This window comes from Vanellus vanellus (genome assembly GCF_965231255.1).
Source record: "Vanellus vanellus genome assembly, chromosome: 11".
In the NCBI taxonomy this organism is placed as follows: Eukaryota; Metazoa; Chordata; class Aves; order Charadriiformes; family Charadriidae; genus Vanellus; species Vanellus vanellus.
The window spans coordinates 3,999,996-4,072,084 of NC_138916.1; the positions used below are offsets into that span (position 1 = coordinate 3,999,996).

General features: G+C 39.1%; 1 protein-coding gene across 1 annotated transcript; it reads right to left on the reverse strand.

The window, feature by feature from the left end:
* Nucleotides 1-9,735: 9,735 nt before the first annotated feature.
* HMG20A (high mobility group 20A) lies at nucleotides 9,736-55,692 on the reverse strand. Its single transcript, XM_082488727.1, has 12 exons — nucleotides 55,495-55,692; nucleotides 53,147-53,265; nucleotides 50,440-50,500; nucleotides 29,136-29,228; nucleotides 26,891-27,038; nucleotides 25,284-25,499; nucleotides 22,295-22,427; nucleotides 21,881-21,912; nucleotides 16,814-16,889; nucleotides 15,720-15,935; nucleotides 14,926-15,069; nucleotides 9,736-12,544 (listed from the first exon to the last, which is right to left on the reverse strand). Exons 3-11 carry the CDS (start codon nucleotides 50,448-50,450, stop codon nucleotides 14,933-14,935), a joined length of 1,062 nt encoding a protein of 353 aa, XP_082344853.1. The 5' UTR covers nucleotides 50,451-50,500; nucleotides 53,147-53,265; nucleotides 55,495-55,692; the 3' UTR covers nucleotides 9,736-12,544; nucleotides 14,926-14,932.
* Nucleotides 55,693-72,089: the final 16,397 nt, after the last annotated feature.

A 72,089-nucleotide genomic window follows, 5' to 3' on the forward strand; every position in this document is an offset into this window, starting at 1 on the left:
GCCACCTCCTTGTATAGATATAATTTCCGCTTGCATTCTTAAAGGCCAGAGCTCGAGAAAGAACAATGAAAATAAGATTAAACTGCAATATTTGTACTATTTTAGACAGCACATCTCAAACAGAAAAAAGATATTGCAAGGCTACCTTAAATAATAATAAAACCAACAATAAATTAGTATTTCCAATCCCTAATCCTCTTTTGGATATGTTAAAACTATCATTGGGGGTAGATGATTTAACAGAATAACGCCTGTAGATTCCTATTCAGATCACAGTGATATTTCCTGGACACGGCTGACACATAGGCTAAGACACAGCCCCTTTTCAGGCAGCTCTCAGTCGAAGTGGATGGTGTTTACTCTCTTCATTTGCACAATGGAGAACTGAAGCAGAGAAAAACAGATGACCCACCCAAGAACTCTGTCTACATCAGTTCTTTTATCGTCCTCGTTACTGAAGTATCCAAGTATCTTTCACTAGTATGTTGACCAGCCCACAAGACAGAAATAGTATCTGTCACACACAGAAAGTCTATCTCAGAGCCTGGAAACAGAACTGAGATTATCTGGATTCAGGCTCAGTTCTCCCACCTCACCCTGAGGCGCCTTCCTCTCAACAGATCTCCTGTGATGTGAAAAAGCACTGACCCTGGATAGTGAAATACTGGATTTGGGGAATTTACTACTAGAGAACTTCAGTCTCGAATTGACATTTCCTATCATTAAGTAAAAGTAGCAGCAGTGACAGAAAGTAACAAAAGTGTTTCTTTTAGCGACAGGATTGACATTTTTGTGATTTAAAACTCTCTCATTGCTAGGATTTTAAAGTGCTGATATTTTCTCATCAAATTGGAACCCAGCTGATAAGTATGGTAAGTATCAATGATATGAGAAACTCAGCAGAGAAATAGTGACCCCATTATATGTGAACCTATTTTAGCTGAAGAAATGTATGCTTTTTCAGTCTTGTATTGCATTGCAGGAGTTCCTCTGATTTTTCTTTGGAGACCCCCCATGCAGATTCCTCTGTGAAGCTGTATTGTAGGATTGGAGATACCGGATGAGTCCAGAAAAAGCTGCAGAGCCAGTTTCAGCTTCCCTACAGATTGATGATCCATAACCACATGTATAATTGCTGAAGACTGCAGATGAAGTCTTGGCTCCACCAAATGCAGTGACTGAATTTTCATTAATTTCAAGGGGGCCAAAACTTTCCTCCGAAGCTTTGGTTCTACAAAACAGTTGATCTAGCTGTGAAGTATCTACTACTAGATTAAATATGTCAAAACAACAAGACAACAAACTGAACTGAGACAAACAAATCTGATACTTCATATTAGTTCAGGGCATAGGTGTGATGAAGTTAGTGCTATCTGTCGTCTATAACCCACATAAACACCACATAACATGTTCAGGCTAGTTCAACAGAAGTGACATTGTGCGTCTCATTCACATTAAACACATACTGCCTAGTAATTTAGCAACATCCAAATGGTTTTTAATGTTGATGAAACAGTCATCTGTGCTCTTATCATGAGAAAGTTGTAAGACCACCTATGTAAGGGAACTGCACAATTCAGTCTTGTGTCCTAAGGCATGGATGTTGACCTACACCATTCACCCTCACAGAACAGCTGCATCTGAGAAAAGTTTTTATAAAAGTCTGTCACACTGCACAGCCAGTCAACTTTAAGTTGATTTTTGTTCTTTGTCTTTGATTTCTCCTCTGTCCTTGTTCTGCTGGTGCTTCAGCATTAGAGGAACTCATTTCTTTAATATTATTATTGGTTTGGGCTGTAATTCACTGTAGGTTCTGCTACATCATTGAACTCCACTACCAAAGAGCCTCATTAGTAAAAACTAACTTCAGAATCCATTGTTGTTCTTATGCTTGTCTGTACTGCCAAGCACATTTGACACATCTTTTCTTGCTGTATGGGACTGAACCAGGACAAAACAGATAGGACAAAACAAAACCAGAGTGTGGTAAGTCTTGGTAGGCTACAGCATAGTTTAACTAAAAACTGAACACCTAGATGGCACTTCTCCATGAAATATCATGTGACACTCAGTATTGCTAGTTGGTACCAGAGCAAAATTGCATCTGTATAACAGTCACTTCCTAAGAGGATCTTGGAATTCCTTCTGCAGTCACTTACATGAGAAAAGGAGGTTTATACAATGTCAAAAGGATTCAGAGATGGAACAAGCACCAAATGAATGACTCCATGCAAGCCAGAGAGCAAACTCCAGCAATGAAGAGTCACAGAAGAGGCCAGGACTGAAGGCAAGAAGGGACAAAGATTAAGTCAGAGTTGGGACATATTGAGGAAGATGTAGAGACCAAATCCTGCCAGTGGTTATGCCCATGAAAACATGCAGAAATCAAAGGACTGCAGTAGTCCGAGATGGGATACTAGATTTGGAAACAGATCAGACGCAGTACATACAGATCTGTTTCCTGAAAGAAGAGAAATAACCCTCAAACTCAAAGCAGGACTACCAGAAAGGGATTCAAGAGATGTGACGAGAAAACAAACACCAGAATAAGGCAAGAATGTCCAGGCATCATTGCCAAGCTCAGCAGGTATGTTACAGAGTATACCTACACTTCATCTGGCTTCAAATTGTTCCTTTTGCAGGCAATAAAATTACCACACAAATCCCAGAGAATAAACTGAGTTAACACCCCATTAAATACAACAGACTTTCAATTCAAGGTAAGGACGTGCCCAGATTAAGCTACCCCTGTACAAGCTGGCCCATGGGTAATATACATCAGTTCTACTGACTTATGGTCTGGAAAAGAAAAAAAAAAAAAAAAAAAGAAAAGACCAAGATGCTTGGTAGTGAATTCCATTAGGAAGAATTTCTACAAAGTAAGAAAGGATACGTTCTTTGAAGCATGCTTAAACAGCACAACATATTCTGCCATAAACATTCTTTCTACTGTTGAATGCATACCCCCAAGGGAGAAAGCCAGGAATTTATTTCGTGTATTTTCCTTTATCAGTAAAATGATCTTGTCCCTTCCCTCTATCCCACCCAGATCAAGCAGTCTTGATTCTATACCTACAGTTTGTTTTGTCAGTATGTGGCTTGGAAACCGGTACCAGAGGGAAACGGCACTGTTGCTGGGTTGATTTGTTACCCTCATTTCACGGAAGACAAGATAATTTAAAACACTTATTTCCATAGTTTTGCCGTTTCGGAACATTTCAACTGCAGTAGTTGTGGGCCTCTTCCAAATTCACTACTCCTCCAGTGCCATTCATTGAGGAAAAAAAAAAAAAAAAAAGTGTTCTCTATAGGAAAAATCTTTGTTGGCAGATTCACTTAGTTGATTTTAGCTGTTTTTAAACTGAAACAGCTTAGCACAAAGGAAGAGGGCAAGAGAGGGAAAGAAAGGCAGGACAGGAGAAGATACAGATAAGGACAACAGCACGAAGTCAGAAGTTAGATTTAGATTGTCATTTAGTTACTGATAACTTCAGATGCTGAAAAGGGGATGGTTCTCTATAGTTTGTGCTCCCACATTATTTCAGTGTAGTTTTACAGAACAGTGAGCCAAAACGCAAGCAAGATACCTCCAGAAAAGAGTTCCTGCTTTTCCCTTCTCTCCTCTCTGATCCTCTGCTTACTTTGCACAAACCCTAGTGTTTGCCAGACCTCTATGTGAGCTCAGCCAATTCACAAAGTGCAGAAAACATTCAGCAAGAAAAAAGCTGGGTAGTTTTCTACTATTTCGATGAGTTAATGAAGCTCACAGTTGGGCAGAGATGCTCTTGGCTGGAGTAAGATCATAGTGAAGCAGCTACCACCAGTTGGGCAGAGATGCTCTTGGCTGGAGTAAGATCATAGTGAAGCAGCTACCACCATGCTATATACGCTCTAGCTCTAGAGAGCTGGCAGCGCTGTTTAAGTGTGAAGCTGTTGCAGGCTCCCAAAATGAAAACCAGCTCTGCAAAGACACAGTACTATGTAAATACCAACAGTTGCAAATCATCCATTACATGGATTTATGTATTCACCAGCTCCTGCTAGTTAGGAAGCTAGAGTAGTCAGCTGTGCTGATTTTACATATCAGCCAACACACAGAATCAGCTTTAGCCAACTAAAAACCTTTATCACAGCCATTCTTTGCTGTCAGAATTTCAAAGACATGCAAACCGTGTTCATATTTTATTCACCATACCCGCATTTCCTTGTAACACAAGAATGCTTGCTGTACCCACTTCCACCCTGACCAGCCCTCCAAGCACGGTAGGAAAAGGATAACATATCTGCATGAAACAAAGAAATAAAATAATTAAAACCAAATCAAAACACAAACCCCAAGAAACTACCATCTGCCTAGAACAAAATCAGGGATTTCACTTAAGTTTCCACATGCAGAAGCTCTCCGGCTCTGTCTCCCACTAACAGCCCTTTCCACTCTTGTTTTGAGATACCAAGATTTATCATTAGAGGGCACTGCTTCCCCCAGTAGAAACTGGGTTCTTTCCTTATGTGGATAGATGCTTCAGACATCTGGAAATGCACGTTTACCACATAACTGTGAAGTCTTGCAACTAGGGTGCAGCTGGAATTCTATTTTCACATTTGCTACTTTTTCCTGCTCAAAGCACTTCAAGAATGTATGGAATTTTCAGGTCTGAATCCAAACTTACTGAGGCTAAAAACTCAATCATTTATGCACTGGCAGTAGGTGAACATTAACCACAAGAACAAATGCAAAGTCTATTCCTGTATCCTCTTACTCCTGCTGTCTTTATCCTACAAAGTCCCTTAACAGATTTTTAATGGGGTGAGGGTAGAAGGTAATTCTCAACTCACCTTTTTCAGGAAAAAAAAAAAAAAAAAAAAAAAAAAAGGTTGTAAACAGAATTTGACTCCGTATTTACTTATGCCAGCACCACTCATTATTAATGCTCATAAGCAGAAGAAAAATTACAGCCTTTTCTCCTGCATTGATATGCAATTCATAGCATATGCTTGAAAGCCACAGGCTGATATACAGCTACATTTCTTCTAAAGGAGCAGATGCTCTACTTCTACAGAAGTGTTTTAAGAGAACTGAAATCTTTTGAGGACAATGTCAACGTCCTCCATAATCCATACTTACACACAAGGAAGACAGCATGTGTACTGCTGTTTCAGCACATACACAACATTGGTACTAAAAAAGCCACAGTCCTTTCCAGGAAAGGCGTCAGATTAATTTTCCAGAGCTTTTCACTCTCCCGGACTCAGCCATCCTGCTGGGTTGCACTTCTGATTAACTTCCTGCATCTCTTCCCTCAGTCCAAACAGTTTACTTCTCTTCCTCCCAATATTAAAGAAACAAAACCAACTTGGGCAGGAATTTGAAGTGTCATAGAGGAAAATAAACTTCCTCTTAGAAGAATTAGAATACTAATACAGTTGTTAACATTGATTTTGAAGGGTGAGGGGTAGAAACAGTATGTTTATAGACCTAAAATTTCAGCTCGGGATTTCTCTGCAAGAGTCCTAGGCTTAAGCAATATTATTTCAAATAAATTAGATGAGGGAATTCTCTTTTAACTAACACTGGAACAGATTTAATAAAACTAAAACTGCCCATATGAGATAGAAAAATCCCATGGTACTATTACTCCAGATTGAAAGTGACCTCCTCCTGATTCCCAGACAGCCAGGCATTTGGTTGACGTGAGGATCATTCTACTACTCAATTCAAGGAAGCCAGATGGATATCTAGTAGCCAAGGATTTGTATAGGCACAACTCTTTATATGCAAGTATTTAGAATTCAAATTTATGAACAAAAAGATCAGATGGACTTCAATGCACAGACATACTTCTAGGGAAAAGTGAGAATGCCTTTCACCCTCCAGAGCATGAGTGAGCAAAGCTATAAACCTGTAAACAATAGTATTTAACAACTTTAGGAGATGAAGTATTTCACCAAAAGGAAAAGAGAAAGCAGAAGATCTTAGAATCCTCTTATGTCCTAGAATAACTTGCATCAAATCAATAATGTACACACCATTATGACTTAATATCAACAAGACCAAGTTTCTTAACCACACTGTGCTAGCGCAGGGCCAGCTACAGGGCCAGAGTAAATCAGCACCAGAACCCTGTTGCCATGCCTGAGTGCAGATGTACACATAAGGAATGAATTCTCAAATTGCTTAAAATATTTACGCTTACAACATTCAAATTAAACATATGCATGTTAGTAAGTCTGGAAGACTATCCTGCTTACGTTCTTCATAATTCCCTTTACTTCCCCTAAAGCTTATATTCTATAAACAGTAGTGTTTGTGAGCAGCTGGAATCTTTTCCAGTTATCAGAAGAATCAAATTTTTCCTGTTTATTAAAACCAGACTGATTCTCAACTCTTTAATTAAAACTGTCCTTTCTACATGCCACAAGCAACCTGACTAACAAATTAGCAAAATGTACTGATACCTGCAGTTTCTTGGAGAACCTTGTGTTTCCACAATCTCTAATGTAAAACAACTTTCCTTTTAGTATTGCAAAAAATGATTTGTCCCATGTTACTAATATGAACTGCTGGAGCCCCCAGCAGGCCCCTTCAGAATCCTGCTGTACTATTTATCACGTCAAAAAGATAATACATTCTCTTCCCCTAAAACATGCAAGCTAGGGCAGAAGTTTTGTTACATAGAACAGTATCTGGTATCAGTGAATTATTTACTTATACTTGTAGGAGGATGGGAGCTTAATTTCTGATTACACAAACCTGGATAATAAAGATACAGCACGGAGGAGACAAAGGAAAAAGAACATTCTAAATAGAAAACCATACCTGGTTAATAACATGCAATGGTTTCAAATGCCATTAATGGATTAACTGGGTACACTGTTTTCAGTACTTTCTTAAATGTATTCTCATTAAGTAAGTATTTCTAGATATTTTTTGAAGAATACATGCTTCCTCAGGATTTCTGTTTTAAAATGTGCTTATTATTTTTTCTTTCTGTTACTGATCTATATAGTACTGATGTGGCAAGTAATATGGGGAGTCAATGTTTTGTGAGTGTAAGTCAACTCAGTGGAACCATTCGCAAGTAGCATGTTGACCTCATGCTTAAGCACTTCAGGATCACGATCTAAAGCCCTAGTTTAACTTTTAACATGACCCAATTCTCCACTCAATGTACAAACAATCCCTTCTCCCTACAGTGTTTCTCTACCTTTCCATCTTTATGCAGATCTTTTCAAATATTACTTCAGCATTTCATGAAGTAATTAACAGAACTGATGGCATTTCACCAGTAAGTTTCCCTTATTAGGATATGCAAGCAAATAAAATCTGGATAGTTTAAAATAAACATTGATTTTTCAAAGCTACAGAGCTGTCTGAACACTGTGTTGTGGCTACACATAGACACAAATACAGTAAACCTCTGTTGCATTTGCCCTTATACTGGGGTGAAATGTAAATCAAAGATGGAACACGAGAGAATAGTAGTTCATTCATCCAATCTCACTCCCAAAAACTGAAATAGAGAACATGCACTAGAATAACTGTAACAAAATAGAATAAAAAAAACCAAAAACAACAGAATAAGAAAATAACTTTGAAATAGAGATCACTCACATAAAGAAACTAGATCTTTGTCTTATAATGAACTCATTGCTGTTTTGCTCTTATTTTTTTCCTCCAGGTGCGCACCTGTTTTGCTATTACCTTCTCCAACTCTGGACTGGCCAGTGTCACTTGGCAACTATTCTCCTATAGGAGATTTCCCTATATTCCTTCTATTTTTTATATCTTTATCATTTCATAATTGATGTTTTACAGAATCTCCAAAGCATTGTAAAACTAAATATTCAGTGATATCTGCCATCAGCATCACATCTCTCTTCCCTAAGGTGTTTCTCTAAGTTAGAAAACTTTAGAGTAGGCAGCTGCACATTTTCATGTCTAGTATGATTTGTACAGCCACCTTTTCCTCTTGCTGCCCTCCAAAATTGTGCTTAGAAATATCGTTGCTGCATTTGCTTGTCATTACTTTGGTTCAAATATTCAAAAATTTGCATTGCGCAGGTCTCCATATGCCAGTAATAGCACACACTTAAGCTTCAAACCTTCACTAACTCCAATTTTTGTATCTCAGATACATAAACTATCAGTGTCTATACATTAAATGATGAAAACCAAATCCCACAGCATAAGAATTACAAGTTTATTAATATAAACCATAAATCAGTTTATATAAATGTTAGTCCTTGTATTACATAATGGATGTGGATACTTTACCACATACCAAAATGGTACGATACATACAAAATCCAGAGATTTTGCAATTAAGATGGCAAGTCATGAATATATTGAAAAAAGTTAAAGTTCAAAAAGTTTAAAACCCCTCATTACTGTAACCAATGAGGAAGAAAGAAGCAGCAAAACTATTCATGGTTCACAAGCAGAAAAACTCCACGGTAGAAGTAAAGCACAGGCCTGGGAGTACTTCTGACTCTGAAGGATACAACTGAAGTAAAAGGTTTAAAAAAGACCTAATTTCAGATTCCAAATACATTAGCAATAGGAACCTGCCCGAGGAAAAAGGAAGTGATTTTTTCCCCTCTTAAAGAACCCGAATCCCTCAAATTCCCCTAACTTCCCGCAAATGATTATTAATTGTCGGTCCAACTGACCAACAGCACAGTAAACAGGGTGTAACAAACAGAAAAACAACAGTGGAAGTATTACACTACATTGTCTTAAATTGGGCATGATTGATGACCATCTCTGTTCCTGACACCATGTACAGCACCACAGGTCATAAAGGAACTAGGTCTTTGTCTTACAATGAACTCATTGCTGTTTTGCTCTTATTTTTTTCCTCCAGGTGTGCACCTGTTTTGCTATTACCTTCTCCAACTCTGGACTGGCCAGTGTCACTTGGCAACTATTCTCCTATAAGAGATTTCCCTATATTCCTTCTATTTTTTATATCTTTATCATTTCATAATTGATGTTTTACAAAATCTCCAAAGCATTGTAAAACTAAATGTGCAGTCCGTCCCAGATAGCAGATACTAGCTGAACCAAGCCTGTTGGTATACAGAAAGACCAGGCATTAATTTGGCAATCAAAATAATGATACATGACCACAAAAGTAATATAAAGACATGGTTGCTTACAGCACTGTGGCCTCAGAAATGGCACCAGTGCAGGCAGAAGTCATCCAAACTCCTCCACAGAGGATCTACACCCAAAGTACAAATTTCACATGGCTACAGTTTGGCTCCATACTCAGCAAGCAGGAGGGAAAATACATTATAAAAATCTAGTAGGGGAAAAGAAAACCAAGTTGGGGGGAACAGGTATAATACAGAAGGTTCTTACAGGAAGAGAAAATAAACATGGTGGTGCGAAATTAGGGAGGACAAAGGAAGACAAAGATGGCGAAAAAGGGCTGAGGGAGAGAGTCTCACAACATTTTTAAAGGTACCCAAGTTGAAGAACAAAGATGACAGGAAGGGCCCTGATTACAATTAGCTATAGCAAAAGATCTCTGAAGTTTTCATCACTATAGATAATAACTACTTCCTTTAGCTTTTTCAGAGGGAGATACGCTTAAGATGCAGAGGGTGGAAGGAACACGTCATTTCCTTTCAAAGGTTAACATGGAGTTGCGGAAATCTCTCAGAGAAGAGAGCAATGCTAGTAATAGTTCTTTCTTCAAAATGCAGTTAAAATTGAATTAGAATGGATTCAACGTTGAACAATTTTAATGAAGCAAGTGTCAAACAAGCACATCAACTTCTTAAAAACAAAGGAACTTGAAAGTTTAATTACAAAAACATTGTACAGAAAACTTGGCATCTCAACAATTCCAAACACATTAAATCCAGCAAATGGATTCTGTTTTCATATATTTCTCTTAGCATTTCTCTAAGTGACAAAAGCATTTTATCCTGCTCTTCTCCTTGACACCCACTTCATTTTTTACTTATTTTTTTTTTAATCAGCCAACACTGAAAAATGTAAACTCAAGTGACACTCGGAAAACACTGGAAAGATGAAATCCATTTTTATAGGGTTAATCAATGTAAATAAGAAGTTTCTGAATGAGATAAAACATCATCTGTCACATCGTTGGTAAGCAAGAAATTATTCTTTCCCCAGGTGCTTTAAGATGGGTATCCCACCTCCCCTCCTTCCTTGTGGGAAAAAGCAAAAGATTTGTCAGCCCTCAGCTAATAATATCACCTTAAATTTCCAATCCCATAACCCTTGCATGCTACTCAACAGAATGATGTATTAGCAGTATGTCACAAGCTGATAGTTGCATTGAAATTATATAAGCAGGGGCAGCCGGCAGCCACCCACACCTTATTTACAGTATGTGTATGTCACAGCCTGGAATTGCATCCTACTACCATATTACATAGCAATTTCTGGAGTGTTTATGGGATACAACTCCAGGTATTAGGTGAGATATCACAGACTGAACTTTAGAATTTTGTGAATCAAATTTTTAGAATCAACTTTTGGCTATGCAGTGCATTTTGGCCACTTCAATAATATTCAAATATCAGCAATTCTAAAAAAAAAAAAAGATACACACAGGAGATGAAGGTATCGGTGCTTCTTCTGGAGACATTATTAACCTGTAGGATTTTCTGCCGGCACAAGATTTATTACAGAATCTGCTAAAGAAGTTCATGCCAACATTAGTTGGCCTCATCCATGCTAAAGAAAATGGAGGTCAATGCAGCAAATTGAGGTTCCTTTTTGTGAAGTCTTGAAAATGAGACCGAAGACAAGAGAAAGGAGTTTCCTCCCTGAAGGAAGACTTGAGTTTACATGGAAATCCTTGCTGCTCGGCTACAGCAATAAACCCATGAGTAAGCAGAGACCTGACATACAAGGTGTTGACCTGGAGATGGCTTCAGGCAAGCATGAAGTCCATGTGTACAGCGTGGGAAAAGAAGAAACTGCTTTTTAATCTTCAAATACTTGCATTACAGATACATTAAAGTGATGCTGAACTGCAATGCACTCCAGTAATGAAAGCGGTCTCCAATTCATAACAGGGAATTTTTAAGGATTTCTTAAGAAGGAGCAAGGAGATTGTCATGTGGAAGAAAGAGGATTTCAACCACCACCATAAAGTCCAGAGATGTCCAACAAGTGCTCAACCAAAGTTTGAATTAACAATTTGACAGGAACCAAAGGGCCGCAAATGATTTGCATAAGTTAGTGCGGACAGTAGGTGCCTTCATCTTTGACAGGAGGTGCAGAGTAGCTCAGCAAGATTACAGACTCTAGCATGCAGAGTTCTACTTGATGTAAGTGAAAGGCCATTTAGGTCACACTGGAACATAATATGCTGAACGCTACAGGCTCCACAGGCTGTACTTTAACTGTACAAAAGGTGAAAGCACTTACAGGCTGCAATGTAGAATTCTGTGGGCTGCTGCAGACCTAGCTGCTAATAACCTTCTCTGCTCTAATAATTAATGCAAGAATACATGTGCTGCTTCCAGGCATATTGCTTCCCAGCGCTGTGATTTCAGGAGAGTAGAAAAAAAAAATGCAATCCCCCTGCCCATTTCTCTTTTTTAGAGAATACTGCTCTCACAGTGAGATCATTCTCTCAAAATCATGAGGAAGGACAAGCTTTGTGTTTTTAGTCTAAAATGGAGATTCCTATTTTTCCTGCTAACCAAGAGCTAGCATTTCACTTTCTATCTTGATTACCACTGACCTTTGCAGCAGTAAAATGCTCCACCAAACGTTTTCAAGAGATAACAAGAGACCTTCACAGTAGAGCAGGATGCTATGTGCAGGAGAGGTGCTTGAAAAGAGCGGGGGAGAGAGGAAGTCTGTCTCATAGTAGAATCAAGTCATAAAGCACCAACCACAGCCAGTCTCCAGCAGGAAGCAAACTCCCACCGTAGAAGTTGCAGGGTAACAAAAAAAACAGGATTCTGCTTCAGAAAAGCTTATATAAACATAGCAGGCATGGTAGGACAAGACAGTACACCAAGGAAGAAGGCCTGTTATAGTAGAGAACATAAGCACAGCTATCCAGTACTGCAAGTATCAGATAACAAGATCAAAAGAAAAAAACTAAAGCGGAGGAAGGTAATCCCACAAGATAAACACAAAACCAAAAAAGACACTAGAAGACAGTAGGCAACATAACACATCAAAGTTATTACTACAGCACATAGGCTGACTTCATTTCACAAACTGCAAGATTTCATGTCCATAGTCAGCCTGTCCACAGAACATACACACCTCACACCCAGCAAAATTAATAAGAAACTGAAGATTGCACAGAAGTTGCATGCTCGTAAATGTTTACACAGAGGACAGTTCCAAATGTTTAGTGGGTGGTGTCCGTGGCTTCTTAAGACCTTTTAATGCATTGATCTGTTTGTCTTGCTGACAAACCACAAAGGCAGGGACCAGGACAAACCTGAAATTCTGCCTCCCACCCCTAGTCTTTCCCTCATGGCTTCTTATTCCACACTGGCCAAAAAAATTTTGTAAAGCATCCCTGGGTGACAAGACCTGCAGACAAAACAGAAAAATAAGCGTTAGAAGAATACAATTTGCAAGGATTAAATAGGCACCGTGACATTATTTTTTGGATGGCTTATCTGAAAATGCAATATTAAGTATAGCAAAGAAACTTATAGAGACAGAACTGTAACTGAACTCCTGTTTCCACTCGAAGAACAGAGTGCTGAATAATGAAAGACTTCCTCTTCTCCCCCATATATGGTCTGCACAAAAAAGTTCTCTTTACCATGCAGTACAGAAAAACAAAAACATTCAGTAGTATAGTCAAAAAGTCACTAAATACAGTGTAGCAAGCCACCAAAAAACACCTCAGTTCTGTAAAGTACACTGGTTTTCAAGAGTATAATAAATATATTTTTCTATGAAATTGATTTCTAACATGTCTCCAGCTCAAACAGACCATTTGGTTGATAGAGATTACATTTAGAGGAACATACTTCACATGCATGCTAACAAAGTGGCAATGAAAATGACAGTCTGCTGATACAGTTTATCGGATGCCAGTTAAATCTTTCTATCCAAAGCTTCCTTCCTTTCTAGGGAAACCCTACTTTTTTCTAAGTTTGCATCCAATAAAGCCCAACCTTATTCCTTTCTAAGATTTTGTCAAAAAAAAATCCCTGACAATCGAACGTCAGTGTAATTAATAGCCCTATGAATTACTTGATCATCATATCCAGTGAAATGCATGTATAATGCATATATAATAAAAGTAGGTGATTATTAATTACATTTTTAATTGCCTCACACTTTTGCTGCGGTAAGGAGGGAAGATATTGGTGGGAGAAGGAAGAAGGGAATGAGTCCTATTTTTCAACTATAAAGTGGAAGAAGACATTCTAAAGAAAGAATTATTTTTTTCCAAACCAATTACAGCTGAATCCAGTTTATCCAAGAAAGATATTTGCATTTTTAGTAACACAGTATCCATCATTTAGGAAATAAAGAATCTGCCTGACATGAGAACCAAAGTCTAGATTTTAGTAGCCTTGAGATACGATTCTTCCAGCAAGGTGTTTAAAGGACAAACATCTGTTTCAAGGCCTGGCATGACCTTCTAATAACTGATGAGAAACTGCTTTCCCTCTTATACATTCTGAAAAACCTCCCCATCCTGATTCTCTTTCTGAGCTTAAGAGTGCTAATTGAAAACAGTGTATGAAAATGAGGAGGTTGATGAGCTACTGAAAAACCCCAGCCCTGGATCGACAAGCTGTTCCCTTCATAAATAGCAGCAGTAAAGCCACTTCTTTATTGTACTGGGAGCTCAGTCATCTCTTGGAACTATAGTCCGTTCCATCTGGCTACCCTCTGGAAGGACAATGATCTTTTAGCTTAAGCCACACTATAATGGGGAACGTGTAATTAACTGTTCTACACAGTATCACAAAAGGTCAGAATCAGAAAGGATGAAAAGCCCTGTCTTCGTATTTGCAGATGGCATAATGCAGCTTTATTTGCATTTCTAAATACTATTCAAGACATGTACAGTATATCTCTACATAATAACTGCCAAAAGAATCCAGATATGTACATAGTTAAAACAGAAGTAGGCAAACTCCTAATGGCTGTCTAGTGCTGTGCATCACAGGGAGAGCGGGGGACTAAGTGGTGTGGGAAATGCAAAGAAGCACAGTAGTGCAGAAAGACTGATATTTTAGTCAATTTGTTTTTCTACTCAGTTCCTTATTACAGTTTTCTAAGCTGTTAAACAGAAGCAAAAATACAGTCATGAGCTCAGTAATAATCTATGCACAAGCCACGTGATCATTAAAGTCTCAGCAAATGCTACCTATAGCCCGAACCACACATCAGTGCTTCGTTTACATGTAGACCTTCATAACGAGATGAGCTTGACTATAGGTGCTACAGAGCAGGTAGTTGTAGGGTATTTTCAATTTATAACAGAGATGAGTTCACCTGTAGCCTCTTGAGACAAATGAAACTTCTCTCTGACCACCAGATTCTACAATTAATGCAGAATTTTTCAGATTTACTGCACTCGTGAAAGGAACCTTCTTCTCAATTAGCCACCCTGTCACTAAAATGTAAATAATTTTTCTCCCCCTCTCCCCCCCTTTTTTTTTTCCACACTATTCTGTCAACCCAACTACAATGAACAATAAGACAAACAGCTATTTATGTGTTTATACAAAAGATATTGGAGCTAAGGGGAGTTTCAGAACTCTTTAATGCTGTTGGATATTTTCAATCCCATTTGACTTTAAGTCAACCTGCTCCTGTGGCTTTGAGGAATAAACTTTTTGATTGTACAATATGGTGAGATCAGCACAAAAATAAGTGTGTGAACAAGTGTCAGAGGTACAGAGTAGATACAAAACAAAAGCAGCCTACGAGTGAGCACTTACCCAGTCACTAGCGTTCAAGTCTGTTTACCACATCTCGAACTGTGGCTATGAGGTTCTCGTTCTCCTGTGGGTTAGCCATAATAATACTGTGCAGCCTATTCATGTAGGAATCAATATTTTCCATCGTGGGTGTTTCCCCGCTACCTACAGTTAACATAGTAAAATAAACCACAAAATATTTAGATGACCATAGCAATTCCAAAAAAGTTAAGACTACACTAAGGGCAATTTGGGCCAACATACAAACTGCTATAGGAGGTGATTTTTGCCACGCACCCTCTCTTGTGACAGATTCTGTAAAATGATGTCCTCCTAACTCCGCAAAGTGAATAGCTCCAAGGATATCAGGACTAACGAAGCATGGGTTTCTTCGATTTGGGTCTCACAGTTAATTATAACAAACTTCTTCAGCTGGGCATTCATAGTATCTAAGTGGATTCCCTGGCATCTGACAATACAGATGCAGCATTTCTTTTAATCAAGGAACTTGCAGGTCCTGTCTTTTCTATTTAGTAACATTTTCACAAAACAAGTGAAGGAAAGCAAGGACTCTTTATTAGAAAAAGAAGAGTAAGAATAGTAAGAAAAAAAAAAGCCACACTGAATTGAAGCACTGGCACTGAACCTTCCCCTGCATGCATTTTAAGATTTCCTTATCTAAATTCAACAAAAGCTCAGAAACAGCCAAGATCATAGAACTACAACAGCAGCCCATGGTTGTAAATCCACATCATCATATAAACATGAGAAATTAAATTTAACACGTCAGACAGTCATAAGGAAAAAAGTCTTACCTGGTAGCGGAACTCCAGCAAAGCTAGTTGTGAGTGCTTGGCGTAAAGTCTCTAGATGCTGTTGCAGCACTGTGTTGCGGCTACGCTCCTGTATCACATCCACCTCCAACTTCTCCACTGCAGTACGCATACTCTCAACATGTTTCTGCAAAGCAGCATTCCTCTCCTCAAACTCCATGTTGGATTTACGCAGCTGCCGCAGCTCAGCTTCACGCGCTGTGAATATCAACCCATTCCCATGTAGTCAAAAAGCTATAAAAAATGTATCTATGATTGGTAGGCAATGAAGCAGAATGTTCTAGAGTGCTCAACCGATGATTACAAATGGTGCAGTTTTGGTTTATAGATGAAAAAGCATTATATCATGAAGCACCGATAGTGCCTACAGCAGTACTTTAATGGACTTAAATTCTAGAGAGATAGACAAATTAGAAGACATTCAAAGCATCAGAATGTAAGTGAATAGAGGAACTGATTAGGAAGGAAGACTGCAAGACTGATTTCAAATGTATTCAGTATGATATAACTTAGCAGCAGTGGTAAGAGGCCTACCGACAAGATACTAGTGACAAAAATACAGTTCTATTGATCATTAGGAAAAGTATCTGAATCTGAAGTCTGTTCAGTCACAAGAGTCTCCAAGAAATCTGGCAAAAAATCCTAAACTCTTGGGACACACAGCTATGAAAACCAAATAGAGTAACAGAAAACCTGTCAGTGGAATCTTCCACATATTCGGGGAAAAAAAGATAAAATACTGCTAACTAGCATGAATCATAATCACACTACATCTTAGGTATTTCTTTATCCTATAGAACAACGGATCCAGCCTGGAATGGCTGGAATAACAGCAAGTAGAGTTTAAACATCAGAAATGTTCTCCAAAAGGATAGTTTCGGAAGACAAAGCCAAGAAAAACTGCTATTGCAGCCACTGTATTTGTATAGAGGTAAGGTAATATCAGAAACACTGACCAACTATACCCAAGTCATTACTTGAGCTGAGACAGGAGAGTACAAGGACTCTTCAACTGGACAGCACCTGGCAAAAAGTCTGGAAAAGCAAAGACGTAGCCCAGCAAAAGTTTAACTTACCTTTACTATGATTCAGGAATTCTTCTGTGAAGATTGGAATATCAAAAACAGATCTCTCCTTTGTATCTGCTTCCTTCTACAAAAGAAAAGAGTAATAAATAGCTATATACTGTTTGTTTTCAGGAATTCATGAAATTGTTTTGATCAAGAAAATAGAAAGAGAAGGGAGAGCAAAAACTGAGGCAGAAGAGGAGCTGGATGGATGGAAGACACTTTCAGCTCCTATCAAGGAAAGCCAAAGGGTAAGTCTCAGCTTTTTAAGATACAGGTTTAATAAAGGTCAAATACCATATCAAGAAATAACATACAACATACTAAAATATACCCTCTCGCCCTAATGAAATTACACACCAGAATCATTCAGTTTTAAAACTATTTGAATTCATATATATTTTTCCACTGGAAAACATTCCACCATCATCCAAATGACACATTCTGAAATAGCCTATACAGGAATAACAACAAACAGGAGATAAAGAGAGCAAAATGCACACTAGGTTTGATGGTTCTTTGTCTTTCACTACCAAAGTGAAAAAGAAAACAGCCAGGAAAAAACAGCTAAATGAAAAACATCAGCAACTTTTCCAGTGTACCAATTCCACGTGTCTGTTCCAAACTGGAAGAGATGTCTTTTTTGAAACATTTAGATGGATGCTGCCACTAATGAAAGGAAGTGTATAAACATGAGTAAGAATCTATGGGGAAACCTACAGAACATGTAGGATCTTGGAAAAATAAAGGTGAATATGTATAGGCACATTCTGCTGTTAGAAAGTAGTCGTTCAACCTGGCTATGGCAGGTACGCATTAATATGCAGAGGCCTTCAAGAAAGTGGACTGTTGTCTCCTGCATACTGCAAAATCAAACACTGCAACATTTTTTTCACTTTAAAACACATGAGAAGTTTGTCATATGAAGACAAAGCCTGTAGTCAAGGGTTTCCTGTCAACTTGCAGACCTCATCACCTAATTTCTGATAAGGTTGGTGAAATTCCACTGTGTGAACTTGAGGCTATTAAAAATCTAAGAGAGCATTACAGGTGCAGAAGATATATGTCAATTTATGGTTTGTGATTTCTTTAAAATAACTTTTAAAGCAGGAAATGTTCTATAACTTAGTCAAAAACTAAAAAACTTGATTTGACTCAAGGAAAAAAAACCTACCATAATATACTTCAGTCACCATGTCTACATGTCAAACCCAATGGAAATTAATGCTTGCTTTAACACATTGATATTGAAAAGGCAATGCAAATTTGGTTTGATGAACTGCAGCAACTACAATCAACCTGTTACTTAATATAGAAACAAAGTTAAACATGAGAGAATCTCTGTGGAAAACAAAAGCTTTTCAAACCTTTCAAACACCTCAGTTGATAATGTACCATGAATGCCTCCTCCAAAATTATGTTGTGTCAAATATGATTTGGTGCCCAGCAGAAAACCTAAATGTTTAACAGCTGATAAGGGAATTCTGGCACCTGAGCTCAGAGTATCATACTGGTGTCTGCCACAAAGGGGCAAGACGAGGTGAGCTGAATGCCATTTGGCAGTCAACCAAGATAGACAAGACTAGCTGAAACTTCAGATACTCTGTCTTTACCTGAGGAGACTGTCAATTGATTGTTTTTAAAGTAAATGAGAAGCTGAGTTTTATCGTCTGGTAGAATTACAGCTGGGAAGCTCTGTATTTGCTGAGAACTCAAAGCTCACTTGGCCTGAATCAACTGAAGATGCACTAGAAACAGGCGGGACTAAATGGAGGGGGAAGAAACCTTCCCAGCTCTGTGAGACACAGTAGGGTGTCGCCAGCAATTCACGATCACACATGCTCTTCACTGAAGTTTTCATACTTGCTACTATAGGGAAGAAGTCCCAGGAGAACGTACTTAGAAATGAGAAGTCACATACAGAAGTCTGCATAATGCATTCATTTTGTCAGAACACTACCTAGATGGCTAGGAATTTAACCCCAAAACCTAGGATCTCAACATTAATATACATAGAGAAATGGTGGCAGTTACAAAGCTCGGTTAAACAACTTATAGGACATCCATCTTGAATGTTCTGATTCACGCTTACTACTGCTACCTGCGTGCAAAGAGGTACTGGCTTGGATCATTGCAGGCTCCTAGAGAATAGATGGCAGAGGAGAGGGTACTGAGAATAGGACAGGGTATTCTATTTGCACCCCAAGGATACAGGTTCTTCATGTAAAAACAGAAAAATATTAAAGTGATTAGATGAAACTGTTCAGCTTCTCAAAGGCAACCCAGAATCTCTACTAAACAGAAGAGTGCTAATGAAAACCATCAGCACTCTTCCATTACAGAATACATTACCCAGCACGTAAAAGATCCTCTTGAGAAATCTGAAGTAATTAAACCACTCTGAAGTTCACTCAGAATTAAAATCATTACCTCCTATTAAAAAGGCCCAGTCTGTTCAGGTTGCATATCATTTTGTCATCCCTCAAATCAAAAGAGAACCAAAATTATTGTTTCTATCATTTGCCTTAAATAAGACTGAGACACTTCCAGAGTGTCAACAAATAATACCATTCTCATCTGGCTATTAAAACAGACTGACCTTTGGAGGTTCCAGAACAAATCAGATGTGAAGTTCTCAGACACATGGTAAAGTAGGGTAAAGAGAAAGATGAGATTCTTGGGGCTGTTTAAGCTCATCCTTCCTTGTACGGTCAGGTGCAGACAATGTAAGGAACAGATATAATATACATACTACTTCATAAAAAAAAGCGTTCTCAGAGCAGATAGTTTTCTTCTTGCATGCTCCTACTACGACAGCCATCTCCCTATCTTCAAAGGCTGTAGATACTACCAGGCAATGCCTAATCTCCCCGACTTGTGTATATAAATTTTTGAAATCTTGCCAGTAAGATGTTGTGTAGATGACTGCATGAAGGTAGAACTACCCTGAATCAAGGAGCTTGAGGAAAGAAGCAATAACAGAGCAATGGAGAACAATTAATAACGGTTTGGTCACCGCTGATGACAACTAATAGTTCCAGTCTATATTGCTATATGTCGTATTTATGAAACTAGGATTTGGAGGAAGAAAAATGTTCTGTTTCATGCTCACAGATGAGCTCATGGAGACAGTGTCTCCAGAGTTTTCATGGCTATATCTTCCTATTAAAAGTTTCCTCTCACCTTCCCAAGCCTCATTCTTTTGTTATTTATAATTAAGTAGTATTTGAATTGTTCATTGCAACTTTTTGGAGGTCATCTCTATATACAATATTTAAAATTAATTCACCACCGATTCACAGAAACTAAATCATGAACACCTAAGTGGAACAAGGGGAGAAGGAAAGGTTTCATTTTCTTATATTCTCTCAAGAAATATTTTAATCAGATCATACCTACTAATCACAAACACAATAATAATAGTCAATGCGAGTAAGAGACAGCAGCAAGACAACAAAAAGCTTTAGTCTTACTTCCAGTAACAGCTCCAGTATATACTTCTAAGAGCAATCTAACTATTTTCTGCTTCTTCCTTGCCTGCGCAGGATTATAATACTCAATTCCTTTGCAGAAAAGACGTGAAAGCATATCAGGAGATAAGCATGTGGAATTTTATAATATAAAGGTGAAACATGCTAAGCAGCCAAAGGTGCAGGCTTTCAGAAGAGGAAGCCTGCCTAACACGTTGCTAGCTCAACTGTGTAATAACTACCTGATGAAGCTTAAAAGCCCCACAGGTATGGAGAACTCCTTTTTAACCACATTTATGACGTGAGATTTCAGCAATGATAGCTTGAGTGAGAAGGATGAGAGGCAAGACTCTGAATTTGTAGTTTGCCACTTGTATAATTCAAAGGTTATGTAAACGTTACAATCAACCTGAAGCCTTCAGTAATCTGTTTTTGTACACTTAAAGACAGATTTAGATACAGTGACTATAGAATCAGAAATTCTAGGGACCATGTACTTCTAAAGATTAATCTGGCTGCAAGTACTTCCTTTAAGAGTTAATAAAAAGACATATCAAAAACATGCTAACAAAGCACTTTCAGGAAAGTGAAACTTATTTCCCTTCAAGCAGACAAGACTAGTAGTTGCCCCTCAGCAATGCACAGCCTTGTCGCTATTGTAATGAACACATTAAAAAGCAACTTGATTGCTTTCCCAAGGCAAAAAACCTCACAAAGAAAAACAGATCTTTCAGAAAGGCCTACTGCTTACAAGTGAAGAAGCTGTGTATAAACAAGATTTTTCATTGCTTTTTCTTTGCAATTTATTGGTAACCATGACAGAAGCTCTGCGGCCCTAGGTAATACAACTGGAGAGAGAAAGTTTCAGCACTTCAAGGGGAGTGATACCATAGTCAGCCAGGATGCACAAGATTTGTGATATGTCTCATCAACTAAAGCACAGGCATCTTATCTCCAGACTTTATTACTCTTTTCCATTATTTACATATGCAAAGGGAGGGCTGGGATGTCAGGGCAGGAGGAGGTTTAAGCCAGAGATCTCTCAATGATTTGGCTACTTTACCCATTTTCTTCTCAAGGAAGCCACAAGCATTCATGTTGCTGCAGAAAACCAGTACCTCAAAACAGCAACCTAAAGGTGTTAACTTGGAAGGTTTATCTAGGTCTCAAGCTATTTGTAAGTTTTACCTCGATGCTTACTTACCAAACAATTTAAATTCTCTGCTTTGAAAAATTTCGAAGTACAAATTTTGCAAGTTGAAACTCCACCAGATACTTAAAGGCTCAATTACCCTGACTTGCACCCATTGATTTATTTAACATTACAAAACAGATCTATGTTTTAATTGTACCCTACACTCCCACTTTATCTTAGATCATAAGCCCAAGAGTTACTAAATTTAGTTGCCATCATGCTAATGTTAGGATAAGACTCAATTGTTTCTAACTTTTGACCAAAAACTGCATAGGAAGAGGAAGAATTCATACTCTAAACCTCTGATTAGGGTCTTCAACTGGCATAAACTGTTTTTTATTGACTTCACTAGAAACTTTCGTCATCTGAAAAATCTACCCACCGATGTAAGGGTAGAATGAAGAGGTTTACCTCATGATCATGGGCTTGCTGTCTTGCTCCATCTGAAAAAGAAAAAACAGACAAGAAATCCCCCAAAATGCACAAGATTTGAGAAAATAAGAACCAAAGAATTAAAGCAGTTGCACAACCATAATTACACAACAGTTATAGACAGAAAACTTGTGCAGCTTTCCTAATAAGTCACATAGAAGCTGTGTGTAACTTCATTGCTTTTAATGCACATCCTCCAATACAATCTAGATACAGTTAAATTTACATAAATCTAATCACTTTATACAAAGCTGATGCAAGTGCCATAGAAAGAACACATTCACTTTCTAACAAGCCTTTAAATCAAAGGTTTCAAGTAAGTGTCAGGCTTTATGACTAGCTGGGAATCTTCTGTTGTCCTAGCTAGGCACATATTTTTGTCCCATTCAATACCTTGTCTGTGTGATTTGCCTTTTTGTCTGTCCTGTGCTTTCCTGCTAAAGACTTTGTAGGCTTCGGTCTTCTGATACTGCTCCAGCTCCCGCATATAACGCTCCTTATCTCTATCTGCTTCATCAAGGTATCGCTGAAACAAAAAAGTCCAAGAGTTTCAGGGAGTTTCCTCCCCTTCAGGAGGAAGGGAAGAAAAACAACTTGTCAGATGAAGCGCTTACCCATTTCACTTATGCAAACAGGAAGGGAGTGAAGAAGCAATGAGAATGTATGTGAGATGCAAAGACCTAAGATTTCTGGATAAAATTACTTTATTCTGGTGTCCCTTTTTCTCTCTCTCTCTCTTTTTATTTTTTTAAATTCTAATCACTATTCTGTTAACTCTTTTTTGTTAGACCTAGAAGTAACCTGCTACTAAGCTACTCAATTCAACTGAATAATACCCATATTTTATGGACCAAATACTGAAGAATTGCCTTTCTGTGGCTGGGATTAAACACCACCAAACAAGAACACCTTAACAGATCACGCTTTAAGGTTCAGATCTGTAACAGTGGGGTTCCAATACACTCTTGTTTTCACGCATCCCAGACAAAAAGCACTACCATTCTACAACCACATACTTCACCCATCTGAGAGGTCAATAAGACATTAAGGCTATTGGAAAAGAGTAGCATAAAGATAAAAGAGCCTAGGTTATATCAATTTAAGCTATCTGCATTTAGGTTACAAGAAATCCTTTTTCTAGCCTGAAGATATTTCACACATCAGCATAACAGAATGAGCTTTACTGGAGAATTCTTAAGGGAACCAATGAACTGAAAACCATTCAAGGAGTGATCACAACACTAACTAATGGGATGCTTTCAAGAAAAAATTTGCCTTCCCAATTTTTTGCCCCAATGAGTTTAAAATTCAACGGAAGTATTAAATCAGAGTGAACCTTAGTCACTTGGTGTGCCTTTTATTTTCATTAAGTCATCACAAGAATATACATAATAGTTATAAATTCCACACATTTGCAACATTGGTTTGACCCTGCTGAGGACACTGTGAACGTTCTGCATTGGGGTGCAAATTTGGCAATGCTGGGTTTGCATTGCTTTTGGACATTGCATTCTTCCATAAGACATTTAATTCTTCTTTTCCATCTGCAGCAATGTGCTGCTGAAAGAGTGCAATACAGGGGAAGAACAAGAAGAATTATTATTAGGGTGTTTGCCCTATGAGTATAGGAATGGTCTTTTTCTGGGGAAGACTCACTATTTGGTCAGTCCAGTCAGCTCAAATGATCTGTCCTTATGCTCACCAAATACAAAGGGAAGCAACAAGCCTACAGGGCTGGGACGGGGGAAACGCGAGACTTTCCCTTCAACTTTTACACCAGCTAGTTTGCTAATATTGCTGGACATCAGCCATATCAGACATGCTTTTCCCCTGGATTATGGTACTAACTGCCACAGCGGTAGTATACTATGACTCCACTGCTTGCTTCAGGGGAATGACTTCATAGTTGTTAGCTAACCAAAACCAAGCTTACTCAGCTTCAACAAGAATTTTGGGCAGTCATATTAGAGATGTGGGTTCTGAAGCAGCAGTGGCCTTGACTGCCTTAATAAAAAAGGGGAAGGAGAAACTGAAGGGAAAGAAGTTCTCAGCTGTCCTTCCCTGACCCACTATAGGTTCGAGACTCACAGCTTTACTCAGAAAAGGACAGATTCCCTGGGGATAAAAATAGAGATTTGAAGTCAATCCTAGGTTAAAATTCTGTCTCAGGCACGGTAAGACTATGTTAAGACATCCTACCCCTCCACCCCCTGCCCTTATTCCCCCCCCCCTCACAGCAGACAGGAACATCATTCTCACTACAGATCTGTTACCACATCAACTGTTTTGCTTTGACACACATTTTCCATTATGTTTAAAATGCTATGCCTATGCACCATTTTACAGTATCTCTGTATAACTTGTATTCTACAAGCTTAGTAAAAAGCAAAACCAGGAACTCTTGTTTTTTCAATCATCCCATTCAGCCATCATAAAAACTTTCCTTATAGTATTTTCAAAAACTTAAATGTCCAGGTAAATTCATATAACAACATCAAGTTGCCCTGTGATTTAACTACTGCTTTGCTGTAATCTCCAATTGGCAATTAGGTGTGGATGGTAAGACACCCATTAGCAATAACAAGGTCCATTCCAGAAGCAGTTGAAGAACCAGACCAACATTGCATTGGTCTTCATTCACATAGACAGTGCACTAGCCACAGTAGTCCCAATTAGAAGACATCACATTCTGACTGAAAGGTGCAAAAAAACCAAAAACCTTTTCCTGAGGTAATGTGTGTAGAAACTAGAACACGTAACTCTCACTGTCCCATCCATCATACAGATCTCAACTTTCCTTCTAGAGCTAGCACTACTTCAAAACATTAAACGTTTATTCATGTTAACCATCTCCTTCAGTAACCTGTCCTTTCAGGTCTGCTTGTCTTCCTCTAAGACACTAGATGTTTACATACGTCGATGAGTTTGAAAAATAAACAGAACTGCAAAATCCTTCAAGCAGCTCTGAAATCCCACCAAATCCTCCTCAGCCACAATGAATAAATGCCTACCCCATCCTTCCAATGGCTTTGACCTTGGAAACTGGCAAGTCTCAGCTGCACCTGAGTTAGGTACAACAGTTACGTCCAGATAAATTGCTCAAACTATGGGATGTCTCACTGGAGCACTCCTCCCCGTTCTGAACATATTCTTGCACTAGCTAGAGGATACAGTTCTCCTCAAGTCACACCTGGACAAGATGCTACGGCCCTACCAGTGTTCATTATTTGAACTATGGAGGACCCGTGCCTCTTAATTTTGAAATATATTCCTAAATATAGCTTTAATCAAAACCCACCCTATGTTAGCTTCCTCACTAAACAACAATATTCCCATTTAACAGTAATCACAATCCAACAAGGAAAAGGGAGTTTAATGGTACCCGTTTCTCCTCAGGAGGCAGTTTACTCCATTCATTGCCCAGCATCCTGGTGATCTCTGGGAAAGGGACTTCAGGCCTCTTCGCTCGAAGCTGCTCCCTACGCTCATTCATGAATCGCACATACCCTGTGAGGGGGGATTTGGGGGCATTGGTGTCCCTAAGGGGTTTCTTCCTCTTTCTCCCTTTGGCCCAGCCTCCTCGTTTAGTTCTCTGCTGCTGCAAAATGAAAATGGAAGAACATTCAGATTGAGGGAAAAGAATTACCACCTCTGGAAGGAATAAATATTCACGTCTCAAACATTTTCATCAGGAGTATGTTGCTGCAACACATCCTCTCCACGGATGTAAGTTTCAAACCTTACTTAAGAGCAATCCTGACTTTCCTCTATGTAAAGCCAAAGTCTCACTGTGAAAAGTTATTTGCAGTATCTCCTGGTCCACAGGGACAATAAATGAACATTTGCATCAACTTCTGATTGGAAAACCGTGATGGTTGATAACCCGTGAAATTATCATTGTAGCTAACGCAACTGTAAATATTATTTACAACTGCAAATATTTTGTGTTAGTTGTTTGTCTGGTTGTGGTTCATTTGTTTGGGTTGTTTTAATTATTCTAACCCTCACATACCCCTCCGCCCCCAGTCATTTGCCTCAATATCCCTTTTGGAGAGATTTGGTGTATTAGTTAACAATCGTTAGCTAGTTATTTTGCCCCTTCCAAATCTTTCACCTTTGTGCATTTTGTGTCCAAAATGTGGGTGAAAGGACAGTACATAGGCTTTTCTATTCTAATTTATTCTATAGGCTTTCTTTCTCACTAACTACCTCCAATAGAGAGATCAACAAACTCCAAAGGAGGGAACACTCTAAGATTTGCCTGTGGTACACTGTGAGCTCACAGGAATGACATAATTACCACTCGTCCTCCTGGCTTCATGCTACTACTATAAGCTATCTCTGGACAACACTGTTTTCTTATGCTAGATACATACAACTATTTCAGTACTTCTAAACTCTCCCCAAATTGATACATTCCTGCCATCGTGTTAGCTTTAGTTTCCTTTCTGGAATTTTACTAATTCCTTAAACAGCGACCTCACAGCTGAAGATAAACTACAAGGAAGAATATAAAATGCAATTATCAAACCACTTGCATGTTAACCTTCACTTCCTTCATAATTTAGTCACCAAAAATCAGTGTGGGATGGTACACAAGGTATAGTCTAAAATAGTAAGCACATGCTTTCAAAGACATCAGTTACTCCCAGAGGAGTACAATGGTCTCACTTTCCTGACTCACAAGAGATAAAATAAGTTGTGGCAGCTGAGCATTTAGTCTTCAGAAAAAGACTGAATGCAGTGCGAGTCTGCTGGCTAAGCCAGAGACGTGTGTTGTTCTCTGTACATTATGATGGCCAGCTTTCCTTGGTTATCTGTGTGCAGTTGTGCAACACAAGAGAAAACTAGAAAGAATCAAAAGATGAAAATGGAAAATGGATGAAAATTTGTGATCCTAGCCAAAAAAATCTGAGTAGATAAGACAAACTATAGTGACAGAACTCCATGCTTTTGCTTCATTGAGAAGTCACTATTATTTCATCTCACCTCCTCCTCAGGCTTCTGCTCAGTGTTTTCAGCAGTATTAGAGGACTCATTTTGCAGCTGCTGAACCTGTGACAAATCCTCCACCAAATCTGGGTTATTCACAGACTGTGAAGTTCCACCACTGAATGAACTCTCAGAATGAGCTAATCTGAAAAAGCACATAATAGGAAAAGAAAAAAATTTAATCATCATATTGCTAAATCACTTCCTTTCTAATCTTCTAAAACATGCAAAAATGTTGCAAATACATTCCGTTCCTACGCTAGCAAGAAAAAAAGAAAAAACAAGATTTTTTAAAGAGTAATTTTTGAAGAACTAACTGTTCCTTCCAAGCAACTGTTAACTACCATAGTTACTACGGACTTTCAAAGACAGTTTGATTTTTAAAGTGTTACTTTACTTCATTTTTAGTGAAGCTTTTGATTATACAAACAACTGTTTGGATCAAAAATCAGAAAGCATGAATATACACTTCGTCGACAATACCGTAAGGAATTTGAAATGAATGGTCTCATCTTCAACCAATATACACCTTTCTAGGTGCATTTAATGTATTTCTCCACAAATACACTTAAAGGTTTGTGGTTGTATATGACTTTGGATTGAACTTCATTCAACATAATCTCCTGTTGAGACATGTGGGTATTTAAAACACAAACATGACTAGCTCCCAGCAGGCTCCTGAATGGCCATTATTTATTTTTGCTGCAAAAGCTATATCAATCAACCTTACTCCAAGAGAGGGCAAGCTGTCTGGAGGCAGGGGAAAAGAAGGAAGGATGCAGAAATATTTCTGAAGGTAGACAGAGATGAGCACATATTTTGGGGCAACAACCCCACAGTCATTCTCACCACTGCACTCAGTGAGCAAATACATACAAGATTTTGGGACTCATCTCAGATTCTAATCCCTTCTTGAGTCAGGCTAAAGATTACTTGGCCTTGCCCAGTCACATCCATGAAAATTACTATAACAGCAGTGTATGCTTCAAGTCTACTTTGTTCATTTACTCAGATCTATAGCTGCTTACATGCATGCCAAACATTTTAAATATTCAAAATAATAGTTCCTGTTAATGTAGAATACAGCTATAGAAAACTGAGGTATGTAAACAGAGTTGTTAGTTGAATGCCTACAGGAAAATTTGTCTTTAAATAGAGAGAACAGCGTATTTTCATTACTCACTATCATCAGCAATCAGGGCATAATTACTGGTAAAGACACAAGGGCTGGAGAGATCCATGCCTGACTTTCAGACACCAGACTGAGTTCTATTACTAACAATTACTGAGGCAGAAAGGGAACAAAGCGTACACACTCATATAAGTTAATTACATTTGGTATGTGTCAAAAAGAAAATAGAATAATACAGTTTCTTAGAATCACTGTTATGGTTTGAAGAACATTTCAGCTTTCCTATCCATTGCCCCTTATCAGGGAAGCTTTCTAAACCATACAGACATGAAAAACTTCAATGTGATATAGGCATTTGCTGTGAAAGCTGATGAAACTCAGTCAACGCATTAATACCTCTTAAACACACCTAATTTGAACATGGACTTCATTTGACACCAGCAAGTTTGAAGTCCCAGATATGTTAATCCAAATTCAGACCGGCTTGAAGTAACTGCATCAATATTCATTTTTACAGGGCTTTACCTGCCTGCAAACTCCGAATTTTATTGCTTGGTGCTTTACAAAACAGAAAAGAAACTTCAAGTATCAAAACACAACAAAAATCCTGTGTATTCCTAAAAGACAACTTCTTTTGTCATTGTGATTTTAAGAGGCCATTGTTTCAGTCTGTAAAAGCAGAGTCAGTCTGACAAAGACAAGAGACATCAGTTTCTCAGCGATTTTCAGAGATCAGTGATGAACAGCGTATGTTTAATAAAAATAATTTATTTAGCAGGGACCACTGTAGCCAATGGATACACGCTCCCTCTCTGCCCCCATCATGGTGTTTAAATCTGTCTTAAAGACTAAAAACTTAGGGAAGCAAAAGACAAGAGATGTTAAAGAAAGGGTTGTGATTATTTCCATCAGTTCAAAATAGTTCTGGTTTCTCCTAAATAGAGTCCTGTGATGTTCTATCAAGTCCATGGGAGCACTGTTGGATTTATTTTTGTTGTTTTTTTTTTGTTTTTTAAAATTACTTGGAATGCCCTCTTCTCACTGAAACAGTTTCCCTGGCAAGCCTAGAGATAGTATCTATCAGCTGATGGTTAAAAAGTAGTTGCTTACCCAGTTACAGTAATTTCACTACCTTCCTTAGTTACATCTTCATCTGCAAAAACAGAAGGAAGAGTAGAGCCAGCCACCAAGTTCTCCATACCTCTGGTAAAAAAAAAAAAGAAAAAAAAAGTTAATTATCTCATTGTTTCCCTTTAGCAGCACTTCAGTTTAAGCATCACAACATACCACAGATTTTTTTAACCCATAAACCAATTGGCCAGTCATAGCTGGTTGGCCTCAGGATAGATGCTACAGGCAGCCGCACTTAAAGTCAGAGAAGAAAGATCATAAAGGATGCTTCAGTTCAGAGCTTCGCTCTTAACTGAGCCCTACACCAATGCCAGTGCTGCTAGAAATCACACTGTAGAATTCTATTTTATCCCTTCAGACAAATTTTTATACTCAGCACATAGGTGTGCAGACCCCACTCTTCCAATCTACCTTCCTGTTCATCCCCAACCATGCACCCTTCACAGGTCTCTGCGCTGACTCCAAAAGGAAGTTGAAACTAAGTCCCTCCTGAAGTTTCAAAATAAGATTACAATAGATAATTCCTTGTCCACATTTTCACGATGTATCTATGCAAGTAGTTGAGTGTTATTGTTAAGTAAGAGAACACAGCAATGTTAGCTAGATTATTTTAAGCTTCAACTCCCATAGGGAAGTTACAGAAGCAAGCAGTTTAAGGGACAATACTCATTCAATACAGACTGTTCCCAAATTAGAATGTTTCTTTTGTATCCTTGTAGTCTGCCATGGGAGTTTGATGTAAGATAAGAAATCCAAAGAATAACTAAATTTATTCATCCCCTTTCTTAGTAAAATACAGAACTGTTGTATTGTAGGGAAAAAAAAAACAACCAAACAAAAAGCCTTGACAAACTCACTCTACAATTACAAGTTGCAGTTTCAGACCATTTTAAAGGGCTATACTAGTTAACTTTCTGTTCCTTCAGTTTAGAAGTCACCTTTGATGAGCTAGCAGATACTAGACTTGAGTATTGGTATCCCTTTCAGCTAGTATACTTACACTTTAAGCTTGGAGGGACCAATATGAGTTATAATCTTGTGCTGCTTTCTCCTGGATTGGTGTGCTTTCTATTCAGCATTGAAATCAAAGTGATCCAAGACAAAAAATCCTGCTCCATGTTTTCAACATTACATGTGTCTTCCCACACCCCACCCCACTTCCACAAGTAAAGGTTTTCTACGAACAAAAGTAATGACACTGTTTCTTGCATCTTACATTACTTGCAGATCCCTATCACAAGTACTACTTCTGATATGGCACAAAACTTGTGCCAACAAACCAGTGAATACAGCAGGCCACCCAAACAGATGAGCACTGTGCTCCTACTCAAAGGACTTTGGATGTGAGAGACACTTATTCCACTGCTATATTTGGTTAAAATTGGTCAAAGGACTCAAAAGGCTATTCTCAGGAACCAAGAGTATAATTGTATATGTGACATTCAGTTTTCAGATCGTAAGCACTGCTCTATTCATTTAATTCCTCACTTTGAAAACATAGGAATATCTACTCCTTTTAGCAACAGCTCCACACGTTCATAAGCTACTACAGATGTTGCTAAATGTATCTCCGGTAAGTCTCCAATTTGTTCGGTTAAGCAATGTTCAGTTAATGCTCACAGTAGATCAATCAAAGGTCTTTGTGAAACAGGCATTATGTCAATCTAATTTCCACCATGAAGTTCATTTAAGTTTCCAAGCAAGACTATTCTTCCTATATAGAAGGAAAGTGCAAGAAATAAGAACAGTAAACTTTTTCCCATTTTTTCAGATTATATTCACCCTTTTCTGTTCTGCTTTTTCAACTGTTTAGATCCTTAGAACATCCTCAAAAATCCTATTATTTGTATACCTTATCTAGAAAGTAATTAAAGCTACACAGATTGCTTCTCAGTGGTACAGACTTTGACATCTAGCAGAGAAACATCCTTTACTCACATATAGGAAAGACTCAACCAGGAATGAAGAAATCTAATTCCTGTTCTACCATTAAAAACCAGTAACTGAGTATAATTGAGACCTCAGCCTCAAGTGAGATGTGGCAAAGTTGGAGACTGTCCAGTAAAGGTCTGCCAAGATGGTCAGGGGCCTAGAACGTCTGACCTGATAAGGGATGTTGAGGTAACTGGGCTTGCTCAGTCTGACAGATGAAGGTAAGGGCAAATCTAATCAGTGCCTAAAGCACCTGAAGGAAGTAGCAGAGATGACACAACCAAACTCCCAGTAGTTATATTGGCTTTGCAAGTTCAGATTGGACAGTAGGAAAAAAAAATTTCACCAGGAGGGCAACAAACTCCCACAGGTTACCAGAGAAGTGGCGGTGGAGTCTATCCTTGCAGATTTTAAATGCTCAGTTACACAAAGTTGTAACTGACCTAAACTAGTGTTGGCAATAGTCTTGCTTTGAGTGGGAGGCTGGACTAAGATGACCTCCAGATGTCCCTTCCAAGCAACATCTGCAGCTCTCTGAACCAGAACTCTAAATTATGTTTTCCTTCAAATACTAGTATCCGTGACATAAAAAGGAAGAAAACTCAAGTAATACAATGCTTTTAGGAAAAGTGGCAAGATAGCCTGGTGGAACATACAGGATTTTAATTCTTAAGGAAGGATGCACAAACAATACCTCCTTGCATATAGAAAAGAATCTATATCAAGGCTGGGGCTTTATGTATTACAAGAAAATCTGAAAATTCCACTGATTTGAAGAATGAGCTCTTCTCTGATGCCCAGAAGGCTGTCTAAGCACAGCTACTGAATACACAACGTAAGTTGCTTCACACAGTTGTCAAGTAAGAGTGTAATGAAGATTTGCTTTGTGTTACACAATCTTCTAGTTTTGTCAGTCAAGGGAAAAGTTAATACCATCAAAAAAGGAAGCTTAAGCAATTAGACTAAAACCTTGCAAATCTATACATATATGTGTATATATATGAAAGCTTTATGCGGGTCTGAAAAAATAAAATAGCTTGCTTTGTTGTCCAGGCATCTCCAGCAGCCTTCTTGGGGTCAAGGACCTCTTTTCAGCCTCACCACATCAATCTACCAGCACTTAGCACTCCCACACATGCCTTAAAAGAATAGATATCCTCTGCATCTGAACATACCATTACCAAGTGCTTCTGTGCCTCATGCCCACTCTGACCTTCCCACCAGGTCCCCAATACATCTGTTCACATCTGGACCTAGTCAGCAGCTAAGCTTGCATTCAAACTGTGGGGAGGCAGTTGGACAGCAACCTTAACAACATACAAACAGAACACAAACACAGGAAGCTGGGAGAACACACACTTCGTTCTTTAATTTTTTTTTTTTTTTTATTTAACCCATCTTATAGATACTAACTTTTTCATTTGATACTGAGCCATATTCTAAAGAAGGTTTAACATCAGTGAATTTACAATGGCTTATAATCTATTCCAGCAAGCAAGAAAACAAGACAGTTCCCCAAAAGCTCACTGAGAACAGATGAGAACCTACACTAGTCTTTCAGTCACATTTCTCATGAATAATTGTCCCATGCCTTTGCTCCACAGCCACTGTCCACTAGTTTCAACCCCACTGCAGAGCTACACGTTCATTTCAAGGATGTAACAAAAATAAAAACTTGAGGAAAAAACAGTAATGGGGAAGGAAGGGAATTGCTGCTCTCAAACTTGAGCCTTTACAGAATTCACAGGACTTGAAAAGGACAGTTGGCAAGTCCCGTCTAGATTTGCTCTGAATATTGACGCAGCTTTTTCATTTTAACTCTGGCTAAAGCACCTAATAAGACAAATTTGACTAAATTCAAGGCACAAGAAACAATGTACACTTTCTTAATAGCTAACACATATATCTTATTTTCGTTTTTTTAACTGTGTACCCAAATGCAAAAATAAAACTGAAATTGATGTTAAACTCTAAACCTTTACAAGCACTACAATTCAATGCAAGTTACCTCCACCTTCAAATAAAACTAATTCAAACTAGAGCAGCTCTGAGTTCACTGTACTGCTACACTACTAGTTGTATTGGCTCAAGGAAGCAATCAGCTAAGCAGGAATACAGAAAGACTGATTTATTTACTAACAACAGCATTTGATAAAGTGCTTGAAGAACCGTGATTTATTTTGGGATAGGTCAGTTCTTTAAGATCCAGCAACTATATTTTCTTTACAACTTTTGTAGGGTGGAGCAAAAGACTACAGCCAAACCAAAACTGTAATGCTCAATCTGACCACTACTTTGAGTTTCCATAGAGATTCTGCTTCCATTTTAAGCACGATACTGCTCAACCAGAAAGACTGTTCTCAGAATGCTCTCAGCAGACACACACACCCCTCCCACTCTATTATGGATAAACCAATACAGTTAGCAATACTTTTTCCTGATTTTACCTTAGTTCCAAACACCCCAGGCTCTCCCGTGCACTGATTTTACTCCCAAGTGCAGACTCCACAGGAACTTGAGATTTAGGTTTTTTTTTTTTTCTCCTTTTATTTCCTACATCCAGCATAACAGCAGTCAGTGGTGGAACAGCAGTAACAACCTGACCTACATGGCTGGAAAAGATTTTGGACATCTGGTTTGGGGTGCACTACCAACTGACATTTAAAAAGGATAAAAAAACAAATGCAAAAACACAAGTACAAGAATCAAGGAGGAAGAGTGCAAAACTGAGCTCCAGAGAACAAAGCAGCATTACACATGCAAAAAATCCAAGATGAGACCAAGAAAAATACCAGTGAAGAACAAGCTTCCTAGCGTTCCGTGCTCTTAATGTTTAAACATTGATAAGATTTCCAAAGATCCATTAGTCACCTATATTAACATTAGCTACATTTCTTTATGAGTCTAGAGAAGATTCTACATTATCCTAACCCATCAAAAATCTGGCTTAATTTAACTTTTTCTTTCCCTTCCTTCCTTCATCTCTCAACGACAACAAAGGCTTCATGGTCCAGAAAAATCTACAAGTTTTCTGTAACTTTCAGTTTAAATTTTCTAGCTGGACACTTCACTTGCATGCAATGAGATACCATACTTAGCTACAGTGTACCAATACAGTTTGGCAGTATTTATTGGGAAATGAAAGAAGAACTTATGCATATGATCCTATAGCATAAAGATGTAAGTGCGACTACATATATCAATACACAGGGAAGAATTAAACAGTGGATAATCAAATACCTTTCAAAAACAGTATAGTTTAAACAAACTTTCTTAATTTCTTCTCATGCTAACTTTTGTAGGCCGTGCCATATAATTGTAATGTTATTCTAGCAGGAAAGATGAAGTAGCTGAGCTGTATTTTGGGTAGACACATCTGTAGTAGTCACATCTGTAGCGTAGAAATGAAAAGTTAAAGGAAGGTAGTTGTAAAATCACGGGTGAGAACAAGTCCATGATAAGGGCTAGAAAGAATGAATGACTTTTTCCAGAACATCATTACTACGGTTGTATTGTTAACGATGCTATTATAGGGCAGCAGACCTAAACACACAGGTGACACATAGTATAAAGCTTAAGTTTTTTTACGAGCCTTTTATGCATGCAATAAATGAAGAGTAAAATTTGTCAAAGTCAACCTTTTCTTCAAAGAATCCGATCATTTTACTCAAACAGCAAAGATGCCATTTAAAATGTGCAATGAAACAATTTTATCTAGCAGACCACCTCAGTGTAGCACATCTGCATTCTTATTTTTCGAAGAGCGAGAGACTAGAGACAGAGTACAGCACGTTCATGGCCAGACTGTTACAACACCACAAGCTACAAGCAGCCGTTCTTCTCTAACACTGTGCACTCTTCGTGGTTCACCCCAGATGAAGAAACAGTTTCTTTCAGATGCAAAGCAATTACTGTACACTCTCCAAAATGTTCATTGCTGCCACAAAATGTAACTTGCTTTGCTTGTGTAAAATGATTCACAACATCGGTGAAATAAGGCTGGACTCTACAGTGTCTGCACAGGTCTGGTCACACAGTAAATCACTGTCAAATGCAGACTGACTTCTTACTCATCCCAAGGCCACATGGAGTCTTAAGATGGCCCTGAACACCAGAAAAGAAAGGTGAAAAGAGTCCTTAGCAATGTTGCCTTTTCAATGATGACATTGTATCAGGTGATCGTAAGGAAAGAAATTAAAAAAAAAAATATCAAGAATTACTGAACTATTTAGTCATCCAATTAAAAGGTAAGGTTATAAATACATATTTATTAGTTAAGCATATTTAAATATTAAGTCAGCATCAGAAATCCAATTTACAGCCTGATTATCAAACACTGCAAGAGTTTTGATTGCCTCATTGCCAGCTCTAGTTTTAGAAACGCTACTGCTGAGCAGAGAATTTTTCTCCCACACTTGCTATTCCTGAAGTCTCTCATCCTTCCTTGCCAGAACAAATAGCTCCAAACCTTACCATTCAGAGAATATCAGATTAAAATTATATATAAAAAAATTTCTACATCACAGAAGAATCACAGTATTCCTCATCTAAGCACCAGAATGCAAGCACTTCATAATGTACATAATTTAAAGTCAGATGATTTATTAAGAGAAAACCCTGTAGGATCATCACTTCCTGCCTGTCCACATGTAGCCAGAATATCAGAAAGAAAACTGAACCAAGTACATCTCTAATTAAAATCACAATGCTTTTGGAGCTGTCAGAGAAAGTTAGGATACTCTTCACAGCAGCATCTTCTTCCACCAAACTGGAGCAGAGGCATATTATCCAACATCCTCGACTGCAAAAATCAGATTTTACTTTCTCCCCTACAGGCAACTCATTCAACAAAGGTCTTTGTGACTTCAGGAAAATTGCGAGCCAAACCTAATGGGATAAAGGTTTTTCTGTCAGACCAGAAAGTATATACCAGAGAACAGCCAACTGCTTTTATTTTTACTTCTTGCCAGTAAAAACAAAGAAACACTAGAGACCAAAATAAAGACTTGCAGGAAAAAATTCCAGAGTTCCACTGCATTTCCAAGTGGCTTAAGGAAGAAAAAAAGAAAGATGTAAATCTTAGTATTATGCTTAGTTTATTTGGATCTTTGTGGCAAACGCTAACAAAGCTATTAATACTCAAACCTTGGTAACAGCTGCCAAACATCTGCAAAACCCTATTTTTTAAAAACACAAGTGTTCAATTCTATATTCTACTCCAATTTATATAAATGCATTGGATGGGGCATATACAAGACATCTCATATATATAAAATCCTCCTGTTTTCTGGAATTTAAGCCCCTATTCACACAGGAAAGGTATATACTCAACTCCGCAGACAAAAGCAAGAACAGCTCCACACTGGTTTCCCTCTCCCTTCAGACACATGAAAGAAATCTTGCATCAGCAATAAACAAGCTTTTTAGATCACTCAAGGGAAAACACCCCACAATGAGATGACTGTACAATTAGTTGTGCTATCCAACCCCAGATAACTAAAATCAGTAACTGTCATACAGGTACCCAGAGTGAAGGCTTTGCCATCCAGCCCTTCATTGCGGGTATTAAGCACCTACAGATTAGGCTAGTTCATTTTATTCTGAATTAGCTTTCTTAATGATAGTATCAGTTGTCATTTAAAATAATACCACTAGCATGCACAACTCCGCAAAATTAATTCAATCCTCATGTTATAGATCTCACATGAGAAAATATAAACCAGCCTAATCACAAAAAAATAAGTATTAAAATAAACCTTGATAAATTTATTTTAATTAATCACTCTACTTAAGCTAAGTCCAGTATTTGACTACCAGGGACAGCCCTGGCTTTTGTAGTTTGTCCGTAAAATTCTCTTCTGAATTTCCAGTTGCTGTGGGCAATTTAGTCTACCTCTTCACCTGCTCTGTCATTTGACAATTTCTCCAGGATCTGAGGACCTCATATTTCACAGGACAAAGTTTTCCAATAGCTACTTTTACATTAACAAGGCAAAAGGGATACCCCATAAAAAAAACCACAACCACCAACTATGTAACAGACACACAAACCATGCCTTGAGCACATACACTTCTCCAAAACCACAGTGATTATAAATCACCCAAGACTTTACCAGATCCTGCTAGTTTCCCCATCAGTAAGTAAATAGTTACTTTCCTTCAAAAGTTCAGTTCCTCTGATCATTTATGTCAGTAAGACTCAATTATTTCCACTGTTTGTGGAATGCAAACATAGAAGTGCCATGAGCAAAGCAGTTTATTAAAAAATGTAAATGAACAGACTGAAGTTTTTCATGGTGTTTGCCCAGCTCTAACATTTACCAGCATCACAAAAGTGAAACAAGAAACAGTATTAATTAATGCTTGAGGACTACTTTGATTTAAAATACCAAACAAGTATTCTGAACTAGAGATAACTCTGAATTGTCAAAGAATCCTGATTGCGACTGGCCAGTGAAATGAAAAGTTACATATTTGAAAATAAAATAATTGAAGATTGGATACACTTCCTGAGACTGAAAAGCTGTTTTAAAGCTATTTTAGCACTTTCGCTCTCTCTCAAAGCCTTGCTCATCACAAAAGTTGTCAGGGAAGCACAGCATATACTCCTAGCTCACTTAAAATTCTGGGAGAGGAAAATCTGGCTGCTGCCACAGAGGAATACAGACTGGAATTTCTCCTGCACATACCCACCAACACAAGTCTTTACTGACCATTTTACAGAATATGGGGTTGAATACTTTGGATGTGAGAACATACTGAAAAAGGGATTGAGTATATACTTAAAAGAATGACTCACCACAGGCTTCATGACCCAGGACAAAAGTATCTACTCTGACCTCAAGAGCCACAAAGACAGCATGGAACTGGATATTTTAAATGCACTGATATGGGTACAGGGACAAAGGTTAGAGGAAATGAAGTGTGGGAAGAGCCAGTGATTCTCACACAAAACAGGCAACTAATTCTGCCTGTTTTCAGGAAAGACCCATCTTCAGAAGAAAAAAAAAAAATAAAATGCCAGCTTGCATATGTTTTTGCTCTCTTATTGCTGTTGCCTTGTACTATTCCAACAGAAAAAAAAAAAAAAAAGTTTGAGCAAACCAAACCCTGTTATTTAGAAGAAATCACAATCTTTAGATAGCCTTAGTAGTGCAAAATAACAGGTATATAAACATTCACTTTGATCTGCTGTTTCTTTCCTTTTAAAGGATCAACAGAAGTGATGCTAGCAATTTTTTTCTAATAGCAAGAATAGTGAAGATCTGGATTGGACTGTTTGTTTCTAATCTGTTCTTAAAGCTCTCTGGTAATAGACTAATACACATCAGAAACGAAAGTTCAGATGTATATTGCATGAAGTGCACCAAAATCCCTTTTCAGCCAAGGCTCTTCTAACTGTATTTAATTTGGGATTGTTTCTCACGCATCGTATCATTGGCATCATAGGCTAAAAATTGTATAGACCTCAGAAACAGACTGATGGAAAAACCAATGAGGAAAACAAGCACAAAAGAACAGACATAAGGCTCAAGCAAGTGTCACAATACCAGTGAACAGTGCTTACAAAACCTTGTCTGGATTCATGAAATAAAAGAAAAATAGAAATGACAGCACGATCCTGCCAAAGCATCCTTTCTCCTGGAGAAGCAGAGAGCTCCTTTGAACAGTGCTAACAAGATTATAAAGTTGTCTGAGGACGCAGATGAAATGCATAAAGACAAGTATTATAGAGAAAGACTACACCCAAAACATGAGTAAAAAATTTTAGAGAAACTGGAAAAAGACAAACTATATGCTCTTACTAGGCACATACCAGGATTCCCCTCTCGCCACCAAAAGGGAAAGCACACAGAAATTTTAAAATCATACAAGAACCCACATACTTCCATGGGTCCGTAAAAGAATTCACTTAAATCAACAGCAGAATGTAGGCAAGTCAGAACAAAGCTTTACCTATCTTTATCCTCCAAAGACAACAGGAAATTATGCTGTTTAGCGTCATGAATGGAAAAGGGGAAAAAAACAATGGCACAAGCCTACCAGAGTAGTCTGAATGCTCTCCAGTTTTAAGCCACGGATCAGACATCCAGAGATGTGTGTGAAGTATGCGGAAAGGCAGGCAGAGAACACATTTGTGGAACACCTGTGGCATACATAATGAAAATACTTAATTTTGCAGCTGAAGTTGGATTGAAAAGAAAGAAGCCATGCCCACAGCATGGCTAAATATGCATGGCTGAGTGCTCAAAACAACACGTAAGCATTTGTAATATTTCATCTGATCCCCAAGCCACTTCCAGTAGCCCGAACAAATTGCTGTGAGGACAAGTGGATAACTTGTCCCTACTGTCTTACTGATGCTGCAATCTCTTGTGTCTATGCTGCTATATCATAGGCAAGAAGTCAAAAGAAGCCAGGGGAAAAGACTAAGACTAAGAGCAGAGCATCCCTGCCTAGAGCTTGGAGCCAAACAGCGACAAGAACCTGGGAAAAGTGCAGCTAAGACATATAATAAACTGCTCTTCCAACTTCTCTCTTCCACAGCTGCTGCTCAGATGCTGGAAACAAGGCACTGCAGATGGGAAACATGCACAAGCTCTGCAAAATAGAGTTGATCTACGTACACAATAAATTTAGTCCTAAAAGAGAATGTAAATCTTTTCAAATAGGCTGAAGCCTGAATAGACATGAGGATGGAGGTCTCGCATCTAACACACAAAGCCTCAAGCACTTATATTTGAAAGGATTCCTAATTCATGTTTAGTTTTAGATGTTCTGAAAGATATTTGGCATTCAGGTTTGAGTATTCACCGTATTTAGGAAACAGCAAAGACTTATACTGCTTTTACATTTCCTTTTGATGATTTCATTTCTATATATATTTGTTAAGTAAATATGGTTCCTCTGAGCTAAAGCATAAATATTATCCCAGCACCCCTATATATGGGTAGAGGCATAGCTGGTTTAAAGAAGGTCCTCTAGGAAATCTCTAAGAGCTAAGAATACAACTAAACTTCAGAAACAGTCTTTAAAATGCTACCAATCTTAACCCTTTTATTTTGGACATCTCAACTAGCCGTTAGTCATTGCTTGGTTTCAGACATCTAAAAGTTGTTGCGAGAATCTGACTTGAATACATATTACACAATCCTTACTGCAAAGAGAAATAAGAACTAAAGTCTGTGTGATCCTTGACAAAAGGTCAGTAACACTCCAGTTTACACAGCATTAAATAATGAGAAAATGGAAAAATATTTGTTTTTTCAGAAGGGCTACAACGCAGATTTCACCTCAGTATAACCTCATAATCCGAAGTTCATTGCCTTGATCAGAAACAGACAAAGCAAACTGGTGGAAAACAAGAGTTTAGGCAATACTCTGTCATTTTTGATTTGTGGAGCCAGCCTAAAGATTTTACAACAGAAGTGTAGGCACAGCACTGCACATCCAGGAAACTTACTTTCTTGGTTACCTTTGCAGCCTGTTATAAGCAGATACACAGATTACCTGAGGATCCAATACCACATTTAACCTTAGAAGTTAGCTCAGGGGCTTTTCAGCTAGACAACTGTCTTTTCAGTCACCAGCAGTCCCTTTTTATTTAAAAAAGGTTCCTCTGAAAAAGCACTCATCTGTATTTTGCTCATCCCCACATCTCCCAGAACAAAGTCAAAAAACCATGGCATTGCTTTTTAAACATTACATTTTTAAAAGCAGAAAGTATTCAGCTTTTATGAAAACTGTAACAATTATATTTGCAGTTACAGACTTCCTGAGACAAAACATTTATTACAGTAATGGAAGCTTGGCTTTCCTGGTCTTTAACAGTCTCCCAAAACAGCTAATTCCCACCCTGGAACTGTTTCCTGACCCCTAGGACAGGGTCATCTATGTTTAACTGTAGACAAAATATGCCCATGGCATTCCAAAGCTCCCTGGTAAGCTCACTGAAAAGAATCCAGCAGGTTCAGTTCACATCTCAACTAAGCTTTGTTTTTCATGATAAAATATCCACTCCAGAAGAAACTCTTAAGTAACCCTTAAGTAAGTAAACCTTTAAGTAACCCCTTACCTGGCTGCCAGAAGTAGCACACACTGATTCTTCAGCAACGAGTACACAGTTCTCAAAACAGGCTAGTCACCTCTGCTATTGCTCCCTGATAATAAGTAACAGCAATGAGTAAACCTCCAAGAGCCAGTTGCAACGTGTAAATAAAGAGTCCTGAGAGACCACAGAGGACTACTGCACCAGACACCACTTGGTATCTCCCATCCACAGCATAATATGCCTAGGTATTTGGAGTTTAGCATATAAAAGACAAATAAAAGGAGAAGCCTATTATTTGAAACTATACCAAGTAATCAAGCTGATTAGGAAAGAGTGTTTGACATTTCAGCTTGTAAAAACTGTATTTTTCAGACAATTGAAGTATGTTATCATTTACAGCTAACAGTTCAATTAACAAGAAGCAGAAAGATCCACCCACTTCACAGCAAAATTTTCCTCTACTCAAGCATCCATGTCTTAATCACCATGAACTTGTTTGTATTCCTGTTTAAAATGCCTTTCTCAGTAATGTTTCCTAACATTACCTAATAATCATACATTTTATACATAAATATCTTCTATCCATACAAAACATCTGCAGATTCCAACTAGTTTTGCTGACTAAGATCACCCAGCAAAGCATTAATGAGCAAGGCATGTGTCTAGTCACTGCGTTTTCTGTGTTGGCTGCTCCTGCCCAGTTGTGGAGGAAGAAGAAGGAAACAAAGTGAGACAAGTCCCCATTTTCTGCTACGCTGAATTAATCCCACTTCCATCACTCAAATACATGTCTTGTATCATTCACATTTAATGACTCACAGACTATTTTAGACTAGAAGGGACTGGTGGAGGTCAAAATGAAAATGAAGGTCATCCTTATGCAGACACTCCTATAGTAGACTATCTGGCTCAAAGCTTCTGGTCAACACAGAAGTAAACCAGCAAACACCCTCACTGCTTTTTTTCGTTGTTGTTAAAAAGGCCACCAACAGCTGAAGAATTGAGCCGTGTTTATTGTCAGGACAGAGACAGTGATGAATAGAAGACAAGACGTAAAAGCAGTTAAAAAAATTCCTTACAATGGCCACAAGAATAGAGAAGAGGAGTATCAGACAACACCTCTCCCAGTCCTGACAAATCCTGAGGGACAGAAGAATGGAAAGACAATTCTTCTTTCTACCACCAGATCTGAGATGTAAAGTTTTCACTTTACTCATCTGTTAACAAGAAAAATCCATCAAGAGCAACCTTAGTGAGAAATCCAGGATCTTCTCTCCAATTACTGAAGCTAGAGCTGGACTTCCAATATTTATAGGGCCCCTACACAAAGATTCCCTCATCTTTGGTATCAAGCTCACATTTACTCTCAACTCTGAGTACAATAAGCACTATTTACCCCAATCCAAACCATTTAAACAATAGCAAGTTATCGTTTGAGAGAGGAGTTAGGCTCACTACACAGAACCCGATTTTCAGTGATTTCAAGCAGGTTTAATTCAGTAGCAGTTTTAAGTAGGTTTTTTCTTCAAATGAAAAGCTTAGCTCCGGGCTGCTGTGCTTGCCACTCCACTAATTAGTCCACTTGTTCAATATATTCTGTCCTTCAAATGGAGGACACAGCATAATGAACTGCATACACTTTCACAAGATTATAGGGACAGACAACTGAGGGACCAAGAAGATACTGTAACATCAAGCTCTTCATTGTGTATAAGCAAAAGATGAGTTCTCATTTCTAGCCTCACAGAGGATATACTATTATTTGCATGAGAACAGGGGTTTAAATGTGAAAAGAAATGGAGTCCCCACTGTATCAAAAATTGAAGAGACATTCTGTGCCAAAGCTAGATTAAGGTTCACAAACTAACACTCATGCCACTAGTAGCATGCAACCACCTTCACAGCAATATGCAAGCCCTACCTGAATAATTATTTCCTCCTTCATACAAGTACGACAGTTCAGAATTAAAAGCAACTGCTGCCACGAGTGATGCTGGGAGCTATTATGTTTGAAGGTAGGTCTATATGCATGAGAGAAAGGTCACAAAAATCAGAGCCAGAGACAAGTCAAAAAATTGCCAGAGAACTCACTGGAAGAAAGAACCCAGGAAATATTCAGGTCTCTCGATTCCTTCAAGAATCAGCTGCTTGACTATACTGTAACCCCAAAGAAGTAATTTAATTTTAAAATGAAGGCTAAAGGCACATTAGCTTCAGCTTGTGATTGTAGAGACAACATCACTTACAGAGACAAATTAATTTTTACAGTGACAACTGGCACTTGATGCCTTAATTTCTCACTGTGGCTTTAAAAAATTAGATCTTATCAACGTCTCTGCATCCTATCATTGACACAATTTCTTTCAACTATCACCCTCTTCCCACATGGCACCATCTCCTTATGGGTTTCAACAAGACTCCCAGACTCTTTGAAATTCTCACAGTTACACATCATGGTTTGTCACTGCAGTATTTAAGACAATACACTTGCAATCCATCCTATACGTTCAATACCTAAAAAGTAACTGATTTGTCATTTCTGCTCTGTTCCTTCAAATATCAATTACCATTCTAATTACTCGTCAGCTTTTGCTGATGTACTATCCAGCTTCTTTGGGGTGATTACTTTGCACTTCATTTATCTTTTAAACACTAAGTTATTTAGCAGTATAAAGTCACAGCAAATGCCAGAAAACTTCTTTCTCTGATCTGCAAAAATCTCCAATTGCTCAAATTTCTGTATCTTTAATTACAACATTACACAAAAGCATCCACAGTAGCGAGACACTATCAAGCAAGTTCAGAAGCAGAGACATTTACAAGTCTCAAAAATGGAGGGATGACAGATACATTTGCTACTGTAAACTGACAACTCATTTAAGTAAAATTTATCTGTATATGACAGCCTAGTGTACCTTTTTCATGATAACTTTCAGTTAATATATTACTGCAAGGCTGCATTATCACAGTCCTGCCTCATCGCTGCCCAGAGTCTTCTATTGGTCAGTCACTGAACCACTTTCAGAGAAGCTGGAAGGAAAAAACCCAGCTATGCAAAAGAGCTGTAGACCAGTAAGTTCCTACATTTATATAGTATTATTTAAATGCCTCATAAAAAGTCAATTATAGACACTTACCTGACAAAAATTACTGACCTCAGATATTAGAAGAATTGTGCATCAATAAAGAAAAAACACTTTTCTAAACATAATTCCCAGAAGTTTATAATATAAAGACACTGAGATAAACGGTGAAGTCAGATTTATTATTTTTTTTAGTTTCTAGCCTTCACTATGCATTTGAAATCTTTTATCTTCCCACTCTTCCTCACTATAAAAATTTAAACCCTTTGTGTGTGCTTACGTGCATATCAATACTTATAATACTCTTCCACATAATAGCCATGCAAGAACATAAACTTTAGGAACATGCAGGAAAGTTTCTTGTAATCTGTTATCTTCTGTATGCTTTGCAAACCCTTCTTCTGATAAACGCCTTTTCTGTAATTACCTTGAGAAATACTTTGTTGAAATGGCATTGGGACAGAATGTATGTTTTTACAATTGACAATAAAATTATGCAAGTAACCTACCTAAATAAACTCCAACCCAAACATTTAAAGCATTTTCCTATAGAGAAAATGCAAGTAAACCATCTATAACAGAATTTACATTTTTTTCACACTTTAATGAATTTTAGGTTTTTATAAGGTTATGACAATACTAACAGAAAAGGTTTCTCAAGTAAGGAAAATACCTTTGATATTAGGATGATTTTCATATCACTACTCATTCAAAGCAATTCACAAAGTCTCACTATCTAAATTTATCATGCAGTTATTAATTCTATAGCTTTTTATATCCAAATGTAAACAGATGAACAATCAAATCAAATCTTATGTCAAGACAAAGACCACTTTGGTTAGTCTGTAACAAATACTTGCAAGATTTTTGTACTTTCAAGAAAAGTTTCCTGGGCTAGAACTAAAAAGGCTTTTTTCCTGACTGTAAAGCTGCAAGTATACCCACATACACAGGCTAGAGGGCATGACTGTGATCACCCAGACTGACCCATTTAGCATCTATCCTCTGTAAAAAAAGAAACACAAAGAAGAATTCAAATCTACACAATGGTTACCCAGTCTTGTTTTAAAGACTGACAGTAAGAGAAGCATCACTGCATCAGCTGTCCCACTCGGTAGTTAGGCACATGGTAAATTTGTACAACTTTCTGTTGTAGCAGTCACTTAGATTGTGTTATTTTTGCAGACTAGACTTTATAAGCTATGAACCTATACCAGTAAGTTGTGATTTGATAAATGTATCCTTTCAAGAAGTTAAACAAATGTAGCGCCTGCATTCATTTTTAGGACTGAAAATATGCCTTTAACTCATTTTCAGACTGACCTTTTCCCAGTGTGTTAGCAACCCTTTCTGAATTCCAAAAGTAGCTGCAGCAGTGCCAGCTGCAGAAGACAACATGTATTACTGCCTTGCTTGTTAGACTTGTCTGTTCTTACACCTAAGGCTTAGTTGCTCAGACCTTCACTAAATGCTAATGTTCAGCTGGATTATCCAGTCACCTCAAACACCCCTTCATGTCACTGCTTCCAAGAAGACCTTCTCCAGCCTATAAATGTCTTGAGGTATACTAGTTTAAATGTTGACCAAATAAAGTCTGGTTTGCCTGTTTATAAAAACAAAAGGCTAAACCACATTAGCAAACCACAGCTATTGAAAAAGTTGTTGTCACATTACCTCTCCAAGTAACCAACAAGTTTTAAATTGATGCCATTTTGTTCAAAGACATCAGATTTCAGAAAGCAGGATGAATCAGGGTCTATTTGTGACTTCAAACCGACATTTAAAACGCCAGGGATCACAAACTAGTATGATACAGAAGATTTTTTTCTGCCTTTCCTTTTCCTATACTCAAGAGCTTAAAAAATATGACTTCTGCTTCAATGTTTCAATGAAGTGCTTAGTGTTAGTGAACATTTTGCAGAATCCCACTAACGTCACACAATGATTTATACGCTACTATCAACTGATGAAGCAGAATGGGAAACCAGCAAAATACTGGTGCCATTAAGTTGAGCATTAGATGAACACAATTTTCAGGCCTCCTTCTCAAGCTTTGCATATTTTGATACAGCCTAAATTTAAGGATAGGTTACAGAGTAGTAGCTTGCTGCCGCAGAAAGGGGAACATCTTGCTGCCTTCTCCTTTCTCACCTGGTTATAGCGATCTCCACAGCTTACTGAATTTTCCACAGAGCTGCTCTAACTCCCTCTACCTTTTGGGAGAATGACAGGTAAGAGGGGAAGCTGGGTATCTTCCACCAGCTCAGATATATAGTTGAAAGGACTCAGAGGGCTCAAATAAATACCACAGCTTATTAGAAACAGAATGTGTATGGAACCTCCCACTTCCATGCATGGTAAATGGTCATATTAAGCTACATGAGCCATCACCAGATAACTTTTTGGACTAGTATAACTTTTACTGCTAGTAGTGGTTGTAGTTTTCACATGACCAAGAGAAGCATTCAGAAAGGTCATCTGCCTGCATGAAGATAAGCCAAGTGCTAGAAGGTGCAGACCATAGCTCTCCACTGCCTAAGGCTATAGTTCTATGGCAGCCTAAGCCAATTTAACTACTAATACTCCTTGCATCATCTTCAGCCTGGCACCTCCCTTCACTGGACAAGTCATGTGTTTCAGCATGCTAAAAAAACAGAATAGCTTTTAGTTCATTTATCAAATCATTTTACACCCGATTAAAGGGTGAAATGGCTCAGCAAAAGATCCAACAAGCATTGCATCTGGCAAAAGAAAAAGGGATGCAAGTAGTACAGCCAAGAGTTAGCGACTTACATTCCTACAACCCTATAGCCTGAGATTCAATGCCCTCACTAAAATTCTAGTCATGTCAGAAATGAAGAACGTTTGAAACTATTCCAGTAACTAAGAGCCCCAAAATAGTCATAAACGGGAGGAAATGTGATTACCAGAAAAAATTAGGATTATCTCATAAGCTGACTTGACATTCTCAGTTTTTTTTCTTTCCAATCTAAAGCTAAACATTTATTCTTCTGATGAAAGCTGAGATTCTTTCCCATGAGTCTGAAAACAGAACTTGAATTCCACAAATTCCGATTCATTTGTTGTAACCAGGGATACTTATTACACTGGCTCTTCATACTGCATATGAATTGCAGCAAACATACTTTCTTATCTTAATTAAACTCAGCAGAAGAGTAGTTGAAATCTATTCTGTCATGCTTCCCACATATTGAAACAGTGACAATTTAGACAAATGGCACATGACTTGGACGGGCATGTTCTTTACTGGCTGGAGGGCTGGGCCAAAGAGTGGTGGTGAATGGAGTTAAATCCAGTTGGTGGCCGGTCTCAAGTGGTGTCTCCAGGGCTCAGTACTGGGGCCGGTTCTCTTTAATATCTTTATCAACAACGTGGATGAGGGGATCAAGTGCACCCTCAGTAAGTTTGCAGGTGACACCAAGTTGGGTGGGAGTGTTGATCTGCTTGAGGGTAGGAAAGTTCTACAGAGGGATCTGCACAGGCCAAATTGATAGGCTGAGGCCAATGGTGTGAGGTTCAACAAGGTCAAGTGCCAGGTCCTGCACTTGGGTCACAACCACCCCATGCGGTGCTACAGGCTTGGGGAAGAGCAGCTGGAAAGCTGCCCAGCAGAAAAGGACCTGGGGGTGTTGGTCAACAACAGCTGAATATGACCCAGCAGTGGGCCCAGGTGGCCAAGAAGGCCAACAGTATCCTGGCTTGTATCAGAAATAGTGTGGTGAGCAGGACTAGGGCAGTGATCATACCCCCGTACTCAGCACTGGTGAGGCCCCACCTCAAATACTGTGTTCAGTTTTGGGCCTCTCACTACAAGACAGACATTGAGGTGCTGGAGCATGTCCAGAGAAGGTCAACAAAGCTGGTGAGGGGTCTGGAGCACAAGTCTTATGAGGAGCAGCGGAAGGAACTGGAGTTGTTTAGTCTAGAGAAAAGGAGGCTGAGGGAAGACCTTATTGCTCTCTACAACTACCTGGAAGGAAGCTGTAGAGAGGTGGGATCAGTCTCTTCTCCCAAGCAAGAAGTGATAGGACAAGAGGAAATGGCCTCAAGTTGTACCAGGGAAGGTTTAGGATGGATGTTCGAAAAAAATTGTTCACTGGAAGGGTTATCGAGCATTGGAACAGGCTGCCTAGGGAAGTGGTGGAGTCACCATCCCTGGAGGTATTTAAAAGACGGGTAGATGTGGTGCTGAGGGACATGGTTTAGTGGTGGTTTTGGCACTGTTAGGTTGATGGTTGGGCTTTATGATCTTAAAGGTCCCTTCCAACCTAGACAATTCTATGATTCTATACCCGTTATTGTGATTTCATTTTATCAGTAGCACGAGTCACGTGCTATACCAGCTAAAGCATACTGCAGTAAATGCACCCTAAGCCAGAAATCTGCTCCAAAAGACGACTCTATAGTTACCTATGATAGTAACTGACTAGTCAGGACTGAAAAAAATTGCTATGCAATGTCTTTTATATAACTACACTGCTAACCAGGCATACATGAAGAACATGTTTTTCCTGTGGTTATTATTTGATTTTACATTGGCAAAGTTTAAACTCCAACAGAAACAATAAGCACATTATATCTTCTAATGCTACACTGCCTCCACTAAGTTTTCCAAATTTCTCCCTGTTTATCACTCCTCTGGTACTCTTTTGAATCAAAAACCTCCAGCTCCTGTTTTAGAGCCTTCCTTTGTTGAGACAATCACAAACATTCAGATCCCAGGAGCAAGAACTAATGTAAAACCTGCTCATTAAGAAATACATCCTAAAGGAGAAATAAGAGCATTCTAATATGCCTATATAGTTCAGGACTTTTGGAGGCTCCAAAGATTCGCTCATCTGTTCTAGAAGTCCTATGCAATTTGTGATTTATGAGATATTCCAACAACTTGCTTGTGCATCTGAAGATATGGTATCTTTAAAAGGAGTATCTTTCTACAATACGTCTTAAATTTTTTATCCTTTAGGTATCAGAAGATGTCTTTTGTCAATGTGCTGGATAAATGAAAATGCAAACAAGAATGATTATGCCTATTCTTAAAGTAAGCTGTGAAGAAGTGGGACACAAGAGCAGTACTATATCAAGGGAAAAGGCTCAGAACACCAGTAAAAAAGAAACCCTTAAAACTAAAATGTACACCAAGCTTTCTCGTCTTACCTTTGTGTGCCATTTATCCTGTACTAGCAACATTCCCACCCACCCCCCCCAGTCTTCTTGGCAGAAATGTGATGTTAGCAAACTCTAGATTTAAAAGTGTGAAAGAAGATTCACAGTTTACTGTTTTCAGTACTTTGCCTGGTGTTGATCTGTTTTCTCTCTTGTGTAGTCTCATACTATTACCAGAACTTGTTTTGCTACAGCTCTCTCCACTGCTTTCCCAACTATGGAGACTGACACTTTCTCTTTCCATATATTGTCAGGCACAGCATATTTTGAACACTAGTATGTGACATTAAAGTCCATTGCATCAGAAAATCAACCTTTGATCAACAAATAACTGTTGCCCCAAAGTCATAAACCTGAGATTATTACTTAGTCTGGTCTTACACAAATGACAAAGACAGTCCATTCGTCCAAACAAAAGTTCATCTGCATTACTGATGTCCTGTCAATTACTTGTTTTCAGCAAACAGTACTCCGAAGTTAGAAAACAACACACCACCTTACATCCAAGGCTTTGAAACAGCAGCCATGGGAATTCCAAGAGAAACAAATTGTTTCTTAAGTAACAACAAACAGGAAAAATCACAAAAAAACCCACTAATTCATGTCATACCACTTACCTGAAATAAAAGGAACTACAGAACAGACACAGCTAAGTCATACCTAGGGCTGAGTCAGTGGCACCTAGGGGGATTGTCCTACTCCTCCCACAAACCACATGTGTCTTTCTTTTCAACAGAAGTGGTACACACAAATGCAGCAGGCTAGTTTAGGGGGCTAAAGTGGAAGCAAAGCCCCCTCCTGACAGTAACAACCCTAAACTGCTGCAAAATCAGATGAGCATCAGGATAAAGAAAAGGAAGAAAACCCTCCTTTCAGCAACTGTTTATTGTATCAGCATGGATCCAGAGCAGCTAAGGTTAAGTACCCACTGGATTTCAACCCTCAGAGTTTTATGTTACAGTTGAACCATGGATCTTACCACTTCTCCATCTTATCATTCCAAGTCTTCTTCACAACCAGCCACACTCACCTCCCCAACATGCAAGCTGTTTTGTTTTCAACTTGTCCAAGTCCTTGAACTAATTTACCAGCTAGAAAAAAAAAAAAAATTCATCTCATAAGCTCTTTGAAACAGTTTGCCAAAAACATGCATGAATGCTAGCGTTAGAGGGTGACAGCAGCGAAGATTCACTGGCTCAAGCTCCTTCAGAATGACATTCCCAAGCAGAAAGCACAAATCATAAATACCACCACTTAAAGTCCTAGCAAGTTCTATAGATGACAAACCTTTTGAAGGGCAATTAAGAACACTTTGTTGAGAGCTTCTTTTGGCTGCAAACAATCCCTGAGACACAAATGTATAATTAAAGCTATGTATTTATCTTTTCATATTTGAACACAACAATAAAACAAAAGTAGTCTTTCCCCTGGTAATTCACTAAATTGCCAAAAAATCCTCTGTGTTCTGCACTAGTTAGCACAAGAAAAAAAAGGTAAAAGCATTCAGAAAAAAAAAATTTGTCAGTCTCTTGAATTCAATTATTAACTGACACTTTCACTATCCTCGTTCTCTTACGTACTTCACACATTTTTACCACCAGTAAAAAAACCTTTATGCCACTCACCCTTTTGACTAAAACAACTCTTTCCATTTTCATGCTATCACAATTTTTTTTGAATTACAGGCTAAGGGTGTCAGCTGCTGACTTCATTACTTATCCCAGCCATAATACTCAAAAGACACACTCCAAAGTCCTAGATTCCCCTTTACCTGAAGAAACAGTACAAGCAACCCAAGTCATAAGAATCTCCAACAGTGAAGTATAAGATTTATTTTGCTATTCATTGTATGCCACGTAAGATAGTCCAAAAGACTGAAATCAGTCAGCCAAAGTCAGCCATTGCCCTAGTCTCCTACAAAGGAGAGCAGGATCATTTGCCTCTAGGATCAAAACCATTAATAAGCCTCTTTGAAGACAACTTAGCACAGCTTCCATATTTACTATTAAAAAAATCTAGTCAATAATGTTCTCAATTTCATTTCTGTAAGACAAGTTTTCTTTAAAGTGCATCAGCATTTGCGACAGTAAGGTCAAGGAACAAGGAAAATTTCCTAATAAATTTAGAACTTAGAAGCATTCAGTTATTCCACCGTAATTGGTTTTGTTCACCTGTAACACAGAATGAAGATTTCTCCCAGATAAACGTGATCATTCAAAACTAGCTCTAGCTGCTATTCACCAAAAGCTGTCCTTATCAAACTGTTAAGTAGCCCTTCAGAAATGCAACATCGATGTCAGGTTTGTCCCTACTAGATAGGTACGAACACTGCAAGTCATTCCTTTAATAAGAATTAACCCTCTGTGGAATTAACTTGCATACAGAAAGCTTTAACAGATACATCCCAACAATCCCATTAGGTAGAAGAGATTATTACAAGACTAGTCCATTTTAAATTGCTTACCACCTGACCTGTCCCACTGGAAGTAATACTGGTGGTGCACGTACAAACTCAGATCCAGTTGTTTTGCCCTCAAAACTCAAAGACCAGTATCAGAGTACACATAGTAAAAACTAATGGCTGCCATCTGAGCTAACAGCTGTGCTACTGACATCACTGGAGCAACCGCATCAGTGGTAAAGGAACAAGTCAGTTCTATAGTCACACAATAATACAACATTGCAGATCTTGCCAATGGAGTCTGACCTACATTACTAATAAAAGTTTTAGGCACCACTTGCACTGTACGTTTCAAATAGACACCAACGAGCCTTAGCTACTTTCATGAACAAATCCACCAGGGAAAACAGTGGTTTCTGAAAAACAAACTGTTCTTAGTAAATTCATACCTAGTGAACACTTAGTCTCAAAGTGGTTTTATCCACCCCTCTTCATGTCTTAAAGAACTGAAGAGTAACAGCTCCCAGGAATGCAAGAAATATTCCCCCTCTCTTTCTAGGGGAAATCATGGAAGTAAAAAACATAAAAAAGCATAAAGGAACACAGAAAGCAACCTAGCTTGGGGAGCTCTCCAATGCCAATCAAATTATAGATAGAAAGGGCATTTTATTAGTGTACATGAACAGCTAGCAAAAAGGAAAAAGAATCTTCATTCACCTACTGTCCTCGAAATAGTACATGCATGTTCCCTGGAGTTACCCTTTTCTCTCTCACAGATCATTATCAGAAGAGTATCCCTATTATTATAAGTGCAGCCTCTTCACCTGTGCTCTAAGTTTCCCACAGCACATGCCACAATACTAAAAAAAAATCAGCACAGCTCTGTGTGCACTTCAGTAACAGAGAGTGGGAGGACTTAAGTTTTTCAACCACAGCCTGGGGAGGGCAGGAGGTACAGCAGGAATTCAGAAACCTCTATCAGCTTGTTTTAGTGAAACATGCTTTAAATTTGTCTGCAACCTTGGGCCCAATCAGGAGTAAGCTTGAAAAAAATCTCATCCAAGAACTGGGCCTAAAACAAATCTTATTTAATCAAACAGAAGCACTTACTATGGAAGGCTGAGCTTGTTTTGGCAGGTGAGGAGGTACCACCTTGATAATTGGGCACACCTTGATACTAAGTCACCCTTTATTTAAATACATTGTGAACAGCTGTACTTACAAAGGAAGCTTGCAAAGTTAACTTGAACACATTAGCATACAGTTTTCTCAATTCCTGTGCTTTTATACTAAGAGTAACTTTGTGATGTAGGTACAAAGCAAAAACACAGCTCACAGTCACTGCTTTCATTCAGAAGTCTAGGAGCACCAGGGAAATCAGCACGTCTTCTCAGTTTCCTCCACAGTCCCTGGCCATCTGACACAGAAAACCCTGGCTTGTTGAGGGAAGATGTCCTGAAAAAACAGAAGACGCAAGACAATAAGAATTCCTCTCCTCTTGGTTGCTTTATTGCAAAGTGCTAGAATTTGTTATAGTCATCTCGTAACAGTCAGGTACACATGGAAGAGCTGAGCTTCACGTGCTAAAGAAACATCCCTGTAAGAAACACGATTCTCTTGTCCCTTTCTGAGCCATAAAAAAAAGCCATACCTGTCTCCTTACCCTTTATTATGCCACACTATGAGCAACCAAAGGGAAAAAATATTCAATTTACAATCAAGACGTTGGGGTCAGATCACACAATCTTCAGGTTTTCCATTTTGAAAACTACTAGTGTCCTACAAAAGCTAACTTAAGAAGTTTTAAGACCAATCTGAATACTCTGCTTTAGTCACCATTTCTAAGCCTAGATCTCCTTAGAACTAGTAATCTCAACTTCTATTGCAAGACATGCCAGATTTCTAAGTACAGAAAAAGAATTTAATCACTTTCCTTCAATTTCCTGGATTCTTAAGTTAGTGTTTGCCAATGACTGGTATAGTTCCAGAAATCCTGAGTATCTCATCCCTTCTAACAAGCATCCAACTTAGGTGTGCAAGAAAACAAAAAAGAAAAAACGGCATTTCACTAATATCTTCAAATACCAGATAGTTTGTGTCCCTACACATATGGCCTGGATTTAAAAAAAAAGAGTAATGGAAATAAATAGTTATTCTTTCCGTTTTCAACAGCTGGTTATGTTTACATTCTTATGAAATCAAGTATCATCACTTCAGAATAATATAAACTTGCTAGAGCATGGTCCCCCAAATTCTTGTGCCCAGTTCTGGCACGCCATGGCCTTTGCCAAGGTCCACCTACACCACTTACTTTCCACAGAAAAGAACGATGTTTTCAAAGATCTAACAGGACTTTACCTGCTGAAAAATGTATTAATCAGTGAAAAAGTCTCCCCTGCAGTGGCACAAGCACCGATGTGACACCCAGCGTCTATTTGCTTAAAAGAGAGTGGTCCTGACCAAATTCTGAACCCCAAGTGCTTGAGAACAGTGGTCTCTAAAGTTGGTCACACATGCAAGACAACCCACTGTGGTGTTGGAAGAAAATGGTTTTTGTCACACTAATAAATAGTATTTTCAAATAATGTTTATTTCATCTTTGTTATCCCTTCTTAATTTATGTTTTATAGTTTATACATCAGTACCTGTATATAATTGATAAATCAATAAATATACATATACTGGGGGTGGATGCTAAAAAGTTTTTTTTTACTGAAAGGTATATGCAGCCAAAAAAAATTGGGAGGTCACTTCTGTAGAAAGCAGAAGCTCGCTTTCTCTGTGAACAGGATTTTCCTTTTTCCTACCAAGTGAAAGAGAGGATTTATATTTGTCCTGCCTTCCCTAATTTTCCTAGATGCCATTAACACCAAGTGACACCAATCTTTCTCACTCACAAGATGATTTTGGGGTTCTTTCCCTAGAATATCTTCAACAGCCAGCTCCACATCTACTCCTAGCTCTCTTCAGAGACCATGACAATACTAAGCAGTTTCACTTTGCTCCAGGAAGCGAGGGCCAGGCCAGTTTCCCTCTAGCGCTGGGATTTCAGGGGACTGCCATGAATGGCGCCTCACAAGGCACGTGGCTCCGGTGTTTTCAATTCTAGGCTTGGGGCTTTTTTTGCCACCTCAACGATAAGAAACAAGTTCCTCAGGTACAGGCAACTGAACATGAAAACCTATTACTGGAAAGAATTATCAGAAACCCATACTATGATAAGTGACCTACTTGACAAGGGAACAATAAGCGGACATAACAAAACAATAAATAAATAGAATTAAGGACCCATCAAACATCATTACCTCTTAGAACTTTGCGGGAGCCGAGGGAAGAAGTGAGGGTTTTAAGAACACAGAAAGCCAAGTGCGCAGACCCTCACCCTGCTCTTCCCCCTCACCCAACGCAATCCCCCTCAGCCCCCCCTCACCGGCGGGCCACAGCCATCAGGCAGCCCGCCGGCAAGCTGGGGCGCAGGGAGGGCGGGAGGCCGGCAGCGAAGCCCGCCAGGCCCAGGCGCTGGGGAAGGCCGGACCGGGGCCGCCGGCAGCGCCGCGAGGGTGAACCGCTCCCCGCCTCACCGCTGCCCACCGCGGCGGGAGCGGGGCCGTCCGCCGGTCCCCTTTCCCCGCCCCGGGCAAAGAGAGGGGGAGAGAAGAAGGGCCCGCGGGTCTCCCTACTGACCTGCCGGAGGGCGGCTCTCCCGCAGGGGCGAGGGGTCGCCCGCCGGAGCTCGCTCCCCTCAGCCCGCGCAGCCTCCGCCTCCCTCACGCCGGGGACCGCTTCACCACTCCCCCAACCCGCTCGGATCCTTCCGCCTCCCGCCTCAGAGCGGGCCTCTCGAACCACCACCCTCAAAAGAAGCGTCCCAGCCAGGTCGAGAGCACCCGCCGCCGCACCCCCCTCCCCCCCCCCCAGCAGCCCAGCGCGGAAGTACGAGTTCAAACACACCGGGACTACTTTCTCTACACAGGCGAAAACACACATTACCTTTAAACACGCACGCGCACAGGCGCGCGGGGCGGTTTTAAAGGGCTGGGCGCGAGGCACGCCGGCCGTTGTAGTCTCCTCGCGCCGGCCCCGCCCACCGCGCGCCGGCTCCTCCGGCCGCCAGCGGGTCCTCGCCCCACCCGTGGCGGCGCCCCGCCTCCTCCCTTCTCTTCAGCCAATGGGCAGCCTCGCCGGGGCGAGGGCGGGGGTTTCTCCCCCTGCTCTGGAGTGTGCGCGCGCGCGGGGGCGGGGCGGGGCCGGGCCGCGGCCGGCGGCGCCCGGAGTTGGTTGTTGCGCGCGGGCGCGGCGGTGGCAGCCCCGTCCCGTCCCGGGAGTCGGTTCCTCCGCGGGGCCCGGCGGCGGGAGCCGGCCCTGACCGAGCGTTCTCGGCACAGCTGCCGCCTCCTCATCTTCTTCCTTCTCCTCCCTCGCTGCCTGCCCGCGGGACGCGCCGCGGGGCCGGGGAGCCCCTGCCAGGTGAGGGGGCCGGTCGGAACCGGGGGGCGGGAGGGGGGTGACGGCGCCTCTCGCTGTGAGGGGAGGCGGCGGCGGCCTCGTTCCCTGCCCGCCCGCCCGCCCGCCCCGGCGGCTCGGGTTTCCTCAGCGAGGCCGGGAGGGGAGGGGGGGGGGGGTGAAGCGCGAAGGGGCCGCGGCGCGGCTCGGAGGGCTGTGAAGGGGACGGCGGGCTGTGAGGGGGGCGGCTGGGCGCAGCCGCCGCCTGCCCGCTCCTCCTGAGAGGGTCCCGCCGGTGGTGGCTGCGCCTCGAGGGTCCGGCTGGCGTCGGCAGCCGCCTCGGGGGGCTGTCGCCGGGCCACCCGAGGGCCCAACCCCGCTACCGGGCGTACAGCCCGGTAGCGGGGTTGGGCCCTCGGGTGGCCCGGCGACAGCCCCCGCGGGAAAGGCGAAGGGCGCTTTCGTCTGCCCACACCTCGTCTGGAAGTTGTGGGACGTGATCCTGCGGTAAGTTGTGTGGTGCCTGAGCCTGGCGGCGGGCGCTGGGCGGCTCGGGAGCCGGCACCTTCGAGGAATTTCACGGCGGTGAAGGCGCTGGTAGGTGCCAGGTGGATGCTGTCCCCGTCGGGGCTCTGCCCTCGCTCTGTTGTTAAGTGGGTATTTCTGACAGAAAAGGCTTTACGTGTCAGCGTGTGCGTGTGTGGCGGCATTCCGTCGGTGCTTCCTTTTCTCTTGAAGGTTATTTTGGACTCTTCTGTTTGCCCGTTTTTATTGTGGGTGAAGTTGAGACTGGAGCGGGGAGGCTGGGGTTTGCGTCGGGACAGCACGGGAAACCGTGTTAATACATTGCAGTGGTTAGTTCCTTATCAGGCAGCCGATACCTAAGACAGAACGGCCAGGCTGCTCTTAGGTGAGCACCAGGAGGAGGAGGAGCGTTGCCTGGTGGATCTCTGACCTCGAGTTTAATCGGGGTACCTTCTCAGAGAATATGTTTTCTATTTGCTTCAGGTTCTTGCCTTTTTATTTAGTAAAGCTTCGCTTTCATTCTTCTTTAATCTCTTCATAAGGGGCCCAAAAGCTTTTCCCTTTACTTGTCACTTTTCCCTTTACTGTCCGATGTCTGCTAAAACACTTTATTCTCAGGTATTTGGGGAAAAAAATAACGTACAAGATACATGGACAGGAAGGAAAGAACACACAGTTGTTTTAAGAGCCAAGGATTTATGGAATTCCAATAACTAGGTTCTATAGTTAGAAAGTTTACTTAAACTTGTATAAAATTACCAGCTGAACAACTATCTTTCTTACAAATTAGATGCATTTGATTCTACGTGACTTTTGGTTGACTTACAACCTCATATAGACAGTTTGATTCCAGTGGTGTAGCAGAGCAGGAAATACTTGTGGATATTTTATTTGGTTGTTTTGACTAGTTAGAGCTCTTAATCTAGTTTCACACTGGCTTAAAAGCTTTTGTCTGTAAAGTAGCTAAGATGATTTATCCAGATGAAGCATCTTCCTGGCAGGGCTACTGCTCCAGTGTGTTTTCAGGAAAACCTCATTTTGTCTCTAAAATGTAGAAGTATGTAAGAAGTGAATTACCAATTTTTCCATGAGTAACTTTCCATGATTAATGCTATGTATTCATTTCATGATGGATTTACCTTATTGTTAGGATATCTCACGTAGATAACTTAATTCACAGACTTCCTAAATGTCTCTCTTGGGTTGTTCTGTTCGGCTCGGATGTCTCTTCCTCACCTGAACAGCAGTGGCAGGTAGGGTGTGATTCTCCATCCTGGGCAGGAGGTACTAGCTGCAGAGCAAGGAGCCAGTAGACTTTCTTGCCTGGCCTTTCTGCCAGCTGCATGCGAAACGAACAATTGATAAGAGAGCAAGCTTCACTCATGGACTCAATGTTTGCATTTCTTTCTATTTTAGAACATACATTAACCATGTAAATAAACATAGAGTTATTTTGAAACAACAGCATTCCTTATGTGTCAGTAAGTCTCACGGTTGCTTCAGCGAAAGAGGGAGCGAAGAGGCAAAATACCATTTCAACTTAGGTAGTTTGTGTTTCTGACTTCTCAGCCCTGTAGAAAATCTACTTGCTAGTGTATTTACCCAAATATGTATTTTTTTTTCTATTTACTTTCCAAATAAAGGAATTGCTTGGAATCGATTGTTTAAAGAAAAATAACGAGGGGATGAGATTTGGCTAAATGGCTACTAAATGTTTTCTTGCCTAAACAGGATAGTGAAATATTAAGATAACTATTGTAAGTTGTTGATTAGGGCCACAGACATTGGTAATAACTGTTAACCTTCTGTATCATGCTAGGAGAAATATGTATGTGAAAAGCTTACTGTAAGTTAACAAGTTGTAACATGTTTTCTCTACCTTGTTTGTGAATTAGCACTCCTATGTCTCTTCTTTCCTTTTCCTTTTTCCTGTTTAGTCTGTGCTCTTAGGTTTCCCTTTTTCCTACAGCTGCCCCTCATCCCAGTTTAGAATTAGACCCTCCCATCCCCGCTAATTGCCCATGTTTTCTTTCCCCTTTTCTCTGAAGGCATCTGCAGCTTTGCTCCTTATCACCGCTTTTCTTCTTCCAGTTGCTTTCTGATGAGATTGGATTTCAGATGGTGTTAACTCAATAGTCCTTTCCTTTTTTTTTTTTCCGTATATGTCTGTTAGACCCTCTTTTTCCCAGCCCTTGAAAATAGAGCCCAAAAGGTCTAAACTGAGGATTGCGTGGTACAGATTAGAGATGAGGTTTGTCTCCGGCCAGCTTCCACACTGTTCCCACATCCTGTGCTGCTGCAGCTCCCGAGGAATCCTGCCGAGCTGCTCCCTCCCGTGTAGTCAGTGTGTCATAGCTGACATTCGGGTATGGGCAGAATATCGAAATGCAAATGACATGGGTATAATGAGGAGATAGTGTTGCACTTGTGAAAAGCACTGTGAACATTGCGGAGTACATGTGCTGTAAAAAGAGATGGTAAAGAAAACACCTGACCTGGGGAAACTGAAAATAAAACTTTCTTATCTTTCTGCTATTAATATGTGATAACTCCAGATGCTACAATACAAAAGCCATAATCTTTAAAAGTGTTTTGGTTTATTAGTGGAAGCAAAGTTCAAAGAAATAATGTCAAGTTATTTGCAAGCCGTATGTAGCGTTTACTGGCAGTTAGTGGCAGCCAAAATCAGCACTGAGGCAAAATCCACTCTATATGTATGTAAAATAACATGGATTTTTGGAGGAGGAGATGCATGGCCCCAGTCCACAGCCAAGGGAAAGAGGCTTTAGATTCTCCGTGCTAATACCAGAAGGGGTTGATGGAGCATGGTGCTGCTTTCTGTGATTGCATTACCTGTGATAGGCTGGTAGAGAGACCTTGTCTGTAGAGTTTTTATTGGGAATACCAGTTCTCCCACCCTTCTGTGCTCCCACACATGACCAGTCTTTAAGGACTAAGCATTGCACTGGGATTTACATTGGCCTAAGGTTGAAATACCTTCATTGTTTCATATGTATCAGCACAATAATGTAGAATTTCCATTACCATACAGTTTTAAATTTAGAGTGGAAAAATACAGACTGCAAACTGGAATAAGACTTGCTAGTTGACTTTCACTATTTTAAAGCGGGGTGAAGTAGAACAAGTAAGCAGTATACGCTGAGAAGAATATGAGAGCTTTAGTATTTCTACAGTGTTAGTGACAAGGATAAGTGACTTGGTTTTACTTGGTGATAATTCTAATTAGTTGTCCAATATTTGAGCTACGATTTCAATAAACTGTGGTTTAGTGTTGTAGGCTTTGTGTTTCCTTTTGGCTTTTCCAAATCATAAGCAGAAATTATCAACCATGTGAGAAATTTTCAGTCTTTTTCCAAAGATAGATAAGTGGCTGAGTCACTAAAGCAATTTCTTTCCCCATATCTCTTTAAGTGGACTGAGTTGATTTGAGATTGCCTGACTGTTGAAAATGTGGATAGAGGAAAAGTACGAAGTGGGCATAGCTCTGAGGTCACTTTCCTTAAATTGGTTTTCTTATGGGACCCCATCAGCTATTACAAAAGTTACCACATTAACTCACTGAGTAACAGAACGGCTTTACCACAAATGTTTTGGGGTTTGTCTGTTCAGATGACACCAAGAACAACAGAATTTCAGAACCCACCTAGTTCACCATTTCTCTCCTCCCTCTAATCACATACTGCTGTGCAGGACAAGTACAAAAGCAGTTTTAAACCGCAACAGTTGGAGAATTATTTTGTAATCAATCTGTAACGGATTTTTTTTTTTTTTTGAAGTCTTTGATTCTGGGAAAATTGTCACCCTGACTAGTTTCCTTTTTGTGTGAGGACTTGGAAAAATCTCAAAATAGCAGGTCCCTTAGCAGGCTCACTACTTATACCTGTCGTGCATGGGCCTGGTCTTAACTCAGATGCTTTTCTGTGAATTACAGAAGTAGTAACAAAGATTGCAGTTGTGTTTATTGAACATCTGCACTTTCATCACCAAATAGTTATGTTTATGTTTAAAAGATGTTAAATGCTTTTTATACTCCATACTCACACAACAATAATTTGTGTGCTTTATCCCACATTTTACTTAAGAGTAGTATTTCAGTTAAAAAACCTTATATGCACTTAAACGCTGAAAAATGCTTAACCATCTTAATGCAGTCACTGTTGACTGCAGGAGACATTCTTAGCAAAGTTTTTGAAATCACAGTAAACAAATGGATAAAAATCATGCCAGGCTAAACATTGTAGGCTTCTAGCAATACTTGTTTTAGTAACATCTTGTCTGAGACACCAGTTCAGTTTGGTGCTAAAAAGTACGATCACTGACTTCATAAAGTTAGTGCTATTTCAGAAAATATTGCTACTAGCATATAATTTGCCAAATGCAACCTTAGTGGTGTTTAAGCAGATTTGGATTATTATATTACTTGATACAGGTTCTGTAGGAAACTATTTAGTGACACATTCACAGTTTGACATTACATGTTTTTGTAGAAAGCATTAAATAAGTGCAGATCTCAGTCCTAAAATGTTCTGTCTTGGATGCATGCCTCTCTACAAAGTTCACCAAAGGAGGAAAACAGTATATAATACAAAAGATGTAAATTCTGCATGTATATGTTTATATCCATTCTTCCAGTTCTGAGGCTCTTACCGTCAGAAAAACCTTTGTACGCATTTAAAAAACGTTTAAATGGACACTATAAACATGAACAAATATAGACATCCTTCTACATTGACTCCATGTATATTCCCTCTTAGTAGAAGTCTCTGTGCATATCACAGATGCTCTTGCTGTTGTCACAGCTGCCAAATAGCCTCTTAGTGAGTATCACTGTTTTGCTTTTATACTTGTTGGTGTCCTTTCTGTGGGCTTTTGTAATGCAGCAAGGGGAAGGAAGAGCAGTTTAAAAAATATATAATCTCCCCACCAAATTGGCCAATAAATTGAGAAACATGCATGTCTGAAGATAATGCAGACACTTAAAAATTCTATAGCTCTTGAGTTGAAACTATCCTTGGGTAACTCTTAGTCTTTTAGCACTGTTGTGTTTGGTTTTGGTTTTTTTTTTCCTCAGGCGAGTTTTGCCTTTCTCTCTACCTTGTATTAGCCCCTAATAGCCTTCTGCGCAGTATAACCCCTGAGCCTGTTTGGAACCACATTAAAATCACTGATTCTCTCTGTAAAGGCTTGGAATTACATCAATATTGCTTTAATAAACTTTGAAGTTTAATGCAAATAGATGCAAGCTCAGAGAGAATAAATATTAGTATGGGAGTTTTCCATGGAGGAGTAAGTCATATTGTGTAATTGTTTTTCCATTTGCTTTAAGCCTTGGTAATTGTCTTTCTCTGCCTCCCTCATCAGATTGAGTAGTTTTGCTTAAAAACAGGTTGCACAATATTCTCCAGTCTCAGACTTTAAGTCTGTAACTATATGGTTAAGGAGTGTGACTCCTACTGCTTGGAATGATCTTTGGAGAAGATAGTTTATTTAATTACTTTTGTACTGTAAACTGTGGACATTCTCGGGTTTTAGAAGCGGGGAGATAGTTCATAGGAAAGATGTAGAGAATGTGGGGCACATGAAGACTCTCAATGTGATCAGTTACGTGTGCTTTGATCTTGCTGAACTCGCTGAACTTGGTGTTAAATATACATCCAAGGCATAAATGTTGACTATTTTAGAGCTTTACGTCTGTAAAGTTGTGTTTTCGTACTGTGGTAATTTTTTAGAAATTTGGTTGTTTAAAGGAATGGCATATCCGTTTATTAGCAAGAAAGTCTCAAACCTGCTGTGCTGCTAATGAAGCTGTCAGTAATGTATCTTTCGATTGTAACACCACCACCACTTTTGAACTAGTATGGCAGGCCCTCTTAAAATAAGGCAGACTTGTATTTAAAGGTCACTATCTTTGGCTGGAAAAGATTGCCTGCGAAGTGCAGAAAACGAAGGCGTGTTAGGACAAAGCTTGCTGAAGCGTGAAGTGCTCCTGTGCCTATGAATTTTGCCTAGTAAGTATTTCTTATACAGCAAAGGCAGTATCCCTGTTAGAGGAAATGTCAGTATAAGCAGAGCTTAACGTACGTTTCATTTACCCTGTAATCTGTGTTGGTTCTGACAGCGGTATCGTAATTGTCATCTTGCTCCATGAACCTGTTGGCAGGTAGGGTGCTGGTTCATGGTTTCTTACAAGTTAACCCACTTATCTTCTTAGGGTGGGAGTGAATCACTTCCAAAAGTGGTTCCTTTAGGAGAGTTGTTCAGAAACTGGCACATCAGAAGGAATGTTGCACTCTAGTATATAAAGTACCTGTTTTTAGCAGTTGATAGAGAGATACTGTTAGTAACAGTTGCCATGAAAAACCTCCTGCGACAGCTTTGCAGGTTTAAGGTGAGATTGCAAGCGGTTAGACCGAGATTCCTCAGCTGCACTGGAGCTTTAGTCATGGTGAGTTCTCCTGTGTTCTGTGTAATTATCTCTGTTTTCCTGCTTGTTGGAATGTGAGAAGTGTTTGATTGTTTTGCTTGTTTGTGCAGTTGCTTTCAAAGAGAGCAGCTGAATCAGGTTCCTTTCTGATTGGTATTGCCACTCAGCATCAGTATCGTATTCAGTAAATACATTCTTTAAATACAGTATTGCAAATCACACTAGATTGCATAATATTGTAAATAGCAAGAAGTGGTGCATTAAACAAACAAAAAAAAGTGCCTAGTTCTCACCCTTCCCCCTCCCCCCCCCTTTTTTTTCCCAAAAGGCTGTAATTTTTTTTTGTAGTGCATAATGGTGATAACATTGCAGGCTTTTTTCCTACTCTGTCCTTCGCAGATTGACTTCATTGCTTATGGTTGTACATTATCTCTGTTTATCAGTGTAAATCAACAGAGCTCTTCCTAAACAATGGAGATAGCAACCGACAGACCTTTTGAAGCCGAATTTGCAGACTGAGAAACAGTGTTGTATAGAAACATGTTGAAAAAGATAACCAACACGGGTTATCAGGGGCTTCTGCTCAACCCTCTACAGAGGAGATTATGGAAAAAGCTGTGTAATAATGTTTTCTAAAACAACGCAACTGCCAGGGCACTTGATGGAAGGTTCATGCATACACTAATAATTCTTATGGGAAATAGCATTACACAGGTGAAATACCAAAGCAACAGCATTCAAATATAAGTGGGAATTATATTTAAGATTTCAAATGTAACATAATTGTTTTTTTTCCCTAGAGTTGAGTACCTGCAATTTTTTGCATATTAAGTCACAATCTGTCTACGTAGAAAGCTGACTTTGAGTGCCTTCATATAGAAGTTGTTAAACCTCAAAACAAAATGAAATCCGTAGAATGCAGAAGGAAATATTAATCCATATAATGAATAATGTTGTCTTCAGTGGCAAGCACTGCTTGCTGAAAGAGGGTTATAAGTTCAGCCAGTAGTCCCTGAAATATGGATAACACACTGAATTTTTTTTAATATTCTGCTGGCTAAAAGAGTTGGTGTATTTTTTCCATCAAATAACAATGACCAAAAAAGGTTGAAAATATATTGGAAAAATAAGAAGCCATTATTGGTTCATAGTTGCAGTGATTGTGCTGGATGCAAGTAGCTGAGCTGTGTATTAAAAAAAATAAAAATTATTGAACAAGTGAAATAATTGAAAATCAGTATCAGTTTCTAAACAAGTGTATGCTCTGCTTTTCCAGAAATCATAATGTTGTTATGGTTTTAGTTTATACGTTATAGAGGAGCATTCATCAGCGTGGTCTTGTATCAAAGTCAGCCTCTACAGCAAATGGACATGACTTCTTGTCTTTCTCTTGCTCACAATAAGCGAGATGCTTGTCCATTCAAACTTGTATTTCAAGTGATATGGGAACAGTTTTGATTATAACTTAAAAACTTTATTTCTTTCCTTTTTGTGAACATGAGGCAATAGAAGATTTCTTGTAATTTTTATTTGGCTTTTTCCTGCCAGTTTACGAAATGTCTGTGATTTAGCTATTTTAAATTTGTAGATCTCAGCTACTTTTAACTTAGTTGGTTTTGCCACATGGTTCAAGGTTTCTTGTCTATCACTGTTTTTCCTTGAGCTCTTCCAGAAGATTCAGGGGTAACTGTTCTGTAGGGAAGATAAATTAATATTAGATATGCGTGGTAAAATATTTGCCCTGCCTGCATGATCTGCTCAAGAGTTCTGAAAAATTATTTCCAGTGGACATTTAAAAGCCTGGGCAACTCCTGTCTCCTCCTAGGACTAATCAGAACAGGACTTGCTGTCTCAGGTGCATTCGCAGTCATCAATCTGTACCTCTAACATTTTTTCTTGAACATGCTTGTTTTTTTTCTTGGCAGTGGTTTTATTATCTAGTTTAGATGGGAGAGCTGTCACACCACAAAAAAAGAAGCTCTGTTCATTAGTTTGAGAGATGAACTAAACCTCAATTTGTATTCTGAGAGCTTAAAAAGTACAAGGAGAATGGACTTCACAAGGCTCCTTTCTCAGGCTGATAAGGAACGCATTCTATACACCACATTAACTCATCACTTTCATATCCTTGGGTGTACATGGCAGTGTCATTTAAGACCAGAAAATATGCAGAGAGCAAAAGGGATATGATTCTTGAAATTAATTGAGTGGTACCTGAAAAATCAGAAATCTAGCCATTAGTATAAGGAAAAAACTACATTGAAATATGTCAGCCTTCTTTATTTTTTTTCCATGAGAGAGAAAAGTGAGGACTTCTCATTATTAAGATAACTATCTTTCTAAATGCTGCTTTGCTAATTGGTGCAAACCTAACGTGTCTGCACTGTTTTACAGGGTACGCTAGGACCAATGATAAACATTACCTTTTGGAAAAGCTGTACACAATGTGAAAATAGAGGGAACATTATCTCTTCTGCCTCTTTAAAATGTGTTGGAATAAATGTGTTCTTCTCAAAGGTTTTTTTGCATATTTTTCAGATGAGCAACTCTCTCGAGCTTTGTGCTTTTTATTACATAACACTTATGTTTTTAAAGTTTTGAGTGTGACCTCAGGTTTTTATTTTGGTTTTAGTAAAGTATTTGCTGTTTGTAGCCCTGTAAAACCTGAGAGATTTTCCTGTCTTCTAGCTCTGTAAGACCTTTAGACACCCACAGTTCATATGGGAGGCTTAAATGTGCAGTCTTTTGAGTAGAAAATATTTTCTTTAGTACTTTTAGAATTCAAAATTATTGGAATTTGCTCTGTGTAAAATTATAACTTCCTGAGAAAATACTGGCACAAACTATGGAAGCTGTTAGTTTTTGGAACTTTTGTTCAAATTACTCATTTTCTCTGCTTTATTTCTTCTTGCACTGCATAGTTAGAGGCTACTACACAAAGCAAACTTGGGGCTGAAGGGCCTACTTTGGAATCTGGCAAAAAGGTGATGACTTAGGAAAGAGAATATGCCTTTTGGGTGAAGAAAAAATAGTCCTTGAACTGAAGAAACAATCTTTGGAGCTGTGGCTTATTTTGTTGTTTGGCTCTGCAAACTAGTCAGTTCTGGCACTTTCATGCACCAACTTCTGCTAATTCATATCTTGCATGAAATATATATACTCATATATTTATAATTTCATAGAAAACAGTTATTAACAGATCCATTTTAGTATTTGTGAAAGTTAAGGTATATTATTTCTGTTGATAGTTGAAAAGGACTGTCTGATTGTAAATACCTTTGGCCATGAAGATTTTGGACAGATGTGATCATCCTACAACAGGTTGCTCTGAAATCCCCAGGTTAAGAAAAGAGTTCTATCTCAAAATCAACTTTTTAGTGTTATTGGGAAGAAATATATTCTGCAAGCTTTCATTCAAAGAGGAGACATTTATTCTTTTCATACTGAGAACTGTGTGTCTGAGCTCAAATTTGTCTAGACGTGTTTGTGTATGTCTTACAGACATATTTGTGTTGAAGCAGCTATTAATGCTGTTTTAGGAAGTAGTGTTAAATCTCCAGTTATATTCATATTTCAGGAAGGGTCCATTTTTATCTGCAAAGTAGAGCAGTAGAAGGTAACAGTGATTAAAAAACTCCTCATAGCAGCACATGAACTTAGCATTTCACTGGCTGGGGAGCGTGACTAAAGCTCCCATCTCTTTGCAGAAATTTGGTCAGACTTTGGGTTGCTATTTTTTTTTTTTTTCCTTTAAAGTGCTGATTGAGGAAACATTTAATGAGCATCCCAGCTGTCTGTGTGTTGGAAGCAGATTGAAAAAGCCATTTCACTCTACTGCCAATCATCTCCAGTCAAAACCCAAAACTCCATAATTCACTGATTTAATAAATAAGAGAACTAAATGCTTGCCTGAAGTCAATTATTCCAGTGTTTAAAAGAGGACCCAGGACACTCTCATAATCTTACTCACTTTGCTAACCCAGCCTTTTGAAAACAGCTATGGTAAATATTTATTTAGTTGCCATAATACAGTATGGGTATGTTTTTTGACCTCTGCAGTTAGACTGAGTTAGGCTACTGCTTCTAAGAGATTTAAGTCTTTTGTTCAAGTGATAAAGATTTATGGCTTTATATCACAAAATGTATTTCTAGAGTCTTATCCTGGCACTATTATATTTTGGTTTTGTAACTCTGTTGTATTGTCATCTTTCTTGGTATAACTTGCTGTCAAAGCACATGCCTGGTCATGTGTTATGGTCTGTTCAGAGCAGCCATAGGTTTTGCTAGTTAAATATTTCTGTCTGTGAGTCGAAAGAGCTACACTGCATATCAGAAGCTTGCAGTCAAACCTGCTGATGAGTATTTGCTTTTCTCATGGATGAATACTTGAAGTTAGCATGTGATTTGGGAGTAATCTTTGGAATTAATTTCTGTATTGTTCAGCAACAGGAAAGACTTGGAAACCAGGATGATGCTTAGTTTGTTGCTTATTTTTCAGATTGTTTTAATCAGAAATTTCAATTTTAAAATAGAAGAGCCCCTAGAGAGATAGATTTTTGGCCGGTTTAGGGCATGGAAGATCCTGCCTTTAAAGTCCCAAGTCAGAGACTAAGTACTTTCCAGTTTCATCGTTGTCCTCAAGATCACTTTTTCCATCATTTGTGAGAAGGAATCAAACAGGCTTTCTGCAAAACAGCAAAAAGGCATTCAAATCTTTTGGTATTGTGTCAGGTCATGACTGAAGCTTGATAAGATGAGAATGATTGGCAGAATGACATGCACCCATAATTTTTTTTAACTCTTCTGTAAAATATACTGAAACCTAAAATAGAGCATAGTGTTCTCAACAGAATGCTGACTGTGACAAAAGCTTTGACAATGCAAACATTCTCACTCGTGGAGCTGAATTTGTTGGAAACAGCAGCCAAAAGGCAAAGTGGAAGTACCGTTAGTAGCAATGATCTGCATGAAAATAACTTCGTAAAATTAATGGATGCTTTTTGTCATTTCTTTTGCATAGCAGTTTTCGTATGTGCACCAAAGTTTTATCTTGCAGCAAGGAAATGAGGCTCTTTCTGCACTGAGGTTCTGAAGAAGGCTGATCTGGCTAATACTTTATTGCAGAGATTTATTTCTTAATCTGCATTGGACATTTTGAAGTACTGTCTGTTTTTAGCAGGCTGATTTAGTTTTGTTTTGATTTAAGAATATACAGAAAAGACTGCTGTAATTAGAGCTTGCTGGTAGCTTTTGGCAAGTCCTGAATTATTTGTGCAGTAGTATTGTACTGAAAGAACACGATGCATTTTGAGGGAGGGGAAATCAGAACAATGTGCTGATTTGCTTGTGTGGGCTAATATGACTCATTTAGAATGAACTCTTTGAAAAGTTTTGTTAGGAAAAAACGACAGGCTAACCTTAGGTTTCAAATGAATTTAAATTGTCTAGCAAGCTGTAAGTCTCCCTTCGATCCACAAGGCCCTAGCAATTCTCCATGGTTTTGGGTCAGCAGTTTACAAACACTGCCTGGACTAACGATCTGTGAAATCAATCTTTGAATCTTCCTGATGCTGCCTTTGAACAGTTTCATTGATGGCAAAGTAGAAATGACTGTCAGACCTCCGGATTGGATTATAAAAATTCTAAAATTTAAAACATACGGAAGACAATGTTGGTTAAACGCACTTGGAAAGATTCTCTACTCTTTGAATGGGAAAATTTTGGTCCTGAAATTTTCTGGAGGTGTGTTGCAAGGTACTGAACAGGAATGTTTTGGTAATGTGATGATATTGCATAAGTATGTCGAAGACATTTTGCCCATCTTACAAATTGAAACTACTATACGAAGCAGTCTGCTGGCTGGCTAGTTGCATGTTAAAACTAACATTTTGTGGATTCAAAAATACTTAACTACTTTCGTTCTGTGAATGCTTGAGATGGAATAATTCATATACAACGCTTCCTAGTTTGTGAGAAGTCAGTGGTTTTAAAGATTTAAGTCCAATGAAATAGCAGTTATACCTGCCACGTGATCTGATCCTCTTGATGAAGACATTTGTTTAAAGCTGAACTGTGGTATTTTCCTCACATATAGTTTCTTACCTATGTTAGTAAAACATGCTTTCTGTTGTCATTTCAAACATCTGTGACAATTGGCTTATTGTTCCCACCCTGTGCCAAGTTGTGTTTAATATTAAGTAATTTTTTTCAAAAACAATTGGTTTTGGAGGAGTTTCTTGCATACTGACTCCAGCTAGCGTGCTTCAGTCTGGCAGTGTATTTGGATAACCCTGTTCATATCTTTCCAATTCATCTACCATCTTTTGCCCTTACATTTTCTTTCAACAAAGCATTGCGTGCTCTCTCTAAAATATCTCTAAAATAGTGTGTGTTCTGGATTGTAGGATTCACCTCATTGCAGGTGAAAACTTACTGTCTTGTGGAAATCTTAGTCCTGCTGAAGCTTGCTGAAAAATTGATGGAACCAATTACAAAGTTTGATAGTGTTGGCTTTTATTCCTGACAAATCAACTGGGAGAAATCAGCTGATGCTTTCAGGTCTAGGAAGGCATATACGGTGCCTCCCTTAAAACTCAAGCTGTATGTAAGAATAAGAACAGCTGTTTGAAATGTCACAGCAGTCTGGGCACTGGCCATACAAGGAGCACTCTCCTTACAAAGATAGGTCTGTCTGATTCATATGTTGCCTCTGTGTTAAAGTTCATGGGGCTCTTTGTCTGGATGCTAGCTATGTGTGCGTTTAATCTTTGAGGTGTTTGAAAGCTTCTCTAGATATTATTAGAATGGTAGAAAGGAAGTGGAAAAGAGGGAAAACAGACTTACTGAATATTTCAGCGGTCGTTTGCCAAATCACATTTTGGGATTCATTTCTATTTTAAATACTACAGTGGCTGCCAAAGCTGGCAAACCGTGATCCCCTTTGGAAGGGGGAGGAGACTTCATTACTTCTCTGTGGAGGAGGGACATCACTTCATTTTCCTGTTGCTTTGTTTTTCCTTTTGTAGTGAACAAAGAAATTCTGTGGGGGGAAAGTAGAAAAAGCCATTTTTCAAAGCTTTTCCTGAAATTTTACAAAACAATGGGTTTGATTTACACTTTCAGTGTGGTTTCCTGTCTTCTCTCACATAATTTGCATACCTTTAAAAATAGTTTGGTTTAACTTTATTTTATAGGAATGTGTCCTTTCCTCAGCTAGTACTGGTCTGGGTATTGTTTCGTTGATTATTTCCAAGTGTATATAAGCAAGAAGCAATCAAATTTAATCACCAAACAATTGGCTAGATTTGCAAAAAGGAAAGCTGATTAGAATCGCCAAAAAAACCCCAAGCTGCACACATAGTAATATGTATGATTAAATAACTAAAGCCTACAGTTTAGGAAGATAAGATGACTGAACAGCAAAAAGAAAAAAAAAAAAAAACCAACACAAAATAAAACACGGGAGCCAAAAAATATCTGGATTTTCTTCCTGCCTTTGTCATGCCTCACTTGTAGCCTTGGAAACTGAGACAAAGAGGTTAAGAAACTTGCTCATTCTTAAAATGGAGATAAGATACAATGTACAGCTTATTTTAGTCTCGCTTATTCCTCTGCAAAGTGCTGTAAGTGAAGCGTGTTGGCTTTTTTACTGTGCCTAGCTGTTTGGCAGATCTTTCTTTTAAGCTGTCAGCCTTTCCAGGTTATTTCATCATCTGTGCTATCAGGAGGGTGTTGGGTGTTTTGGTCAAACTAGACAATTCGGGAACTTTCAGCAGGATGCAAACTGTCTCCAGTACATAAGCTCTCTGGCGAGTCAGAGTACAGAGGAGATGGTTGGCTGTATGCTTTTCAAGCAAGCTCTCATTTTTCTCAAGGAGTATAAACCAGGAATTCAAGACTGCTGGATCAAAACATTGGAAAGTGTTCTTGGCAATTGATCAACTGTGAAATAGTTACGAGCTCTTATTTTTTAAATCTGAAGGTGACACTTTTAAGTTTAGTTAAGTTCTGCACTTAGGGCTTTTGTTTTATAGGCTCTCTGGCTGTTCATGTGCTGTTTATATTAATGCAGTTCATTTGTAGGCAATGCGGACACTTTTAGAAATTGTAAGATTGTGGAGACATTTAATGGCTAAGGATAAATTGCACAGCTGTGGACGCTATTTATACTTCGTATATAGAAAAGAGTCTGTATCATGAAATAGACATAGCTCAATGTTGTGGGTTATTTTTCACATTTTTTTATCTTGGGTGAGGACTTGGCAGGTTTTAGTTTTACAGGTTAAAAAGTGTTACCCTGTCCATACTCCAAGAAAAAGATTGTGCATTACCCATTAAGAAAATAAGAAGAAAAGACTGTATATTTTGAGAAAGGAGAGGGAAGGTAGATGGGCTGAAGTAAAATGTTTGAAACCCTGCATGAGATTTCTGGGCTGGGAGGAGTAGTTCCTAAATACTGTAAGAATTTAAATACCATCAAAAATAGCCAGGACTTGGTAGAAGACGGAGTGATCAGTAACTCATGCAATGAGGTAGTTTACAGGTTAATGATCTTGAAACCTCTGCAAAGCATACATCCCTTCCAGAAGAAAGAAATGTCCAAGCCCACAACTTTTTGTAAAAGAGCAATTTAAAGCACTTTCCAACTTTCTAAAATATGTAAGAAAAAGTAATTATAATTTTAGTAATTATATCTCAACCAAAGGACCCAGAAAGGGAGCAAGTTGTTTGTTCTTTGTAGATGTGTTAACGATGAGAATCTTTTAGAAGTCAACTTTAAAGGACAAAAGGACAAACACAATTATAGGATGTGTAAAATGGAAATTAGGCACTGAGACAGAAACGGAATTGCCTCAAAGATGAGAGG

Coding starts and splice junctions, on each gene's coding strand:
- HMG20A (XM_082488727.1), bottom strand. Junction 25,500..26,890: donor AGCAGAAGCCTGAGGAGGAG/GTGAGATGAAAT, acceptor TTCATTTTGCAG/CAGCAGAGAACTAAACGAGG. Junction 15,070..15,719: donor TGCTGGAGTTCCGCTACCAG/GTAAGACTTTTT, acceptor TGTTAACTGTAG/GTAGCGGGGAAACACCCACG.